The 72,089-nt window shown below is 37.7% G+C and overlaps 1 protein-coding gene and 3 pseudogenes across 1 annotated transcript; 1 reads left to right on the plus strand and 3 right to left on the minus strand.

Annotated features, from left to right (window-relative positions):
- Positions 1-12,124: 12,124 nt before the first annotated feature.
- On the minus strand, positions 12,125-13,117 carry LOC138919908 (olfactory receptor 5T1-like). Its single transcript, XM_070246536.1, has one exon. The coding sequence runs from the start codon at positions 13,115-13,117 to the stop codon at positions 12,125-12,127; it is 993 nt and encodes a 330-aa protein (XP_070102637.1).
- OR5DE2P (olfactory receptor family 5 subfamily DE member 2, pseudogene) lies at positions 35,333-35,843 on the plus strand (annotated as a pseudogene).
- OR5D18P (olfactory receptor family 5 subfamily D member 18, pseudogene) lies at positions 43,559-44,263 on the minus strand (annotated as a pseudogene).
- On the minus strand, positions 55,483-56,375 carry OR5D118P (olfactory receptor family 5 subfamily D member 118, pseudogene; annotated as a pseudogene).

Genomic DNA, 72,089 nt, shown 5'->3' on the forward strand with positions numbered 1-72,089 from the left:
GCGATCAGAATATAATCTCTGGTCTGGGAGGAGGTATCTAGACTTGGCTGGAATGTACTATCAGAATACCTGAGTACCACATGTGACAGTATTTCTTGACCAAGTTGGCCTTGGAGGAGCCATAGCATTTGTATCTTTAGGGGAAAATTATTTATGTGGTTCGCTCATCATAACCCAGGATACTAAATTTGATGTGAACCCAGAAAGTATTAAAAGGTTGGAAATAACAGTGACAAAGTAAATGCCATGGAGATGACAGAATTGCCTTGAGAGAGCATCAAGTGAAGGTCAGAAGGCTCAGGCTGCTGGGGACATTCTATCAGATATGTCACATAACGTCCAAGCACCCACCACCAATTGTGGCCCTTAGAAGAGCCCAGAGGGCCCCTTCTTCACCATGGCCATTAGGAAGGTTCTGATGAAGCAATAATCCCATCTTTGAAGAAGCTCGATGCTTGCAGTTTTCTGCAGACAGAGTTAACAGTGGGGTGGGTAAATGCCATGGTGTCCGTAGGCATAATGGTATTCCAGGATGCCAGAGCAAGTGTCAGTGGGAAGATAGGTGTGATTACCCAAATGAGAGTTAAGGACTAAATGATAACTAGGGGATCAAGCCCAACCAGGATTTATAGTGATGGCTAATAGGTCACAATATACATAAAAGCAAGACAGATGTACAGCCCACAAGAGTCTTGCTTGACAAGAATACCCAAAAAACAAACAAACGAAAACCTATACATCTGTCAAGCAGAAGGCTGACATCAACCAAAGTTGAAAACCACAGTCTCTCATCCAGGCTAGAGATCTAAGACAATTCACAGATCCAGAGTGCATCATTTCAAGGTTCCTTCCAGGAAGCACTGTGACTTCACCAAATACATAGACAGTAAATATTTCTCAACTCATTCTGCCAGTGTTCCTGTAGCCACTTTTTAGAGTTACTTCACTGGGGAAGCAGGAGTATCTGAACTTACCAGATATTATTAGTTGTAATATCTGAACTGACATTGATATCAGGGATTTGAAACATCATCATTGTTCTCTGGTTAGAATAGGAACATTTGGAGACCAGATGATAAATGAAGTGTGGACTCCAATCCATCTCCCAGTGGGCCAGTGGTTATTTTCATGACACAAAAGTAAAATGGGGATAGATATATATAACAACAGCAGTGTTCTCCTTTGATTCTCTGAGCTGTGGAGTTAGGGTCATCCTGGTAAGGAGAAGTGCAAGTCCCCAAATTACACTCCTGTAGGTAGGTTAGTAAAATTGGTAGTGATAATGCATCCTAGGAGGAATTACCAAGATTAACATGCTCATCAAGAATGTAGGGATATTGGACTCCACCAAGGTCCTGCTCAATTTACCAGTACAGCCACCCCCCAAACTCAACTGATTCTCATGTGTGACAGTACAGTGATGAAAATTTAAGTCAGTAGTGGCATCAATTGCAGATGCCTTGCTGAATATGGTACTTTTGCTGGAGCATATCAAAGTTTATCTGGTATTTGGTATGTGCTTATGATCTGTAAAGACGAGTATGAGTTAGTTGGTCAAGGGGAAGAGAGAATCAGCCCCTCTAATGCTCCAGCCTATGATTCTCTCAGCCTGTTGGTCACCAGAGTCTTTTATTACATGCTCACCTCAAGCCAGCCACTGTGCTGACCAGCTCCAGGGCACACCCTGTTTGTGCTCTGTGTTTCTGACCTCTTTCTACAGGGATAATGTGTCAGAGCACACAAAGCCTGAGAATGTAGATGATTTACTAAGGGAAAATGTTGAAAAATGGGAGACGGGCACCAACTGATAAAGGCGGGCAGTTTGTATGAGTTTCAGAAGATGGTTCTTTGAGGTTGAGCAATCAGTTGAATTTAGTACATGACCCTTTGGTAACATACCCCAATGCTATCCCTCCTTCCATCACTCCTTCCCTCCTTTCCTAAATCCTCCTTCCCTGGAATGACACTCCCTAATAGATTAGCACTTGGACCATTACCTGCATCTGTGCTTCTGGGGAGTACAGGGCATAAACGTCTGTTTCTGAAATTTATGTCTATCCATTACTCTTACTAGTTTTATATTGCCTTAATTCCAGTCAGGGGAGTTTTTGCAAACTCCAGCTTCTTGAAGTTATTTTATCTTTGCTTGTCCTTTCCACAAAAATAAAAAAAATACTTATTAATATCTTTTCATTAAACAGTTGACAACTTCCGTTGGATTTTTATTGTGATTAAACTGACTCGTTTGATCATTCAAAGAATGATTTAAATCAAGTGATTTTGAAATTGCAGTCCGTGAACATTTATTTGAGTCTTTTTTAATGTCTCCCTCAAATATATAAATTTGTGGGCGCTCAATCTTTGCTTATTTCTATTTATTTTAAATTTTGGTTGTTGGTTATCTAAAAAGCCACTCTGAAACTGCCACCCAATATAAAATAGAGGAAATTAACAGCAGTTTACTTGTGAAATGTGGCCTCTCCCTGCCTCATTTTTCTACTTCTACCACAAGAAGAAAGCACCATCCTATACCCAGCATTCAGTATCGTCTTACTCTCAGTTTTATTTAGTTTTATCTTATCTAAATGTACATATTAAACATCTTTTGCTTCAGTTGTTTAATGTTTCATATGTTTTTTTTAAAAAGCTGTTATGCCATAAGCAACATTTTTGAACTTACTTTATAATATGATATCACCAAGATTCATTCTATGTATTTTGGATTGCTGGAGTTTATTGATTTTAGATATTGTAAAATATTCCATTTTGTGAATAAAATATGGATTATTTATTGACACATCTGAGAATGGATCTTTAGAATTTCCATATTTCTGCTATAAAGAATAGTTTTTTAAAAACATTCCTTTTTACGATCTTTAGTGTACTGGAGCAATTCCCTTTGGGTGTATACTTAGAATAGCTGGACTCTACAGAATATGAATGTCTGGTATACATGTGGTGCCAATCTCTCTACTAAACTGATCATATCAGTGTGCATTCCTATCAACGGTGCTACATTGTTATGCCCGTGAACATCTTCATCAGCATTTGGTATTGTCTGAGCCTTCTATTTTTTCTACTTGAATGGGGGTGAAATCTCATTACTGGCCACTATTTCGGATGTTTATGGGCCGTGGAGTTCTCCTTTTCAATGAAATGGTTGATCATGACTTGTTACTTTTCTTCTACTTTTAGTTTTCTGTGTATATAAATAATATATAAATACCATATATGATATATAGTATTGATATAAAATATTAATATTAAAAAATGACATGCCATTCTCTTTATCTATTAATAAACATATGAAAAGAAAAAGTTCTACTCCTCTTATTGTGTGACTGGAATTTTTGCTTATTTGGGGAATCTTTCTTTTTTCCCCCAGCTTTCTTTTTCCTCCAGCTATATCATATATATATATGATATATATATATATATATGTTTGTGTGTATATGTATGTATAAATATAAAATATAACATTGCATAAGCTTATTATGTACAATATAATGATTTGCATATGTATATATTGCAAAAGGATACCACAAGTTAATTGACACATTCATTACTTTACATAGTCACAGTTTTATTGTGTGTGGTGAAAACTTTTAAAGTCAACTCTGCTAGCAACTTTCAAATATTACAGACAGTATTGTTAATTATGGTCCATGTTGTAAATTACATCTCCAGAATTTACTCATGTTATTACTGGAAGTTTGTATGCTTTGACCACCTTCTTCCATTTCCCATCCCCTCTCCCCCACCGCTGGTAACCACCAATTTGCTCTATTTCTGTGAATTCAGGGTTTTTGGTCCACATATAAATGAGTTTATACAGTTTTGTCTTTCTCAGTCTGACATTTCCTTTAGTGTAATTACCTCAAACTTCACCCATGATGTCACAATTGGCAGGATTTCCTTCTTTCTAGTGGTTGAATAACATTTCATTATATATAGATATAGATAACACATTTTCTTTATCCATTCATCCATTGATGGGCACATAGGCCATTTCTGTGTTTTGGCTATTGTAAATAACACTGCAATGAACATGAGAGTACAGATATCTCTTCAAGACAGCGAGTTCATCTCCTTCAGTAGAATTGCTGGATTATTTTTTATTTTTAGTGTTTTGAGGAAACTTTACACTATTTTCCATATAGGCTGTACCAATTTACATTCCAACCAACAGTGTACAAGAGTTCCCTTTTTTCCACATCCTCACCGTTATGTATTGTCTTTTTGGAAGGATTTGAGAAGAATTGGCATTAATTCTTAATTAACTGTTTACTAGAATTGACCTATGAAGTTGTCTGGTTCTGGGCCTTTCTTTGTTGGAAGGTTTGTGATTACTGATTCAGTCTCCTTATTCATTATTAGTCTGTTCAGATTTTCTATTTTTTGTGATATAGTAGATTGTATGTTTCTAGTTATTTACCCATTTCTTCTAGGTGGTATCTGTCAATATACAAATTTCCTTTATTTTAACATGGTCTAATTTGTCAATAAGGCTGAACGGGGTAAAGGGAGACGTTTATAAGTGATGGATAGAAACCACACTTTTGGTAGTGAACACAGTATAGTCCATACAGAAGTTGATGTTTAATGATGTACACATGAAATTTGTATAATGTTATAAACCAATGTTTCCTTAATATAAAATAATGTCTTGTAGTTATTGCTTTTTGTCACTTGTTTAATAAATTTTTCTCTACCCATGGCATAAGAAATATTTGCCTAGTAGTTATAATAAATATTTATGTTTTTACTCTGAATATAGGCTTTGAATTCATTGAGGTTGATTTTTGTATATTTTTTGCTAGGAATTAAATTTAATGTTTCTTCCTATGAGTAATATTTTCTTCAGCATCTTTTTGAAGTGCAGTAGACATTTAATTTTATTCAAAAATTATACATATTTCATTTTTCTGAGTAACATTCTCCCAGGGCTAACATCTGTTGCTAATCTTCCTCTTTTTGTATGTGAGCCACTGCCACAGCACAGCCACTGATGAGTGGGGTAGGTCTGTGCCCAGGAACTGAACTCGGGCCACTGAAGCAGAGCATGTCAAACTTAACCACTGGGCCACTGGGGCTGGCCCCAAAATTATATTATTTGAATTAGGTTTATTGAAATAAAAATTAGTCCCTGAAGTTTGTTATATCTTAGACCCCAATGAAGTTTGCCTTTTGTTTATCTGGGAGTGTTGGAAGAGTGAAGAGGTGTTGCATTTCAGTGGTACTTCACAGACATAGAGAGAAAGAATTTCTGCCCAGGTTTCATGGTTCAGTCTCTATTGTAACAGTCTCAAGGGGGTGCGTGTGTAAGAGAGCACCATGCAGAGTTTCTCTCTTTTTTTCTTCCTTCCTTCCTTCTCTCTTTCCTTCATCTTACCTTCCGTTGTTTCTTTTTTGTTTCTTTTTCCTTTCTCTCATTCTTTCTTTCAGTCTCTTTCTCTTTCTTTACTTTTGCTTAAATTTTGCCACTTTAAAATTTATTTAGCAGAAATTTTCATATAGAACACAAGTACAGATGAAAATAGAAGGAACTACCATGAATCCACCAAATCTTGTTTTGTTTTGCCCACCCGACGCCCCCAAACGCACTTAAATTTTATAGATATTTAAAGTGAATCTGAGACATCCTGTCGCTCCTTTGTTATGCATCCTTATAATTGATAATTTATTTCTTTTTACATAACCATGGTACCTTACTACAATAAGAAAAGTAACAGAATTTCCATAAAATCATCTAATATCACATCTATAATCATATTATTTATTTTAATAATCTTATTTTTTTATAATTAGTTTATTTGGGTCAGGGCACAAAAAGTTCCACATGGTGCACTGGGTTGTTATTCCACTTGAGTGTTTTTATTATGTAAGAATTTTCACAGCTTCTCAGCCCCAGCCACATCCCTCAAACCTCCATGGAAGGCCACTCTGTCCATACGTACAGACTGTAAGAGCAAGGGAATGAGTGCCTCCAACAAAGAAATCCTCAGCCAACCACTGGGCATCAGAGTCTGTGCTCTCTCTCACTGGCAGGGGGAATTCTGAGGAGTGTGTGGTCTGCATGCTTTCCCAGAAGGAGCAAATTAAAACCACAATGAGATATCTCATGCCTGTTAAAATGGCCATCATCAAAAGGACAAGCGATAACAAATGCTGGTGCAGATGTGGATAAAAGGGACTTTTGTGCACTGTTAGAGAATCTATACACTGGTTCAGCCACTATAGAAAACAGTATAGAGAATCCTCAAAGAAATTAAAAATAGAGCTACTATATGATCCAGCAATTCCACTTCTGGGAATATATCCAAAGGAAATGAAAACACTAACTCAACAAGATGTCTACACCCTCATGTATGTAGCATTATTTACAATAACCATGAAAGAATTTAATGTTCCATCGATGGATGAATGGATAAACAAATGGTGGTGTGTATACAATGGAATACTATCCATCTGTAAAAGATGAGAACGTCCTAAAAAAATCATATAAAAAGAGATCAGATTTTTTTTGTTGTTGCTTGTGCTTTAGGTGTCAGATCCAAAAAGATCATTGCCAAGTCCTATATGAAGGAGATTTTTTCCTATATTTTCCTCTAGGTGTTTCATGATTTCATTTCTTATGTTTAAGTATTTAATCCATTTTGAGTTATTTTTTGTGAATGGTGTAAGATAAGGGTCTAGTGTTATTCTTTTACATGTGAATAATCACTTTTCCCAGAACTATTTATTAAAGAGACCATCTTCTCTCAATTGCATATTCTTCGCTGTCTTCTCAAATATTAGTTGACCAAAATATTTAGGTATATTTCTTGGCTCTCAATTCTGTCCTATTGATCTGTCTATTTTTATGCCAGTACCATACTGCTTTGATTATTATAGCTTTATAGTATAGCTTGAAATCAGGAAGTATGATATCTCCTGCTTTGTTCTTCTTTCTCAGGATTTTTTTGTCTGTTTGGGGTCCTTTCTGGTTCCCTACATATTTTTGAATTGTTTTTTTCATTTCTGTAAAAATTACAATTGGAATTTGATAGGGATTATATTGGATTTATAACTGGCTTCTGGTAGTTTTGGTATTTTAACAATATTAATTCTTCCAATCCATGAATACAGGATACCTTTTTATTCGTTTGTGTCTTTTTCATATCTTTCATCTATGTCTAAGTTTTCAGAGGACAGATTTTTCACCTCCTTGGTTAAATTTATTCCCCAGTATTTTTTTGATACTATCGTAAATGGGATCATTTTTTTTTTCAGATAATTCATTGTTAGCATATAGAAATGCCACTGAATTTTGTATATTAAATTGTATTCTGCAACTTTACTGGATTTGTTGATTAGGGCTAACCATTTTTTGCTGGAATCTTTAGGATTTTCCACATATAAAATTGTGTCATCTTCAAATAGAGACAATTTCACTTTTTTTCTTTCAAATCTGATTCTTTTTATTTTTTCTTTTATTGTCTGATAGGCTCTGGCCTATCCAGTACTTCCAGTACTGTGTTGAATAGGAGTGGAAAGAGTGGGCACCCTTGTCTTTTTTCCAGACATTAGAGGAAAACCTTTAACCTTTCTCCACTGAGTATGATCTCACCTGTGGGTTGTCATATATGGCCTTTATTATGTTGAGATATGGTCTTTCCATGTGTACTTTGTCAAATGTTTTTATCATGAACGGATGTTGAATTTCCTCCAATGCTTTTTCTGCATGTATTGATATGATCATATGATTGTTTTCCCTTTCATTTTATTAATATAAGGTCTCACATCGATTAACTTGCGTATATTAAGCCATCCTTGCATCCCAGGGATAAACCCCACTTGATCATGGTGAGTGATCCTTATAATGTGGTGCTGAACACAGTTTGCTAGTATTTTGTTGAGAATTTTTCCATGTAAATTCATCCACACCAGTTTTGATTTTTATTTCATTGGCATGTCTATATTATTTATATTTAATTATTAATAGAGTTAGATGTAAATTTACTGTTTCAGTAGATTTTTTCTATTCCTTTGTTTATAGTTCCTTTTCTCCTCTTTTTCTGCCTTTTCTCTTCTTTTTCTGTTTTTATATTATCTGAGAAAGTTTTGTCATTCAATTTATTCCCATTACCAGTTTATCTTTTTATATTTTCAGTTGTTGCCATAGAGTTTGCATTATATATCTGCAGCTTATCAGAATCTACCATGGAATCACACTTTATTACTTTTCATGTAGTATAAGAATATTCCAACAATGTTATCATTGTCATGCAGTTTGATTTTATTTAAGATGGTTGTTAAATTTATGCATAAAGTTAACTGAACTAGGAACGTTCAGATAGCTGGTAAAACATTATCTCTGAGTATGTCTGTGAAGGTGTTTCTGGAAGAGATTAGCATTTGAATCTCTAAACTGAGTAAAGAAGTTCATTCTCACCAATGTAGGTGAATGATATGTAATCTATTGAGGGTATGAGTAGAAAAAAAGGCAGAGTAAGGGCAAGTTTGTTCTCCACATGCACTGGATATCCTTTTTCTCTTATCTTTGGACATTGGTGCTTCTAGTTCTTGAACCTTCAGGTTCAGACTGGAGCTTGACACTATTTGCTTCCCTGATTCTTGTGCCTTTGGATTTGGACGAGAACAATACCACCTGTTTTCTGGGCCTCCAGCTAGCAGACAGCAGATCTTGGGACTGACATAATCACATGAGCCAATTTGGCATAATAAACCGCTTCCTAGATATTAATATATATATTCTGTTGGTTCTGATTTTCGGAAGAACCGTGACTACTACACTTATATCATAAACTTTGTAAAACATTCTTATTTCTGCTTTAGGCAATCAATTATATATTTGAATGATTAAAAAAAGAGAAAAAATGTTGACTTTGTAAATTAACCTTTATTTTGCCCATTTTAGGAGATTTTGGTTCTTTATGTAGAACACGATGACAATGGTTCTAGGAATCACCCAAGTAGCAAGTCTGAGCCATCTCCTGGATGATTGCTAGAGTGTTAAGTATGTGTCCAAGAGAGTGCTTCCAAGTCGGTAAACTCTCCCTTACCTGCCGTACTTGGGCTTCCTTGACTAAACACCCTCCAGGTCCCATCCCAGTATGCTCTGCGAGCTCCTACTGGAAAGTGCAGGTGAGAAATTATAGCGCTTTGGGGAATATTTCTTTTTCTCTTTTATCAGACCCGACACCTCTCTGCCTCGGCTGTATGGTGACTTAATTCCATTTATTGGCATAATGACCGGGGGAAAAATGGGTGTTTATCATGAAGAAGCACGTGTTGACTTGTAGGATAGAAGCTTCTGCGTAGCCCCTGAGTGAGGGAGAATCGCTAGGTATTACAGGGGAGATGGGCAACTTTATTACCTTCAGAGGGTTCCAAGAAATGTAGGAATCCAGGAACTCAGGGACGTCAATCCAGAGGTCTCCATCCCAGGGGTCAGGATCCTACCCTGTCCCAGCCAGGCCTCAGCACGCAGTCCTCCTTGGGTGGTGATTCAGCCTCTTTGGAGTCTCCACCACTGGCTCTCACCATTAGGCCCTTGGCCTTGGCCTGAGCTTTCTCTGCACTCCTGCTGCAGAGAAGCCGTTGCCACTGAGCCCCTCCTACTTTTGGGTTTAGCTTTCAGGTGACAGTTACTTGTGAAATATGCCCATATTAGCAAAACATAAGGTCTGAATACAGAAAATAAAACAAACTGCATTCTGTTTTGAAATAAATGACAATTTTTTAAAAAAACCTCTCAAGTGTTCCATTTGGCTCTTGGAAAATAAATTACTCAACTACTCCTAATTCAAAGAAAAATAAGGAAAAAAATCAGAAATATTGATAAGGAAAGTGTGAGAGAGTAAATGGTGTAGGATGCCACTGAGATGGCAACACTGAAAAATCCAAATACCAATCAGAAAGAATACCAAAGTAGACCAATGGAAAGACGAGGAAGAATTTAAAATGGAAAAATAAACCAAAAATTCTAAAAGAAATCAAATGTTTAAATGACACTTGCTGTCTCTGTTTCATAGATATCTCTAAAGTGAATTAAATAAACTGTTTTTGACAGTATGCTATCTAAAATATCACTCATTGAGGGAATATTTATTGAGCAATACTACGTGTCAGACACAGTTCCAGACTCTGGAAAATACATTAGAGAATAAATTAGATATAAATTAAAATGCATATTATGTAAACTAATGATAAACATAATGGGAAAATTTAAGGAAGATGGAATATGAGGAGATGCAATGGAGGTAAATTGCTATTATACAAGGTCGTCAATGAGATCCTCACTAACAAGAGACATTTAAAGGAAAGAATCATGTGAATAGCAGTGTGGAGATTCTCTCAAACAGGTGAAAGGAAATGCAGAGAAATTGTGAGGGGACTTTATTGTGGTAAGAGGTGTTCTGTATGTGTAATGCTGAGGTGTTATTTAAACCTAATAACCCCACTTTAGGGAAATATCCTAAGTTTCCACTGTATGTACTAGAAATGCCCTGTTGTTATTACATGGGGTTTTACTAAATATAGTAATAATAATAATGACAGTGGGGAAAGAAAGGAAGAAAAAAACACTACCACTTATAATAAACTTTGAAGAAGATATGTCTTGCACTGCAAATAAGGCCCCTTGGAAACAAGGCTAAAAATGTGCATCATAAAGACTCTCTTCTGTAACGTTGTTCTCCGGCCTGGACAATGAGGAAAGTGGCATAATCAAAGGCATTAAAAACTGGTAGGGGACAATGAGGAGAGGTGGCATCATCAAGGGCATCACAAACTGATAGGGCAAAACGAGGAGAGGTGGCATCATCAAGGGCATCACAAACTGGTAGGGGACAATGAGGAGAGGTGGCATCATCAAGGGCATCACAAACTGGCAGGGGTAAAAAAAAAAAAAAAAAAGAGCTTCAGCTGAGTCAGGTTCAGCCCTGTAAGGAAACTCATAAAGATGCCTGGAACTGAGCTGTGAGAAGAGCCCAATCTCTTGGTACGGCCAGTACCTATTCTCTGAATTGTGCTTGTGTTTTGTCATTCTGGAGTTTAAGTATACTCTTGATAAATGCTAAGGGCTAGTCTCTGTATTCTATGAGGAAATACAGAATGGGTTTAATGTCCATGCTCTGGATGAAATAATGAAACAATAAAAGGGGGAGAAATGCACCCGCACAAACAACAGGATAATGGGATCAGGCATTTGAACACATTCTCTGTGGTCCTTGACCCACAGGCTGGGATTAGATTGCCTCCAAAGCACCAGTCTGAGGATGGAGCAGAGTGCTTCGAACTGGAGTCAGATGCCAGTGACTCTTTGGAAACTGGTATCAGAATAGGTAAGCTGTGGTTTTGTTATTGATTAGGTGGTATTTGCTCAAGTTAGTCAGACATAATTATAAAGTTATTTATGATTGAAACTATGGGAGCCTATCTAATTTGAGTGATATGGAGATGAAAGATAATAATTACAATTTAATGTAAAGTTTAGAAACATACATGCCTGTGTTTGTGTGTGTAAATAAACCAATATTGTGTGTTGAAATCTTAACCCCCAGTACTTTGGAAAATTACTGTGTTTGGAGATAGAGTCTTTGAGGGCATAATTATCTTAAAATTAGGTGTTTAGGGTAGACCTTAATCCAGTAAGATTGTTTACTTTATAAAAGGAGGAGATCAAAATATAAACAGAGAGAAAAGATCATGTGAAGACAGAAGAAGATGACCATCTGCAAGCCAGGGAGACAGAGGCTACAGGAGAAATCAACCCCATCAGCACCTTGCTCTAAAAGCCTAGAACCCAGAACAGTGAAAAAACAAATTTATGCTGTTTCAGCAATCTAGTCTTTGGTACTCTGTTATGGCAGCCCCAGAAAAATAATAGAACAAGTACTAGCATATTTATGTATGTATTTGTCTATATACGTGTGTGTATATGTGAAGCAGATGGATGATAGTGTTCTTCACATTAAAAAAGAATGGGTACTGGCTTGACTATGATCTTTATTTAAAAATTTCTGAGAAGAACAGAAAAGTAGTAAAAAAAAATACTTGTATCATAACTTTTTGATATGGAGACAATGGACAGTAATCTTCATTGGTTTCAATGTAACGGTTAGTGTGAAGAGTATACTTTATTGAGAAACCAATTTTTCCCAAAAGCCCTTTTCGTTGCCTCTTTTACATCTTTGTTCCTTAAACTGTAGATGATGGGATTCAGCATGGGAATGGCAATGGTGTAAAACACAGACACTATCATGTCCTGGTCCAAAGAGTAACTGGAACTTGTTCTCACATATATGCAGAAGACTGTTCCATAGTAACTGGATACTCCAATTAAGTGAGAGCCACATGTAGAAAAGATTTTTCGTCTCCCTTCAGCAGAATGCATCCTCAGAATGGCCAAGAGAATGAAACCATAGGAAACCAGGACAATCATGATAGTGACCATCTCAATAATGCTCGTAAAGTAGGAGACTAGAAGCTGGTTTGTGTGAGTGTCAGAACAAGAAATAGCGAGGACTGGAGGGATGTCACAAAAGAAATATCTAATTTCGTTGGATGCACAGTAAGTTAGGCTAAATGTGGCCCCTGTGTGCACTGAAGCATTCAAAATGCCACAAAGATAGGAAGCAATGATGAGTGGCACGTAGACTCTGGGTGACATGCTAACTGAATACAACAGAGGGTTGTAGATTGCTACATAGCGATCATATGCCATTGCAGCCAAGAGAAAACATTCAGTGGTCCCAAAAGTAACATCAAAAAACATCTGTGCTGCACATTCAAGGAATGAAATAGTTTTGTTCTCTGACAGGAAATTGATCAACATTTTTGGGGTGACAACTGAAGAATAGCAGGCATCCAAGAATGATAACACACTCAGAAAATAGTACATAGGGTTGTGCAGCTGGGAATCCCTAATGACCAATATAATCAATCCCAGATTCCCTATGAGAGTGAAAAGATAGATTGCTAGAAATAGCAAAAACAGGAAGACTTGCACATCAAAATCACCTGTGAAGCCCGTCAATATAAACGTGGTAACTTCAGTCATATTCTTCACCTGGATCATGCATAAATCTACGTCTGATGGGAACCCTGGCATTTCAGTTTTCATTTATAGGTTCTAAATGCAATATTTTTTAAAACAAAACCCACTCAATATAGTCTCATTTTTTTCTGAGATGGTGTATTGAAATCCTTAGCAGTGAAGAAACAGACAGTGATGCAGAAGTTGAGTCCAAGTGAATGCATTACCCTGTATAAATAAATTAAAGAAATTATTTCATTCAGTTGTTAACTAAATTTGTCATGTTGAAAAAGCCAATTTAGGGGCCAGCCCTATTGCCAAGTGGCTCAGTTTGCAGTCTCCGCTTCAGCGGCCCAGGGTTTTGCTGGTTCAGATCCTGGGTTCACACATGGCACAGCTCATCAAGCCATGCTGAGGCAGTGTCCCACAAAGCAGAGCCAGAAGGACCTGCAACTAGAATATACAACTACGTCCTGGGGGCTTCAGGGAGAAGAAGCAAAAAAAAAAGAAGATTGACAACAGATGTTAGTTCAGGTGCCAATCTTTAAAAAAAAAAGCCAATTACCTGGTTTAATTTTTAGTTTATTTTCTATTAAATTTAGTATGTACTGTCTTCATATTATATCATCTTAAAATTCACAGACAAATGAGTATACCACTCTCATGAGATTAGTCCCAGTGAATCCCAATTTTAAATGGTATGAGGCAACTTAATATTGCATCTGTGTCATTACATTCTGACTTTGGGAATGTCAGTCAAATAATAGTATGTTTTCTTAAATTCCCCTGATAATTTTGTCCATGATAGTTTTCTTATAGCCCTTGATAGCTCTGATCTTATCTCTAGGGAAAGAAGGTGGTTTATGAATGAAGATACATTTTATTCTCAACTGTGTCCCATTAGGGTAATTCACTGAAGGGAATTGAGGAAGGATAGACAAAAAGCATGGGATTTATTTATTCCCTCCAAGATGTTCTTCAAAGAGGCATATCTGTCAACTACATACTTAAGGAAATTAGAACTGATTTTGTTTACATTTAGCTGATTTCACTTTAAGAGATAGAGACTAGAAAGAAAATATACATGCGAAATTTTTAACAAAACATGATAATTCTGGAAAACTAAAATCACATCAGTTCCTCAACCCTCATACGTTCAGAAAACATAGAGTACCAGATGTCCATGAGAACATGACTTCAGGCACCAAGCTTGAGGAGAAGGAAAACTAAGGCTGTAGCTACCACACATTGTTAAGTGGCTAGTAGAGGGTAGAAATTTTGTGTACATTATCCTATGTAATCCACACAGCAACCTGCAACTAAATCATTCAGCATCTGTTTGTAGATGAGAAAACTGAGGACCAGCTAGACCTATATGTTGACCAAGCTCACATAAGAAGTTCCTAGCAGAGCCAGAATTCAGTGCAGCTTTCTCTGTTGCCACATGTTAAGCTATTTCCACTTGACAATATTGCAGACTTATTGTGACCTGCCATAATTCTGAAATGGGTATCCCCTAGAAATAACGCAAGGGAACATCTGCATGTTTTTGAATTATTTTATAAAGTCATCAAGGTTAAGTACCATGATATTAAAACAAAAGAAAACAAAACTTAGAAGTGTTTTCTAGATCTGTTAACTAACTAATGAAATAAATTTAAAATTCATTTATATCCCTCCATTGGAAAAAAGTCTATGGTCCCCCAATGGCATGTAAGTATGACTGGCTAATAGTTAATTTTCTCTCTATTGAATAGTTTTCTTAAATTTTAAATGTAGCAATTTTTTCCTACTACCTTTATTCTAACTGTTATCTTCCAACAAGGAAATTAAAGCAAATTTCTGATTTAGAGCTCTATTGACCTAAATGTTTTGGAAATCTCTCTTATTTTCCCTCCTATGTTACCTGGAGTTCCCTAATTCATTTTTTAATTCAATTCTAAGCTAACTAGAAATTTCTACTTCAGATTCAAATACTAAAACATACAATGAAGTTTTACGTTCAAGGTTATAGCTTCTAAAATATTTTGTAAGAGATGAAAAACTTTCCTCTTACCTGTGGAAATGAACTGCTTACTCAATTAAGGTGTGCTGTGAATCTTGAGCACTTGGACTCTAATACCAGGTTCTCAAGTCCGTCTTGGAGTCCACAGGGATTCTCCAAGGAGAAAACACACTAATTATCTTCTGGGACAGAAAAATAAGAAGGTAGTTTTGGTCTTTTCCATAGTAAACAATTGAATGGTTCTGGAACAATAAACTACATAATAAGAAATAATTACATGAATGAAGTTTGCCCTCTGGAATGTAATGATCCCTCAGTGGAAAGAAAACATGCACATGACTGGAAAATAAATCTAATGATACAAGACAGAGTGCTAGCTCTGTTACCAAATATCTATGTCCCATTGGGGTGATGACAAATTTGCTGAAACCCACTGTCCTTTCCAAGGGAAAATAACTTGTTTACTTCTCTCAAAATCCTATAAACATGTACATAATGAAATAAAATGAAGGCATAACCTACAATAGAATTCTTATTTAATAGAGATTACTATAACTTTTAAAGTGCTACACTTCTCACTTTATTAAGAGATACAATTAGACTCATTGAGAGTTTAATAGAGGAGATAAGATGTGAACACATAACTGGGAAGTATGAGGGAGATGGGACAGTATGCAGATGCCTGTAACATTCTATTTAATAGGACCTTAGATATTAGAGCCCTGAAGGGGATAAAGCACAGGGTTTTAAGTTGTAGAGTCTTGTCTTTTCTTGGGGACTCCATATACTAATATAGAGTTTAGTACCTGGCAATATACTTAAAGACATTTTTCAGAAAATTGTGAAAAATGCATAGATGTCTGAGTACTAAATCCAGAGACTCAAAATTATTAGTTAGAGAATGTTGGTCTTGAAATCTGAATGTTAAGAAAAAGAAAGAAAGAATGAATGAAAGGAAGGGAGGAAAAGAGGGAGGGAGGGAGGAAGGGAAAAAAAGAAATAAGGAAAAATGATATCTGTAGATAAGTCAATTTTGAACAAAGTATCTATTAATTAAATGCAATCTCAAATGATCTATGTGTTCAAAGTAACCTTAACTAAAATTCTAGAAGCATTTTTGGAGAAATGATAAGGTTATTCTACAATTTCTATGAAAATGCAAAGGAACTGAGGTAATCAAAACAGTTGTGAAAAATAAGAATAGTGTTGAAAGACTTGTATAATTTGTTTTCAAGATTGATCACAAAGCAGTAATATTCAAGAGAGTGTGGCATTGATGAAAAGATAGCCATCTAAATTTGTGGAACAGAATACAGTCTTCAGAAATGCACTCATACAATATACTCAATTGATTTTTCACAAAGTTTCTAAGGAAAATCCTTAGAGGAAAGACAGTCTTTGTTTCTGTTTAATGATGCAGAATATATAGAGTAGCCTAATGCCACAACAAAGAGACATTGAATCCTTCTTTGTACCATATGTAAACTTTGTCTCAAAATGAACCTTAAACCTTAACATGAAACCTAGAGTGATGTCAGCAACATGGCTGAGTGAGATGTTCCCTTCATCTCTCCCCCTTTTGAACTACAATTAATGAACACTCACTGACCAACAAAGGAAGCCCACACAGGACAGCAGGACACCTGAGAGACACACACAGCTATACATCTAAGGGTGGATGGACTGGCCCCCCGGGAAGTAGCACAGATAAGTAAGCACTACCTGCCCCCACCCCCGTAACCCTGTGCAGGCACACAAACGCTTTCCAACCTGATGCAAGTGTCTGCAAAGTGGGAATACACAGCAGGGCAACCGTAAGAGGACCAGGAGGAGGCAGTAACTCTTAGCCATGCTAGTGGTTGCTCTCCCAGTGGAGAGAGGGAGCCCACCGTGCCCCTGTGCTATAAAGGAACAGCCATAGCCTGGGTTCCAGCAGGGAAAACTGCCCAGCAAATCTCAGTGGCCCAGCAGATCGCAGATCATAAACAGGGACCTCAGTAGATTTCTGCACTGGGGCAAACACTTTCAAGGCACGTGTGAGTACTCATGGTGCAGCTGCACTCCCAAAGAGGGAACATGTCTTGGGCAGTTGCAGGAATAGGTGCAGTAACTTCGAACCCACTGGTGATCACTTTTTGGTGGGGAGGGGAGCTCAGAGCAGCCCTGAGGCACCAAAGAGTGGCCCTAGCCTAGTGAGGAAGCCCTGCCCAAGGAGGACAGTCCACACAAGTGCCTGAACACATCCCACGCTGGGGCAAGCACCCATAATACCCCCACAGCTTCTGGCAGATGGAGTTGGGCCAGAAACACTGCCTCTGGTCCACCCTGGCAGTAACAAGGCAAATCTGTGTCCTAAGAATACCACAAATGCCCCGACAAAAGAATAGTTCATCAAACACCATGAGAAACTGCAACAGCAACTCAGATCAGAAGGAAAATGGCAATTCTCCAGGAATTAACACTGAAGACACAGAAATACAACCTAAACAACAGAGAATTCAAAACAGCCATGATAAGCAAACTCAATGACTTACAGGAAAACACGAAAGACAATTCAAGGAGCTCAGTAATAAAATGAATCTCTTCACCAAAGAGATTGAAACTATAAAAAAAAAAAACCCAGAAATTCTAGATATGAAAAACACAATTGTAATAAATAATAATCTAGAATAATTAAGAAATAGAATTGATCTTATGGAAGAAAGAATTAGTCTTCTTGAGGATAAAAATTCTACAGGAGGAGGAGGAAATTGAACTAAGATTTTTTTTTAAAAATGAAGGGATTCTTCATTTTTTTAAATGCAACTCAAATTAGGAAAAGCAACATAAGGATTATAGATATCCCAGAGAGAGAAAGGAGCAGACAGCTTGTTCAAAGAAATTATTTCTGAGAACTTCCCAAACATGAGGATGGTTTCAGATTTACAGATAAATGAAGTTAATTGAATGCCCAACTTTATCAATGCAAAAAGACCCTCTCCAAGGCATATAGTTGTAAAAATGGCAAAATTTTGGGATAAAGAAAGAATATTAGGAGGAACAAGGCAGAAGAAAACAATCTAGAAAGGAAATCCTATCAGGCTTTCAGTGGATTTCTCAGCAGAAACCCTATAGGCTAGGAGAGAATGGAATGATATATTCAAAATACTGAAAGACAAAATCTTTCAGCCAAGCATACTCTATCCAGCAAAACTTTCCTTCAGATACAATAGAGAAATAAAAGCTTTCCCAGACAAATGAAAGCTGAGGGAGTTCATCACCCCTAGAAGTGCTTTACAAGAAATGGTGGAGGGAGCTGTCCTACCTGAAACAAAAAGGCAATGGTTTACAAAGCTCTGAGCAAGGAGATAAACAGACAGACATGATCAGAAACCTGCAGCTCTCTACTAGAACAGGGAGGCAAAGACTCAATTATAACTTAAAAGAGAAAGGGAAAGAAAGCATCAAAAGTAATGATAAACACTTCAAATTAGCCACAAACTAACAAAACTAAACACAGAACAATATGTAACAGCAATTACTCAGAAGGGGAAAGGAAAGGGAAGGAACTTGCCTAAGTTAATGGAGATAAGAGGCTATAAGAAAATGGACTATCTCATCTGCAATATCTTTCATACAATCCTCACAGTAACCACTAAACAAAAAATCTGAGCAGGGCCACAATTCACAAAAATGGGAGATAACTGAGAAGTCCCTCTCAGAAAGCCAACAAAATGAAATTGTAGTCAGGAATATAAAGGAAAAGAAACAGTGAAAACATAGAAGAACCAGAAAACAAGAGATAAAATGGCAGCAGTAGGCCCTCATATAACAATAATCTCTCTAAATGTAAATGGACTGGACTCTCCAATCAAAAGACAGTGACTCACAATCAAAAGCTCGATGGATTAAACAAAACAAGACCAAACAATATGCTGCCTCCAGGAAATAGACCTCAGCTAAAAAGACAAACATAGCATTAGAGTCAAGGATGGAAGACAATACTCCAAGCTAATGATCAACAAAATAAAGCAGGTGTTGCCATACTTTTATCAGACAAAGCAGACCTCAAGTTAAAAAAGACAATGAGAGACAAAGGGGGGGCAGTATACAATCACAAAGGGGACATTCCACCAAGAGGACATAACACTTATTAATATATATTTACCTAACAAAGAGGCACCAAAGTACATAAAGAAACTATTAACAGACCTAAAGGGAGAAATTAACAGCAACACAGCAATAGTAGGGGACCTCAACACCTCCCCTACTTCAATGGACAGATCGTCCAGACAAAAAGTCAACACAACAAGGAAATAGTAGATTTAAATGAAACACTTGACCAGATGGACTTATTAGACATATATAGAGCATTCCATCAAAAAACAGCAGAATATACATTCTTCTCAACTGCCCATGGAACATTTTCAAAGACAGACCATATGATGGGTAACAAGGCAAACCTCAATAAATTCAAGAAGACTGAAATCATCCCAATCATTTTTTCTGACCACAATGCTATGAAGCTAGAAATCAGCTACAAGAACAAAACTGGGAAAGTCAGAAATATGTGGAGACTAAACAACATGCTATTGAACAACCTTTGGACCATTGAAGAAATCAAAGAGGAAATTAAAAAATACCTGGAGACAAATGAAAATGAAAATACAACATACCAGCTCTTATGGGATGCAGCCAAAGCAGTCATAAGAGGGGAATTCACAGCAATACAGGCCCACCTCAACAAGCAAAAAAATATCAAATAAGTAATCTTAAAATTCACTTAACAGAGTTAGAAAAAGAAAAAGAGACAAAGACCAAAGTCGGCAGGAGGAGGGAAATAATAAAAATCAGAGCAGAAATAAATGAAATAGAGACTAAAAATACAGTAAAAAGGATCAATGAAACTAAGACCTGATCCTTTGAGAAGATAAACAACATTGACAAACCCTTAGCCAAACTCACCAAGAAAAAACATAGAACACTTAAATAAATAAAATTAGAAATGAAAGAGGAGAAATTACAACAGATACTGCAGAAATACAAAGGATTATAAGAGAATACTGTGAAAAACAAAGGACTATAAGAGAATACTATGAAAAACTATATGCCCACAAATTTGATAACCTAGAAGAAATGGATCAATTCCTAGACTAATACAACCTTCCAAAACTGAATCAAGAAGAAACAAATAGTCTGAACAGACCAATCACAAGTACATAGTTTGAAACAGTAATCAAAACCCTCCGAAAAAACAAAATTCCAGACCAGATGGCTTCTCTGGACAATTCTACCAAACATTCAAGAAAGATTTAGTACGTATTCTTCTCAAACTATTCTGAAAAACTGAAGAAGATAGAACACTTCCTAATATACTCTATGAGGCCAACATTACCCTGATACAAAAACCAGACAAGGACAACACGAAAAAGGAAAACTACTAGGCTAATATCACTGATGAACTCAGATGCAAAAATTCTCCACAACATATTGGCAAACCGAATACAGCAATACATTAAAATAATCATACACCACGATCAAGTGGGATTCATTCAAGGGACACAGGGATGGTTCAATGTCCCCAAATCAATCAATGTGATACAACACATTAACAAAATCAGGAATAAAAATCACATAATTATCTCAATAGATGCAGAGAAAGCATTTGACAATATGCAACACCCATTTATGAGAAAAACTCTCAGTAAAATGGGTATTGAATGAAAGTACCTGAACACAATATAGGCCATATATGACAAATCACAGCCAACATTATACTTAATGGCGAAAAAATGAAAGCCATCCCTCTGAGAACAGGAACAAGACAAGGATGTCCACTCTCGCCACTCCTATTCAACAAAGTACTGGAGGTATGGACCAGAGCAATTAGGCAAGAAAAAGAAATAAAAGGAATCCAAATTGGAAAGGAAGAAGCAAAACTTTTGCTATTTGCAGATGATGTGATATATATATATATATATATATATATATATATATATATATATAACCCTAAAGAATCCACCAGAAAACTACCAGAAATAATCAACAACTACAGAAAAGTTTCAGGCTACAAAAGTAATTTAAAAAAATCAGTTGCATTCCTAAACACTAACAATGAACTAACAAAAAAAGAAAGAAAGAATACAATCCCATTTACAATTGCAAAAAAAAGAATAAAATACTTAGGAATAAACTTAACCAAAGAGATGAAAGACCTGCACACTTAAAACTATAAGTCATTACTGAAAGAAATTGAGGAAGACATAAAGAAATGGAAAGATATTCCATGCTCATGGGTTGGAAGAATAAACATAGTCAAAATGTCCATACAACCAAAAGCAATCTACAGACTCAATCCAATTCCACTCAGAATCTCAATGACATTCTACGCAGAAATAGAACAAAGAATCCAAACATTTATATGGAACAACAAAAGACCCAGAATGGCCAAAGCAATCCTGAGAAAAATGAATAAAGCTGGAGGCATCACAATCCCTGACTTCAAAACATACTACAAAGATATAGTAATCAAAACAGCATGGTACTGGAACAAAAACAGACAAGTAGATCAATGGATCAAAGTTGAAAGCCCAGAAATAAAACCACACATCTATGGACAGTTAATCTTTGACAAAGGAGCCAATAACATACAATGGAGAAAGGAAAATCTCTTCAATAAATGTTGTTGGGGAAACTGGATAGCTACATGCAAAAGAATGAATGTGGACCATTATCTTGCACCAAACACAAAAATTAACTCCAAATGGATTAAAGATTTGCATGTAAGAACTGAAATCCTAAAAATCCTAGAAGAAAATACAGGGAGTACACTCTTTGACATTGATCTTAGCCACATCTTTTCAAATACCATGTCTACTCAGGTAAGGGAAACAAAAGAAAAAGTTAACAAATGAGACTACACCAGACTAAAAAGCTTCTACAAAGCAAGGAAACCATGAACAAAATGTAAAAGACAATCCACTAACTGGGAGAAAATATTTTCAAATCATTTATCCAACAAGGGGTTCATATCCAAAGTATATAAAGAACTCACACAACTCAACAACAACAAGGAAAAACAAACTGATCAAAAAATAGGCAGAGGATATGAGCAAACATTTTTCAAAGGAAGATATACAGATGACCAACAGGCACACCTAAAGATGTTCAACATCACTAATCATTAGGGAAATGCAAGTCAAAACTACAATGAGATATCACCTTACACCAATCAGAATGGTTGTAATTACCAAGACCAAAAACAACAAATGTTGGAGAGGATGTGGAGAAAAGGGAATGCTTGTACACTGCTGTTGAGAGTGCAGACTGGTGCAGTCACTATGGAAAACAGTATGGAGATTCCTCAAAATCTAAAAATAGAAATACCATATGACCCAGCTATCCCACTTCTGGGTATCTACCCAAACAACTTGAAATCAACAATCCAAAGTAACATATGTACCCCTGTGTTCATTGCAGAACTATTCACAATAGCTAAAACTTGGAAACAATCCAAGTGCCCTTTGACCAATAATTGGATAAAGAAGATGTGGTATACATATACAATGGAATAGTGCGCAGCCATAAAAACAGACAAAATAATCCCATTTGCAATAACATGGATGGGCCTTTGAGGATATTATGCTGAGAGAAATAAGCCAGACTGAGAAAGACAAACACCATATGATTTCACTTACATGCAGAATATAAACAAACACATGGGCAAAGAAAATAGTTCAGTGGCTACCAGGGGAAGAGGTGGAGGGTGGGCACAGGGGCTGAAGGGGAACACTTATGTGGTGATAGTTAAGAAATAATGTACAACTTAAATTTCACAATGATGTAAACTATTATGAATCTCAATTAAAAAATATATTAAAAAACTAACATATATCCTAATACTATAACCTTTCTAAAAAAACTTAAGACATTTGTGTAACCATGGGTTAGTCACAAATTTTTACATAAAACACAACATGCATGAACCACAGGAGAAACAACTGATAAAATGTTCTTCATCACAATTAAATCTTCTGCTTTGTGATAGACACTATTGAGGGAATGAAGATACCAACCACAGAGTTGTACAAAATACTTTCTAGGCAGCTATCCAAAAAAGAACATGTATCTAGAATATGTAAAGAGCTCTAAAATCTCAATAATACAAAAACAAAAGAAAAAATAAACATTAAAATAATGGAAATAAACTTGAATAGACTCTTCACCAGAGAAGATACACAGATGACAACTCAGTGCATGAAAACACTGTTTAATACCATTTGTCGTTAGGGAAATGCAATTTAAAACCACAATGTGACCCCATACACTTATTAAAATGACTAGAATTTTTAAAGTGTGATAATAAATGACAAGACAAACTGCTCACAAGGATACAGAGCAACTGGAGCTGTCAACCACTACTGGTAGGCATAAAACAGTGCAGCTACTTTGGATAACAACCTGACAGTTTCCTGTGAAGTGAAACATACACTGACCATGAGACCCAGCGATCTCAAACTGAGTTCTTACCTAAGAGACAAGAAAACATGTGTCCATACAATTATCTCTATGCCAGTATTCATAACAACTTCCATCACTATATTCTAAAACTGGAAATAATCCAAGTGTCCATCAACTGGTGAATGGGTAAGCTAACTGTGAACATTCATCATCTTTACTCATTCCTGAGCTTGTTGTTTTCTGATGGACTTTATGATATATCCATGGTGGTTGTGTTTTCAATAAGAAACTAATTTTTCCTCAAATTTCATATTTAGCAGACTATTCTGTGGTCTTCAACAAATTCACTGGTGATTAGGGATTGTTTCACCTAAAAATGAAGTATCCCATTTAATAATTGTTCCAACACTATTTCCCTAAATGTCATTATAACTATCCTTGTTTCTTTCCTCATTTATTTAGCTATTGTGGTGCTTTTGTTTTTCAAAAAGACACCAGCTAATAGAGAATTATGTATGGTAAGTCTTTGGGGAGTAATTTGCAAACAACTGTAGCTTATATTTTCACAAATTTTACCCATTCAACACATTGATGTTGCCCCTTTCTGATTTAAAACTTAACCTATCACTAATCTAAGGACAAATTTACAACAGAACCTTCAAAGAAAGATATTGTCGAGGATTTTGGGTCAGGTAATGAATCTTTTAAGTGTTTCCACTCCCTAAAATTCTAAACTTGCAAAGATAGAGATAGCCCTTAGGAAAACTTGGAACTAGTTATCTGAACAAGGTTAGGATTATTTTTGCACCTCTCTGTTTTGCTTCTATATCTGCTATCCTGACTCTCTGTTTGTAGAAAAGCTTCAACTATGTAGCAGAATCATAATAGTGACATCCCCAGGGTTTTATACATTATTCTTTACTAATTCAAAAAATATTAATGCATCCTTGCTTTTTCAGAGAAATAATATGATGTATATTTAATTATTTTGCTCCACTGTGCAATCACCTATTCACCAAGATTTCTTGACTGAACAATTAATTCTTTTGGTGAAGAATATCAATAGAAATTAAAATCAAGAGACTAAGGATATTCATTGCATTATTTTGTTGTCTTACTAGTTGAGAATGATGACACTTGAAAAGAGAGAATTATTATAGTGCCTAAACAAACAAATATCCATAAGTTACAATTAAGAAAAAATCAAGATTTTTTTCTTCAGATGTTTCCCATTAAAATAATGGCAACTCATTTGGATCTATTTCAATCAAACTGGATTGGTAAATGATGAGTAGTTGTTTTTTTCAGTCTATTCTCTCCTTTAACACAATACTCATTCAAACTACTATTTTTTGGCATAGCCTTAATTTATCCAGCTAGTTCATTTGTTGTTTAACGACATATCATGGCATCAGTAACACCATAGAAAAAAGAGCAAAACACAAATGAATTAAGGAAATAATTTCAAAGGAGAGAATGTTAAATGAGAGTTACTGATGGTCAAATGGCTATATATGGTGCCGATCTACAGGAATAATGGAAGAAAAGCTATGAAGAAAGTTGGTTTTGTAACAGTTATGGAATGCTTGTGTTCCAGGTTTCCACTGCTCATAAAAAATTACTGTAGAACTTTTTGGCTTAGAGTAACATGCTTTCTTGTATCTCTTAATATATAGGTCAGGAATTCAGGCAGGACATAGCTGGGTGATTATTCTGTTTCATGTGGCATTGACTCTGCTCCCTCAGGGGTATTCAGATGGTGACCAGTCTAATCTGGAATGTATAAAATGGCTTTGCATTTGTATATGATGTGGTAACAGTGATGCATTAGAGAGACAACAGTCCAGTTTTGTGGACTGTTTTATTTTATTATAGTGGATAAAAATAGTTAAAATTAAAAAATTACATTATTAGGATGTTTTAATATAATGTAATCAAATCAAATATAATCATGTGAATGAAGTTGGATTTGCAATATTTGAGTGGCATTTAATTTAGTGTGAGTAATTGGAGATTAAAAGATATTTCCTGATCACAGCTAACAGTAAGTGCATCTAATTTATCTCACCAATATGACTTTCACCTAGAGAACAGAATTTTACATATGATTAAGTAGGAAAAATTAGAACAAAGAAAAAGAAAATTATTAAGCACAGACCAAGAATTGTGGAAAAAAGATTGTCAGATGACATAAACGTATGTGTATAAAGAAAATACTCCAGAATTTACAATGAAATTAATAGTTTATAAATGAATTTAACATGTTTTCTGAATAGACAATAAGCAAAAATCAAGTTATTTCTATATAAAAGAAGCAAACGTAAGTTGATATTAAAACTGCTAACCCAAAATTCATCCAGCATAAATGGACTTGATTTACAAAAAGGGTGGCACCACAGAACTGTGGAGAAAAGATGGTCTTTTAATAAATAGTGCCAAGTAAATTACATGTAAATTCACAAAAAAAGAGAATATGACGTTTATATCATTTACATACACACACAAAAATAAGTCCAGTTAGTTTGTAAACCTAAATATGAAATGAAGTACCATAAAGTGTTTTTTAAAAATTTTCATCTATTAGCATATTGATTGGTTGATTGGTTGAAGTATACCTTGGTTCTTTTATTTTTAAAGTAAGTTTTTTGGTGAGGAAGATTGGCCCTGAGCTAACATCTGTTGCCAATCTTCCTCTTTTTTTTTCTCCCCAAAGCCCCAGTACATAGTTGTATAACCTAGTTGTAGGTCATTCTAGCTCTGCTATGTGGGATGCTGCCGAAGGATGGCTTGATGAGCCTCAAGTTGGTCCACTTCCAGGATCCAAACCAGCAGACCCTGGGCCACCAAAGCAGAACACATGAACTTAATCACTCAGCCACAGGGCTGACACCACACAATAAAGATTTTAAAGGGTAATGTATATCATCTTCATGATCTTGGTGGGTGAATTCTTTTAATGATGAGCCATAGTGTACAGATTAATAAATCAAACTGCATTAGAAGTGATCTTTATTTAAATGTCATTCATTTAAAGAAGTGAAATTTTTAAGCGCAAAGAGTTTAACTATACCTTTTATAAAGAAATGCTCCAAATAAAAAACAGAAAAATCAGGAGAAAAATTGGCAAGAAACTTAAACAAGTACTTTACAAAAAAAGGATAATCCCAGTGGCCAGAAAATAGAAGAAAATAATTCATTAGTAACTAGCAAAATCCAAATGTGATCCATGACTTTAAAACAAACGAGATCATGATACACACATCAGAGTAATGACCGTTTAAATAGACTAACCATAGAAAGTACATGGAAGATGTAGAGGTGTGGAAGCTCTCATTCCATGCTGATATGTGAATTGGTACCCCAAGCAGGAAAGAGCCTGCCTTCATCTAGAGAATCTTACTCTTACATATGCATCCAGCAGAACTGCATGTACATGTGTGCTAGGGGGCACCCAAAAATGCTCATCTTAGTATCATCCATAATAGTAAACCCTTATCAAATTAAAATGGAAAAAAAGGGGGATGGCCTGCTATATACTAAGCAGCCCAAAAGGTGCTTATTGTGGTAATGCTCCCCCGCTGAGATCCCCCTCCTCCAGGGGACGCTCTGCACCTTAAGATTGCTCCAGCCAGCCATGAATTCCCCGTGGCTCAAAGCTGGCTTTTTTCTCTCCAGAAAGATGTTTCTGCCTCTTCAACCTCAGTCAGCATTGTCGCTTTCTGTGGGGCTTCTTTTTATCCAGTTTTCAGCTCTCTCTCAGGGGCAATTTTTCCAAGAGTAGTTGTAAATTTGTTGTATTGGTGGGAAGAGGTGAGTTCAAATTCCACCTATAACAGCATCTTGACACCGTCCTGTCCATGTATTAGCATGATAATGGCTAATAGGAGAATGGTAGAATATTTTACAGTCTTCCAAAATACCAGTGTATCTTGCAGCAAAAATTTTGTATTTTAAATGTTAAATGATATTATAAAATAATATACCCTTTATTATTTATTAAAGAAGATGGAGTTGAGATTGTGGGATATTATCTAGGATCTGGCAGAAAGACCAACTCAAACAACATAATTTTTATTAAAGAATTTAAATGTGATAATGGATATAGTACATACCAATAGAGAAGGAAAATAATCTCAATAAATGGTGTTGTAAACATCAGTATATTGTTTGGGAAAGGGAGTTGGACAGTTACTTTGTGAGCATTCATTCATTCAGCAAAAGTGTACAAAGTAAATTAAAAACAATCAATTTAATACATACTAAAATTCAAGTTAAACATTCATACAAATTTGAGATAACATATAGAATGGAGCAAGATTTATTTTCACCTCACTTTATTCTTTAAGTTGTCAAAAATTTAATGTAAGTACATAAAAAATGTGGACTACATATAAAAAAGCATGCCTAATACATAAAATTAAGTGGCATTACCAAATTATGAGATTTTTTAAATATTATCTTCAGAGGTTAATTTTTTTAAATATGAAATGTCTTGTACATTATTTTGAAAATCATTCACACCCAGTGGAAATGTGAATAAAATACTTGAATAGAAACATCACAGAAAAGAATTTAAAATTATTGAACATTAAATGCTTCCATTTATTGACTTCCTCTTGGTTTTTTTTCTTTTTCTCCTCTGCCCATAATTTTTAGATTGACACAGAAATAATGTTATCATTTGGATAAAATTAGTATTAACATGTTTTGTGAAGTCTTAATAAATCCAAACATATACTTTTATAGAGATAATGTTCCTGTACACACTTTTTCTTGCTGTTTTATGTACTTTGAAGATATAATTTTATTTGACCAGAGACACAAAATATTGGAATAAAGTTTAATGCTATATCTAAATCTCTATGATTGAACAATTCATGCAAAGGAATTCAGGAATTTATGCCTCTGTCTCATTCCCTTCCCAATTTCTGAATGGTGCATGTGAATCAGGATTGAATGAAGAAGTGTAGTTTAGAAACATAGAGGAAGGGTGAAAAAGGTCATTTGATCAAGAGCAAAGAACATAAACAGAGTTTAGAAGTCCACTTATCAGTCACATTGAGCATTTGATCCATACTATTGTAAAAGAAGCATGGAGATAAGAAGTGAAACATAAAGTGAAAAAAGACACGGAGGTCAGATTAGCTGCCACTCATAACAATGGTTATTAAGTGATTGCAATGTATATACATATAACACCTACAAGAAAATATATGAGAGAGAGACAGAGTGACACAGAGAGAGACACACAGACTTAGAGATAGAGGCGGAGACAGAGAAATAATTATATGCCAGGGATTGTTCTAAGATCTTTGCCTGTGACATGTGATTTAATTTTCTTAAGATTTCTGTGAAATAATTATTATTAATGTCTCCATTGTTCAGATACGATAGTACGTGAAGTTCCAAAAACACTGGACATTTCAATGACAACGACAAAAATAATAAAGGAGGAAAGAAGTAAACAACTAACAGGATATATACACACACAGGAATCTAATCCTGTGCATAAAATGACAAAGTTGTGCTCTTCATTGTAAAATAACAGGAATTCAATTTTGTATTGAATCAGTTTCCGTGATGGATACTAAAATAAAATGTAATTTTCGTCAGTTCTTCATTAAGCTTGTCAAGGTTTTACAGCAAACTAAATGTGAGTGTCTTAATAGTCCATTACCCATAGCCATTTGAATCATTGTAGGTTGAATAAACTCAAAGAAGTAGGCTGCAAATTTTGAAATATGCTCAATCCTACCCTTGTAAATGAAAGAGGCATAAAGATGAGTGAATCAAAAGACTCACTCATAACTATCTGCCTCTTGACTGTTATCTCCACTCCAACACTGAAGGCCATTGACTTATCCCTCCACCAGCCTCCACTTTGGGACACTGAGTCCTGCTAAGAAAATGATCTCTGAGAAAATATTTTGGAGCCCCTGCTTTTCTGAGAGCTGCCTTCATTCCTTGGGCTATGATCAGAGGATTCAGCAGGGGAATCACCACACTGTGGAATGCCATGGCCACTTTGTCAGTGTGCATCCTGTTGCCAGAACTGGGTTAGCAATAAATAAAAGGGATTTCTCTGGGGAAGAAATGATGGTCGTGAGGTGGGAGGCATGGTTTTTCACTTTCCCTCTATGGAGTGTGTCTTCAGGATGGCGATGAGAATAAATAAGTGGGAGGTGATGATGATCTTGATGGATATACTCTCATTGAAAGTGGCCACAATGTATAGCAGCAGTTTATTTATAGTGATATCAGATCAAGCAAGAGATAAGACAGAGGGTAGATTGAAAAAAGGGCATTAACCACATTTTTTAATTTAATTATTTTACTGAGGACATATTGGCTTATAACATTATGTAATTTCAGGCGTACAGTATTATATATTAGTTTCTGCACAGATTATGTCGTGCTCACCACCAAGACTCTAGTTTTTATAAGTTGCCATACTTATGTGGCCCCTTACCCATTTAACCCTCGCCCCACCCCTTTCCCTCTGGTAACCATTAATGTGTTCTCCTTATCCATGTGTGTGTTTATCTTCCAGATATGAGTGAAAACATATGGTGTTTGTCTTTCTCTGTCTGGCTAATTTTGCTTAACATGATACCCTCAAGGTCCATCCATGGTGTTGCAAATGGCACAATTTTTTCTCTTTTATGGCTGAGTACTACTCCTTTATATATATACACCACATCTATTTATCCATTCACCCGTTGATGGGCACTTGGGGTTGCTTCCACCTCTTGGCTATTGTGAATAATGCTGTGATGAACGCAGAGATTCATAAACCTCTTTGAATTGTTGATTTCAAGTTCTTTGGATAAATACCCAGTAGTGGGATAGTGGGATTGTATGGTATTTCTATTTTTAATTTTTTGAGAAATCTCCATAATGTTTTCCATAGTAGCTGCACCAGTTTGCATTCCCACCAGCAATGTATGATGGCTCCCTTTCCTCCACATCTTTTCCAACATTTGTTATTTGTTGTCTTGGTAATTACAGCCATTCTGACAGGTGTAAGGTGATACCTCATCGTAGTTTTGATTTGAATTTCCCTAATGATTCATGATTTTGAACATCTTTTCTGTTAGCCTAAGACACATCTTAACATGTGTCCATTGGCCATCTTTATATTTCCTTTGGAAAAATTACAATTCATATCCTTTGCCCATTTTTTGATCAGGTTGTTTGTTTTTGAGTTGTATCAGTTCTTTATATATTTTTTAAATTAACCCCTTGCCAGATATAGGATTTGCAAATATTTTCTCCCAGTTGGTGGGTTGTCTTTTCATTTTGCTCATGGGTTCCTTTGTCTTGCAGAAGCTTTTTAGTCTGATGTAGTCTCATTTGTTTCTTTTTTCTTTTGTTTCCCTTGCCCGAGAAAACATAGTATTAAAAAAGATGCTATTAAGACTGATGTCAAAGGGCGTACTGCCTGTATCTGTTTCATGGTTTCAAGTCTTATATTTAAATATTTAATCCATATTGAGTTAATTTTTGTGTGTGGTATAAGATAATGGTCTATTTTCATTCTTTTGCATGTCGTTGTCTAGTTTTTCCAACACCATTTATTGAAGGGACTTTCCTTTCTCCATTGTATATTCTTGGCTCCTTTGTCAAAGATTAGCTGTCCATAGATGTGTGGTTTTATTTCCGGGCTTTGAATCCTGTTGCAAGGATCTGTTTGTCTGTTTCTCTGCCACTACCATCCTGTTTTGAATAGTATAGGTTGTAGTATATTTCAAATTCAGAGATTCTGATACCTCCAACTTAGAGTGGGCACCCTTGTCTTGTTCCTGTTCTCAGAGGGATGGCTGTCAGTTTTTCACCATTAAGTTTGACGTTGGCTGAGGGTTTGTCATATATGGCCTTTATTATTTTGAGGTACTTTCCTTCCATACCCATTTTATTGAGAGGTTTTATCACAAATGGATGTTGGATCTTACCAAACTCTTTCTCTGCATGTATTGAGATGATCATTTGTTTTTGTTCCTTATTTCATGAATGTGGTGTATCACAATGATCAATTTGCAGATTTGGACCCATCCCTTTCTCCCTGGATTAAATCTCACTTGATCATAGTGTGTGATCTGTTTTAAGGTATTACTGTATTCAGTTTACCAGTATTTTGTTGACGATGTTTGAATCTATGATCACCAGCAATACTGGGCTGTAACATTTTTTCTTTGTGCTGGGCTTCCTGGTTTTGGTATCAGGGTAATGTTAGCTTTGTAGAATAAGTTAGGAAGCATCATGTCTTCAATGTTTTGGAATAATTTGAGAAGGATAGATAAAAAACCCTTCTTTGAATGTTTGGTAGGATTCTCCAGAGAAGCCATCTGGTCCTGGACTTTTGCTTTTTGGGAGGTTTTTGAGTACTGATTCAATCACTTTACTTCTGATTGCCCTATTCATATTCTCTATTTCCTCTTGATTCAGTTTTAAGAAATTGTATGTTTCTAATAACTTAATCATTGCTTCTAGGTTATCTAATTTTTTGGTGTATAGTTTTTCGTTGTATTCTCTTATAATCCTTTGTACTTCTGTGGTATCTGTTGTAATATCTCCTATTTCATTCTAATTTTATTTTTGTCCTATCCTTTTTTCTTAGTGAGTCTGGCTAAGAGTTTGCCAATTTTGTTTACCTTCATGAAGAATTAGCTCTTATTTTCGTTGATCCTTTCTGTTGTTTCTTTAGTCTCTATTTCATTTATTTCTGCTCTAATTTTTATTATTTTCCCCTGACTTTGGGCTTTTGTTTGTTCCTATTTTTCTAGTTATTTTAGGTGTAGTTTAATGTTACTTATTTGAGATTTTTCTTGTTTGTTGAGGTATATCTGTATGCTATAAATTTCTCTCTTAGTATTGCTTTTGTTGCATTCCCTGAGTTTATATGCTATGTTTTCATTTTCATTTGTCTCCAGGTATTTTTTTATTCTCTCCTTTGACTTCTTTATTGAACCAAGGGTTGTTTAGTAGTATGTTGTTTATTCTCCACATATTTGTGACTTTCCCAGATTTTTTCTTATAGTTCATTTCTAATTTCATACCATTGTGGTTGGAAAAAATACTTGATATAGATTCAATCTTCTTAAATATATTAAGGCTTGCCTTGTTTCCCAATATATAGTCTATCTTTGAGAATGTTCCATTTGCACTTGAGAAGAATGCATATTCTGTTACCTTTGGAGGGAATCTTCTATATATATATATAGTCCATCTGGTCTAGTTTTCATTTAAGTCCAGTGTTTCCTTATTGACTTTCTGTTTGGATGATGTATCCATTGTCCTAAGTGGGTTGCTGAGTTTCCCTACTATTGTTGTGTTGCTGTCAATTTCCCCTTTTGTTTCTGTTAATAGTTGCTTTATATACTTTGGTGCTCCCATGTTAGTTGCATATATATTAATGCGTTAGGCCCTCTTGGTGGAATGTTCCTCTTATTATTTTACATGACCACTCTGTCTCCCGTTATCTTTTTTATCTTGAAGTCTGCTTTGTCTGAGATAAGAATAGCTACACATGCTTTTGTTTGCCTACCATTTGCTTAGAATGTCACCTCCCATTCCCTTAAGTCTGAGCCTATGTGTATCTTTAGAGCTGAGATGCGTTTCTTGGAGGCAGTATATTTTTGAGTCTTGTTTTTAATCCATCCAATGACTTTGGGTCTTTTGATTGGCAAATTCAATCCATTTACATTTAGAGTCATTTTTTGATAAGTGAGCACTTAATAATGCCATTTAATCTCTTATTTTCCACGTGTTCTATATTTCCAATGCTTCTTTTCTCTTGTATTTCTAGCTGTTGTTTGATTTTGGTGGTTTTCTGTGCTGGTTTTCTCTTATTTATGACTTGTTCCTCTGTTCAGTTTTTTATTTCATGGTTACTGTGTGTTTTATATGAAAGATCTTGTAGCTAAGATAGTCCATTTTCTGATAGCCTCTTGTCTCCATTAGCTTAAGCATTTTCCATCCGTCTCCCCTTTCCCTTCGAACTATTATTTCTTTTGTATTGTGAGTGAGTGAATAAATTAAAGTTTTTATTGTTATTTTTGGTGCTCTCTTTTCTTTTATCTTGTAGTTATAATTTTTACTAACCTATTCTGATAGAGAGCTGCAATTTTCTGATTCTGTCTTTCTATTTATCTCCTCGCTCAAAGCTTTGTAAGTCTTTGCCTTTTGCTTTCAGGTAGGAGGTATCCCTTTGTCATTTCTTATGAGGCAAGTCTAGTGATGATGAACTCCTTCAGCTATTGTTCATCTGTGAATGCTGTTATTTCCCCATTGTATCATAAGGGTAATTTTGTTGGATAGAGCATTTTTGGTTGTACTTTTTGTCTTTTCATTATTTTGAATATATCATCCCATTCTTTCCCAGCCTTTAAGGTTTCCTCTGTGGAATCAGGTGAAAGCCTGGTAGGGGTTCCCTTCTAGATTATTTTCTTTTGCCTTCCTGCCCTTATTATTTTTTCTTTGTCATTGACTTTTGACAGTTTTAGTATATGACCTGGGGAAGGTCTTTTTGCATTGATGTAGTTAGGAGTTCTATTGACTTCATGTACTTGCATGTCCACTTTCTTCCCCAGGTTTGGGAAGTTCTCAGCTATTATTTCCTTGAACAATCTCTCTGCTGCTTTCTCCCTCTCTTCTTCCTCTGGCATACTGATAATCCTATGTTAGTTTTCCTAACTGAGTCGGACATTTCTCAAAGAATTTCTTCTTGTTTTTAAGTCTTAGTTTTCTTTCCTCTTCCACCTGAAGCACTTCTAGATTTCTATTTCTAGATCACTTATTCTGCGTTCCATAAGGTCGGCTCCTCCTTTTATGGTTTCTACATTATTACATTATTTTTTATCTCATTAATTGTGTTCTTCATATCCAGAATGTCTGCATAGTGTTTTTAAGGGCTTCAATCTCTTTGGTGAAGTATTCCTTATGTTTATTAATCCTGTTTATTAATTTTATTCCTGAGCACATTGAACTATCTTTCTGTGTTTGCTTGTAGCTCATTGAGTTTCGTAATGACAACTATTTTTAATTCTCTTTCATTTAGATTGCAGTCTTCTGTGACTTCAGGATTGGTTTTTGGAGACTTTTCATTTTCCTTCAGTTCTGCAGTGCTGTTGTAATACTTCATGGTGTTTGATGAATTGATCCTCTGCTGGCACATGTGTGGTAGTATATGGTTGCACATTCCACCTGCAACCACTTGGGGAAAGCAAAGGCTATATTTTCTGTTTACACCCCATTGGCTCCTACTTGTACCAGTTGGCTGCTCTTCATTTGTGCAGGCTGGCCTCAGTCACTTGGTGGGTCACACTCATGTGCATTGGGCCACTGTGCTTGGCAGGTGGATGGGTTGCACTCATGTGGGTAGGCCTCTGCATTCGGTGGGTCATACTCACACAAGTGGGGTTCTTTGAGTAGTCTAGGTGGTGAATAATTGCAGGGGCTGACCTGCTGCCACTTGATGGGGAGAATTTGCAAAGGCAGGGCCACTCTGGCTTGGGGGGCACTTCCAGAGGCCAGGTTAACACTCTGAAAGCATTTTTACATGGGCCAGGCTATCCCCACCTCCACTCACTGTCATGTCCACCACTGTGTGAGGATCCATGTCCTGGATGACTGCCACCAGGGAGGGAGGAGGTCCACTCCCTTAGTTCTACTGCTTCCCAGGGGTCCAGTATATCCACTTTCAGATGTATAACTGCATGGGTCTCTCAGGCATCCTGCTGTGTTGTGGAAGGAATACTCTGTTGGTTAATGGATGTCTGCTTAGATGTAGCTTAGAGGGGAAAGACAAAGGGGTCAACTCACTCTGCCACAATGCTGACATTTCTTCATTTAATCACATTTGGTCTATAGAATGAGATCTCAAGAGCTAAACATAAGTCTATTAGAGAAAACACAGTCCCACAGAGGTAGCAACAATACATCAGCTCCACACAGAGATCCCATGGTGACCATGTACAGCAGTGAGCCACAAAATGGTAATAGGTCATCATAGCCAGCAGGAAAACCTCAGTTGCCACATACGTGCAAACCAAGTAGAATTGCACAGAACATCCCAGGATAAATATGGCTTTGTCTTAATTTAATATATTACCTAGCATCTTTGGCATGATGATCACAGAGTAACAAAAATTCAAAAGGACAAGTGGCTGAGGAAAAAGTACACGGTGCTGTGAAGTTGAGAGCTGACCCAAATCAGCGCAATCATGCCCAGAATGCCCAAAACCATGACTGCCTAGAAGGCAAGAAACACCAAGAAGAGGAAGACCTCAAGTCTGGGGCATCTGCTAATCCAAAGAGAATGACTTCTGTCACAGCAGTACAGTTCTCCTTTCCCATGTCCCTACTTTATTGGGTTTGCAGAAAATATTAATAGTTATTCTTAATCTCAAATTAAGTTTTGTCTGTCTCCTAAAGAAGACATGAGAATAATTAGAATAGTTAATTTTTTTCAGCAAGAAAATAGGACATTTTAGTAAAGATTAGGAAAAGTTCAGAAATTGTAGCATACAAATGCATAGAGTTCACAGTTTAATTCGCAGATCATATAAAAGCATTGACATCCATATAGCCTATATGATCCCTTAAACTACTCACATACAATTTAGAGTGTGGAACTGAATCATTAGATAGACATCAAATATAATTTAATTAGGCATATTGTTTTATGAATTTCAAATTCCTTTTTCTTGGCCATTTCTTTAATTAATACTGGAGATAGTGAGATCCCAGGAAATAATTTTTTAAAAAATACATAGTACTTTTCTCTCTTTTCCACTGAAACAATGAAAAGTATGCTTATTCAATCTTGTTAGCCCACAGTGTTCATTTTTTATTAGTAAATTACAGATGGAGAAAGTGGCTTTTACACTCTGTATTGGTATTTTTTCTGTAAAATTAACAGTGATTTTGTTAATTATGCAATTTAATGTCAACTATTGTTCATGGAATTGATACTTAGACTCAAACTTCCTGTAGCCGTGATGCTGAAACCGTACAATCACCTATTTGAAAAATGAATTTACTGCTTTAAATCTATTTGATGAATTAATCAATGATGTGAATGTGAAATTATTAATACGAATGCTTCCTGCTGCACTGAATCATTATTTATGATAGTAAAACTTAGAAATAAAGTGCTACACAGGAGGAAAATTGTCAAAGTTATGGTACATATATATTACGGAAAACTATGCAGCCATTAAAATGATGTATTTTTTTCACATTGTTTTTTAACATTATATAAATTTTAGGTATACATTATATTTTGACTTCTATATAGACTACTTTGTGTTCACCACCAAAATTCCAGTTGACATCCATCACTGTACATACATGACCTTTTACCCCTTTCACCCTCCCCACACCCCCTTCCCCTCTGGTAACTGCCAATCTGTTCTCCGTATCTATGTGTTTGTTTCTCTTCCAAGTATGAGTTAAATCATATAGTTAATGATGTTTTTGAAGAACTTTTAATGACCTGCAAAATGACTATTATAAAATGGCAAGTTAAAAAATAGTAAGCCACATTGCACAGACAGAATATTACACATGTTTACAGAAGTTGAATTGTATATTTAATCCTCACAACATCCATGAAACATAAGTACTTTATTCAATAACTTTTTTAGAAAAAGTAATTTAGAAACTTGCTTGAATTCTCACAAACGTGTTATGAAGTAGAGTAAGAAGGGACTGTGTGATTTTTTAAAAATAAGGCACTGATATATTCAAATACTTTGACCTACAGAAAACGCCAACAGAGGATGAGAACACTCTTGTTTATTCTTTTCCTTCTGACCCTTGGTAGATATGCACAAGACTATAGAGGCGCTGGTTTGTTATTCCTGGAGGAAGAGAGTCTGGGCTAAATCGCAGCACAGCCAGGTATTTATTCATTCTTCAGATGATTTCAAAGAGGTGAAGGATATGTGCACTAAGAAATCCCAGTTTGAAAACAAGTAATTCTTCTTTTTTTTTTAAAGATTGGCACCTGAGATAACAACTGTTGCCAATCTTTTTTTTTTTTCCCCTGCTTTATCTCCACAAATCTCCCTGGTACATAGTTGCACATCTTAGTTGTGGGTCCTTCTAGTTGTGGCATGTGGGATGCCACCTCAATGTGACCTGATGAGTGGTGCCATGTCCGCGCCCAGGATCTGAACCAGCAAAACCCCGGGCTGCTGCAGTGGAGTGCGTGAACTTAACCACTCGGCCATGGGCCGGGCCCCCAAATAATTATTCTGATGATATGGTTTTCTCTCTTCAATAGCTTGTAAAAGTGAGTTATTTGTCTTTTTCTGAGTTCAAAGTAATACATAATTTTGAAAACTTTTTCCCGTTTTCAAGTCTAAAGATGAAAAATTACATTGTTGACTACTTATAGAGCAGTAGTTCTTAACCAGGAGTTATTTTGATCCCCATGGGACGTTTGGCAATATTTGGAGACATTTTTGGTTGTCACAAAAGGAAAAGATGCTACTGACATCAGGTAAGTAGAGACGAGGAAAGCTGATAAACGTTCTATGAGGCATATAACAGTCTTCCCACACACACCTGCTTATACCAACACCACATGCAAACAGCAAAATATTATCTGGCCCAAAATGTCAATAGTACTAAGGTTTGGAAACCTTCTATGGAGAGATATTTCAAAGTGTTTTGCATAAAGCCAAAATAATTCCTCCTCTTTCTGCTTCATGTGTGATTAACATGTCTGTATTCCCCTGTGAGCAGTCTTGAGGGCTCATTATTGCCATTCTTATCATAGGAATGACTGTCTGGAGAATCTCCATGCAGTATTTACCAGGTTCCATGGATGGGGTTAGTGTGAGAGAGGAAGAAGAGGGAAGAAGAGAGAAATCAAGTATTCTTTCCAATTTGTTTATACTCTATTCCCTCTTACACTAACAGCTGTTACAAGATATTTGGTCCTGCAGATAAAGTTGTCCCCACTTCCCATTGAAATTGTTTCTCAGTACACAAAGGCAAAATATTTTCATAAAGGAGTGCTCAAAACACGGCATGTCTTAAAACACTTTCTAATTAAAAGAAGGCTAAATACAGATTAACAATATGCCTAATACTACTGTCCTGTTTTACAGTTCATCCTTCTCTTACACAAGGCTATAATAAGTTACTGCCATAAGCCATAAGAAAAGAAAAAAAGAACAAGCCTCCATATCCCAGAAAATATCATTTATGTCCATTCCCAAGAAAAGAGAGTGTAGTCCAACCAACCAACCTTTGTGTTAGACATTGCTCTCCCTGTTTCTGAAGATGCCATGATGGGAAATGATGTAGGCTTTATGTTCTTGTGTGTGAGTATCCCAGGGGCCCATGTTCCTTAAGCTTCCAAAAATAATCATTGATCTCTGTGGGAGATCAACAAGATATCAGAAAACAATACCATCTTGGGACTCAAACAATTAATAGCTTCTGTGAGATATAAACAGGGAGAAAAACTATCCCACCTTGGAATATATTATTAAAAGTCAACATGATCCCTTCTAGGGTTCATGAAGAATTGCAAAGCATTGGATGCTGCATCCAATCACTGCGCCATGGGCCAGGGATGGTGTGGCCATCATGAAATATACAAATAAGTCTTTTCAATTTTGCTTCTCTTGTACTCAGAACCTCCTTCCTGGAAGGCAAAGAGTCTGAAGTCACACCAGAGCTCCACCAAATACCAGAAACAGATTGGAATAATGAAGTTACTTTACTGAGAGTGATAATAATTGCTCACATTTACTGAGCACTTCCTATGTGCTAGGTACTGTTCTGAATACAAGTATTAATGCATTTCGTCTTTATAAAAATAAATGAGATCAGTACAGTTATGCACCTTCACAAATGAGGTTCCAGAAGCAAACACAGATGTAACTTGCCCAAAGTCATACACAGAATCACTAATAGAGTGAGACCATATGCTTCTTTTGGTTTGTTGCACCCATACAACTGTGTGAGAAAGAGCAGAGCTCCTGAAGGATGCTGAGTTGGCATAATCTCTACTTAAAGCTGGAGGCCATTAAGTGAAATGGCCTCAAGGATCTCTCCCAGGTCTGCTCATTTTATGACCATACCATGTCTCCCTAAACCAACAGTGTTCAAAGCATTCTCTGTGGTTTGTGTCCTTGGATATGCCAAATGTTTCAAGAATTCCACAGATGTAAATAGTTACAGGTAATCAGTTTCCAAATTGTCAACAACCTAAATGTGTTTTACTAAAATTGATCCATCTGATAATTTCCTGAGTTTGAGGAGTGTTAATGGGTCTCCTTTCCCCCTAGCACTCTCACAATTCCTTGTCTCTAATTTTTCAAAAGCAAAGATTCCTCTTTCCATTTGCATATTACTATATGAATTACTCAGATTAGGAAAACAAAAGCAAACTTCCAATACCTAAAACATAAGAACAATTTGAAATATTGTTTTCCATGAAGCCTGAAGTTTTCTTTAGTCAAGACACTTGAAACCCATGTTATGACTTCTTGTTTCTCTCTGGCATATGATACATATTTATTTTAATGGAAAATAATGGCATTAGGCATGTGTTTTAGCCAATTCAATGATGCTTTGAAATCAGACACACAGTAGATTGATAACATTTTTTACCATTTATTCTTTAATATCTTATCTGTTTAACATCTGTTCTTAGCACTTGCTGAAACTATTGTCACAAAATGCATCCTCCTGAAGGAGACAGTCTCATGACAGAAAAACTAAAAGAGCGTCTATAAAGAGCATCCTTGGTAGTGATGTTTTATATCATCTGAGCATCCCACTTACAGGAAAGCTGCTGTGCCTTTCTTTGTGTCTTAGACTTAAAGACATAGCAGGTGTTTTGAAACATTGATTTAAATATAAACATTTTATTGAAATTGATTTCATGGTCATTATACATAAATTTAATGATGTAAATATGAAGCTTTAAGTTTTTGATGAAATACATTTAAAACACATACAAGAGTACAATTTTAGTAAAATATTGCATTAGCAAGGTTCAATAAAATCAATAGTACATTAAATTTCCTAAACTTTTTAATTTCATTGCTTTAATCAAGGTGCCTCTAAGTAGAAGAATAACAAATATGTTTAATCGTTATATGATAAGACTTGGAAGGTATTTGTGGTAATCTTCTCAGAAATTAAGAAAGCGAGTGGTTCTAATAATTGTATAACAAACCACTCCAAAACCTATTGGTTGGAAACAACATCTCCTTATTGCACTGGTCACTATGGATGGCATGAGTCAGTAAGTTACTTCTGATGCTCTGACCCTGACATGGCTCAGCCTGACTTGGCTAGATATGTGTATGTTATCAGCTTGGCAGGTTAGATGACCTAAAAGACTTCACACTCAAGTCTGGTCATTAGGTAGATGCCCTCTCATGTGATGTGGTGTGGATTATATTTCTCATTATCCAATATGGTAGTCTGTGCTTGTTCATATAACAGCTTTTCTAAGAGACTATGAAAATTCCAAAAGATTGTGAAAAGGGCACAAGGCTTTTCAGAGGTTTGAACCTGGCACAGTGTCACTTCAGCTACCTTCTGTTAGCCAAAGTTCGTCACAGAAGCAGCCTACACTCTAGGAGTGGAGAAATATAAAGTAAGAATCTCACTAATAAAATTATAATGTTCATTTGGAGAGTAGAATTGAATATGAGTCCAGGAAAAGAGAAGACACAAATATGACTGTTTCAGATGTTGCTATTTATGTGTTTTAAATGAATATGCTATGCAACAGAAATTACACTTTTTGCTGCTATTTAAGTTTATGATGACATATTTATATGTAAAATTAAATTTTAGGGATGTATACCTTTTCAAAACTAATTGAGAGACACCTTACCAGAAAATCTGAAGACTACTCATATAAGCCATGTTCTACATAGAAGCAGCAGAATCTACCATAAAGAATCTGAAATGTCACAACTTGAAAATGAAAAAAATATGGTTGTGTGCCAGCATTTAGTGGAGAAGATGCTTCTAATGTGTCTGGGGTCTAGAACAATTGCTTTAATTCTGTGAACAATTGCTTTACAATGTTGGCCAGGTCACTTAAGCCTTCTGGGCCTTGATTTCCTCAAAGTAAAAGCTAAGTGAGTTATGTCACTTCTACCACAAAATGTGATCATCTTTGGACAAAGAAGGACAGAAATAAAATAAAATTCTCTATAAAGAGGCATTACCCGTCATTGATTCAGTTTAAGATTAATAAAAATAATTTCCTAATTTCAAAGAAAATTAGAAATTGTGTAATTGCTAGATGTGTAGTAAATGATCAATTTGTAAATACCCAGAGAAACAGAACTCAATAAAAGAGAAAAGCATTCCCTCATCAGACATCCAGTATCTAAAACAGTTTCTTATATATTTTATCTATTTTTATGCAACGGTTATTTGATTCCTTATCAAATAATGCACATAAATGAAACATTTTAATAATGATTATGAGTTCAAAATAATATGAACATTTCAAATAACTTTATTGAGCCATATAAAATTGTTACCCAAGTTTTTTGCCACTACCAAACACTTATACATCTATTTCTTCCATTATGTTGATGATGTGTTTAGAATTTATATAGCCAAATTGAGTAAACAGAAGGAGAAGGGTGTAACAGTTATTCAAGGAAAAATGAATTACTGTTGGAAAGATCTACTGTATTTAATTTGCCAGATTAAATAGGTCTTGATGCTAATGACTGTCTAGTTTTTATTTTATTTTGAATAAACTTATATAGGTAATTAGTTTTCAACACTTAATACAACTTCAGACAATTTTTTTAGGTGGGAGTTGTGTTGAGAAGGACTCAGAGATTATGCTCACGTTCAGAAAAAAAACACAAAGAATTTATCATACTTTTGATGTCTTTATAGGCAGAATGATAGCATGAAGTACAGGTTGAGTAGGCACACATCATGCTTACTCTCTGCATATAAGATTTTCTGAGATCCAGTCTACTATTTCTCAGCTTCTGTTGGAGTCTGCTTTTCATACTGCCGCTCTGGAGTTGCTTTGAAATGCATTCAGAAGGTAGACCATGTCTTATCAACTTTCCATTCATGTCAAGTAGCCTGTGTACACAACACACGCACACATGTTATAGAGTATTAGCTCAATAAGAAATTGTTGGATCGTTGACTCAGTATTACATTCTGACCTCCATGATTTTGTCATGCTTTTGTCTCCTGCATACAACTCTTAATTGAAATGTGTCCCTAAAATTCTGTCCATACTGTTATCCAAGGACAAGTTCAAACAATACCTATTTTATGACGGACTTCCCTGAAGTGCCCAAATGGATTTGGACCTTTTTTTTTCTCAAACACTCTACGATACTAATTTTTTTCTATGTTGTACAATAGTCAGTTTTTTCACAGCCCTACCGTCAACACTGGAATTTGCATTCTTTGAAGCATGTATACTATGTCTTATTTATACTTTTTAGGAGAAATTCATGTGTTCATTGAAAGCCTGGTCTACTCCAAGCATGTGATAAGAAAGAGGATAAAATTAATGTTTATTGAGGTTACATAAGTTATTACATATGTTATCTATATAGTCCTTCAATTTGAACAATGTGATTAGAAGCTGGTTTATGTTATCTCAATTTTGCGGATGAAAAATTAGAGAGTTGACTTTTTTTCCAGTGAGAGAAATAGCAAAGTTTAGTCTCTTTGAACCAAATTCCATGTCTTTTCCATTGCACAGCATTAACTCTTCATTAATTTTAATTGTATCTTTAAAATCAACCTTTATGGACAGAGTTCACTTATGTGCCAGGGACAAACTCCACTAAAATAATATGTTCAATAAGAAAAGATTTTAGTGTCCATTATTTTGCTGACTGTATCCTTGACATCCTTATTTCTCAGACTGTAGATCAGAGGCTTCAACATGGGGATCACCACTGTGTAAAACATGGAGGCCACTTTGACTTTGTGCCTGGAGTTTTGGGAATCGGGCACACAATAGAGGAAGAGGATGGTGCTGTGGAAGATGGTGATGGCAGTCAGGTGGGAGGCACAGGTGGAAAGGCTTTGCAGCTCCCATTGGCTGAGTGCATCTTGAGGATGATGACAATGATAAATACATAAGACATGAGAATGATGAGTAATGTGCTGACCTCATTAAAGGTGGCAAAAACGAAAAGCAGCAACTGGTTGAGATAATTGTCAGAGCAAGAGACAGACAGCAATGAGGAGAACTCACAGAAGAAGTGATTGATTGTGTTGAAACCCTTAAATGGTAATTTTATAGCAGAACATGTGAGTATCAGGGAACATGTTACTCCCCACACATATGATCCGACAACTAGCATGACACAGAGTTTCTGGGACATGGCAACTGTGTAGAGTAGAGGGTTGCAAATGGCCACAAAGCGATGATAGGCCATCACAGCTAATAAAAAGGATTCAGTTACAACAAAGATACAAAAGAAAAAGAATTGTGCTACACATCCTGTGAATGAAATGGTTCTGTCTTCTATAGCTATGTTCACCAGGGTCTTGGGAGCAACGATGGAAGAATAGCAAAAATCCACAAATGAGAGATGGCTGAGGAAAAAGTACATGGGGGTGTGCAGTTTGGGGTTAATTTTGATTATTACAATCATCCCAATATTCCCTACAACAGTGACACTGTAGATGGCCGGAAAAATCAATAAGAGGGGGATTTGCAGTTCTGGGTGATCTGAGAAGCCCAAGAGAGTGAATGTGGCCCCACTTTTGTTTCTCTCCAATAGTAACATGGTTTCTGTTTGTCAAAATCTGAATCAGCCCTGAAAACAAAATATAAAGGAGAGTGAGGATATAAGAAGCTTGGTTAACTATCCATCACCAAAACTGGAAGATGAAGCAAAGTATCTCTTTCAGAATTTCTCTATGTATTTTTTATGCAAGATATGCTAAATGTCTAAACTTCTAAAATGTGATAACCATTTTTAAATTTTAAGTAAACATAATACGACTATTGAATTCATTTTTAAGTTCTCAATTGTAATTTTAATATTTATAAATAAACATGAAATCAAGAGATTCATGGTTATTTTAAATAAAATCCTCCCCATAACACTTTCAGTTCTCCTTTAACATTATAAGTTCATAAAATAAGTCTAACATAGTATGATAACTGATTATGCCAGCCCTGCAAACATTAAAAAAATGAGAAATTTCTAAATAGATTAATTTTTGCATCATATGTTCACATTGTGACATTAAAAATGAACACTCCTAACACTTTGCATTTGTGCCTTTATTGTTAATTCCATATAGCACTTTAATTTCTGCTTTTCTCCCTGACCCAATAAATCTGTTATCAAAATTAATCTTATTTCTTTTAGAAAGTACACTCCTCAGCTCATGGACTTCTAGTTGTCAATCTTTCTTCACTTCTTGAGGAATAATAAAATTGGAACAGATGACAAGGGTAATCTAGTCTACTTCTTTATTCTAGAGGTGACAAAGCAGAAGCTGGAGAACATTGGCTTTCTCAATGACATGCAAATAAGGACCAATGTACACATCTATGACTAGAGCTCAGATCCCCAGACTCCAAGTCCTGGATCCATTTTTCTACACTACATCTGTAGTGTAGATACTAACTTATTTACTTTATTAATCATCATGCTTTTAGCTGACAAACTAGAGACTCTAAATCTATGGGAAATAGCCCAATGACAGCCCACACGCCACATAGTTATACTAGAAAGCAGCATCAAGATGAAACAAGAATGAGATTTAGGGAAATTATCTCTCCCAGGAATAAGTAATTACAGTGAAGACTCTGACCTAGAAACTTGCATTTCCTAGGTCTCTCTCTCTCTTTTTTCTCTCCTCTCTCCCGTCAAGATACATAGGATATTCATTCTTTCCTATATTACCTGTGAGGGAGAAGGAGTGTAATTTGGAGGTAGTACCACACTCTGAAGACATTTTGCAAGAAAATAGTAATACAAAAAATTATATTTTTCTAATTGTTTGTCCACACTTCTAAGATCCTACCATACTGGAAGACTCTTTCTCTATGATTTCTGGTGAGGCCATCTCTGGTCCTACAGCCCAAGAAAAGTGTTTCAGATGGTTCATCAATAAGAGTGTCAGACCATACACAAAAGTGAGACACATGAGGACCTTATCTGTTCCTATACTACTAAATTTGAGTGTTAACGGCAAGCTCAAAAGATAATCCAGTGCAAAGCCAGACATTCTAATTATCACAGTTTTTTCAATACAATTTCTAATTTATCTAAGGCATTTAAGAATTCATTTTAAATTAATATTATATTTAATGTCTAGGCCCTTATGTACCAACTGCTATTATTCAATTGCTGGTAAAAATTTCTATATCTTTGAGCCATGGAAAGACAGCAGCTGAAATCTTCTTCCCTATAAGTTTTCCCTCATTTTGTTGTAACTTTTGCTCTCAGAGGACACGTGTTTCCTGTTTTATAGTCTTAATTAAAGCTGGTACCTTTTAATTATTTTCACTAGAGAGTCTATTCAATCTCTGCTTGTTTTTTTATTTATGTATTTGTTCATTCTACATTGACTCCTCTTCCAAAAATTTATAGAAGCAGAACAACACACATTCCTCCAAATTCTTAGAGCTCTTCTCTTCCTCTTCCCCTGCACCTGTTGTTCACAGGGCTGCTGAGGAGCTCAGCTGAGCCAGGTCCTCAAACACAGAGCTTTGTAGAATAAGTGCCTGTCTTCTTCCTTGCGTGTTCAGATATGTAACTTTTGCAAGGATTAGATATTTTTCAAGAACTGTCTAGATCTAAAGGGTCAGTTCCCCCTTCATGTTGTTTTCTACATACCCCACTTTCAAACTGAAACCAATCTGCGTCTAGAATCTTAAAACAAACCCGCTGATGGCAAAGGGAGGGCCTCTCTGGATTGGGAGTGATGCACGTGTTCTTATAGCTACAGTCACTACCTTTGGGACGTGAACCCTATAGACCACTTATTGCCTCATTCTCTTGAGGTCATGGAATAAACAATTAAAATTAATCACCTTTCTCTGATGTAATTCTTGTGTACTAGAAAACCTGGAGCAGTATGAGGGATATTTCATATGAGAGTTCATATTTTAAGACCACTTTCCTCAGCCCCCTGGTCACTTGCATACTTTCTCACAATTATCAAAATCATGCATTTATAAGAGTCATCACTATCAAATATTAATTGAGTGACTACTATATGCCAGGAATAACCGTCTGCCTCCATACTATCTACTTTCACCATATTGGAGAAGTGTGAAGATCCATCTTTTGGGTCATCACAATTCATTGAGACTTAAAGCAGAAAGATCACAAAGTTAAATATTAACCTAGGAAAACAATCTAGTCCCCTTTTAAATCTCTGTCCTATCTTTTACTCTTTCTCCCCTCTACTTTGTCCAGCTAGTCTGACCTCCTTACTTTCTTCTTTGCTTTGTTTCTAAAAAATTCTCACACACTCCTTCCTTATGGTCTTTTCTACTAGTATTTTCTCTACCCTGGAATTATTCTTCTTGAGTTTTTGTTCAAATGTAACTTTTTGCTGAAAACTTCCATGAATATATTAATACACTACAGGGGCTACTCAACTACTCAAGTTACTGTGTAAAGCACTTAATATATAAAGCACAAATATATTTTTAATCTGTATTTATTGCATTTATTATACATTGTTTGTTTTCCTTGCTAGAATAAAATTTCCAGCAAAGCAGAGGTTTTTCATTGCTCTGTTCACTGATATATTCCAAGATCCTAGATCATTAAACAGCATAAAGTAAGTGTGCCATGAATCTTTATTGAGTGAAAAATATGACCTTCCAAGGAACTGGGAATAGAGTCAAACTTACCACAACCATGAGGAATTTGAATGCAGAGAGGAAACAGATCAAAAAGAATGATAAGGATGTTTTAGAAGTGATTATTCAAACTCAGCAATCAAAATATAATAAAACAAACCAAAACAAATGCCTACTCTGCTGATGTCCTCTCTCTAGTCAGAAACCAGGGAAAGAAGGTCAAGTACATAGTAAGGATACATAATTACTCACTTATTCATTCATTCATTCAATATTTATTACAGGCTTACCCTGAGCTAGTTACAACCTTGAGTATTGGGGAGAAAGATTAAGAATGTCTCTTTGTCAGCAAATTTATGTTTAATGGGGGATACAAAAAATAAATAAATACGTAATTATTTTCCAGTAAATATAAATGCAAAAAATATACAATTGAAGGTGCCATTCTAAATAGGGAGGTAGGACAAGACCATAATGAGGTGCTGTTTTGGCACAGACCATTCATTTGTTTTTGTTTTCAAATTTTAGAGATTTTGTTTTACTTTTTGACATACAAGTATATTTTTTAAACTATGCAAAATACTACATTTTCTCAAATCAGAACTATAATACACACTCCTAAAAGTTTTCTTTCATCTCTTCCATCTTTATTTAGTTTTTGCTTTACCTTTCCCTCTTCTATTACACAACTTATCATACCATGAAAACCTTTCTGCATCTTGTCTTTATTCACTTAAGAAAATTCTCTGGAGAGCACGCTGTAGAAATATACAGAAACCTTTCTCTGTCCATTTTCACAGCTGTGTACTTCTCTATTGTGACTCGTAATTTAATCAATAACCTTCACGTTGGGACAGAAGATCCCAGCTGGCTGCGTGAGTAGTCCTCTTTGTCTCTCCCCCTTCAAGTCTGCAACAAATTGGACATTCGTCGCTCAACAAGGGATATCCATACAGCATCTCAGGACACCTGAGAGACCCACGCGGTTATACATCGGAAGGCAGTCGGACTTCCCTCCGGGAGGAGGTGGAGATAGAGGGAAAATTCTCCGACCCCGACCAAGCAGCCTAGTACCTGCAAGCAGCTTTCTTCCAGTGGACGCCCCCAGAGCATCGGCACACACCTAGGGCAGGAGGGAGCACACACCAGAGGAGCGACAGTGGAAACAGGTGACCAGAGCCCCACCTAAGTCCCCCACAATTCCACCTAAACACAGAGGGAGGCTTCAGAGTTGCACACCTGAGTCCACAGGGAGAGCCTCTGCCCGCCATTGGCAGGGAGGCCCCACCTGGCATCCACGGCACCTGGAGGGTCCCGGAGAGAGTCCCAATCAGCGCGGCAGCCCACCAGCTGCCGCTGCCTGCCCCACTGTCTGCCGGACAGGGCATGGGATTGCCGGAGATCGCCTCAGAGAGGACTGGGGCTGGGTGGAGCTCCAGCGGCCAGATCTGCGGCCCTGGGGGGAAGCTCCAGAGCTCAGCCCCGGCAGCGGACAAAAGCCTCTGCCTGCCATTAGCAGAGAGGCCCCACCCAGCATTCACAAGGCCAGGAAGGTCCTGGAGAGAATCCCAAGCAGTGCAGCAGCCCACCAGCTGCTGCCACCCGCCCCACTGTCTGCCGAGCGGGGCACGGGATTGCCGGAGATCCCCTCGGAGAGGACTGGGGCTGGGTGCAGCTCCAGCGGCCAGCTCTGCGGCCCCAGGGGGAAGCTCCGGAGCTCAGCCCGGGTAGCGGACAAAAGCCTCTGCCTGCCATTAGCAGAGAGGCCCCACCCAGCATTCACAATTCCAGGAAGGTCCCGGAGGGAATCCCAAGCAGAGCGGCAGCCCACCAGCTTCCACTGCCCGCCCCACTGTCTGCTGGGCAGGGCATGGGATTGCCGGAGATCCCCTCAGAGAGGACTGGGGCTGGGTGGAGCTCCAGTGGCCGGCTCCACATCCCGGGGTGAAGCTCCGGAGTTCAGCCTGGGCAGCAGACAAAAGACTCTGTCTGCCATTAGCGGAGAGGTCCTTCCCAGCATTCGCAACATTGGGAAGGCCCTGGAGAGAATCCCAAACAGCACAGCGGCCTGCCAGCTACGGCTGCCTGCCCCACTGACTGCCAGGTGGGGCTCGGGACTGCCAGAGATATCCTGGGAGAGGGCTGGGGCTGGGTGGTCCTCCAACACCTGGCTTTGTGGACTGGGGGGGATACCTCAGAGTTCTGCCCCGGCAGCAGGCAACGCCCCTACATGCCATTAGCGGAAAGGCTCCTCCCAGCATCCACAACACCGGGAGGGTCCCGGAGAGGAAAATACCAGGAAGGGCAGCAGCCGGCCAGCTGCCACTGAAATCAAGGTCTCCAGCTATCCCCCAGACAGGGAAAGGGCTCCCCGAGATGCTGAGGGAGAGAACTGAGACTGGGTGGACCTCCAGCAACCAGGCTCCGTAGCCTAGGGGGAAACGCTTCAGTCTCACAACAGCCTCAGTGAAAGCCTCTCCACACCACTAATAGAGAGCACCCATCCGGCAGCCACAAGGCTAGAAGACCTCGGGACAAAAGTAGCATAGCTAGGTGAGCTAACCACAGACTGCAGAAGATGCCAATAGCTCTGCTGTGACCCATAGTGGACAAGTGAAATTTTGTGGGTGCCAACAGTGACAGAGCTGCAAATATAAGTGATCCTGCCCCTGGCAGCTGGGAAAGCCCATAACACTGCTGCAGACCCTAAGGAGGGAGCACGTCTAGGTGGTCTGCAACAGTAGGCACCAGCAGCCTGAAGCCCCCCCCCCCCCGTGACGGCTCCCACAGCTGAAGAGGGAACCCACAGGACCACTGTGACTACAAAGAGGGGCCAAGGCCTAGTTAGCAACAGCTGGTAGGCTTCCTGGATAGTGCAGTATAAACAGCTGCTCCCCCACCACACCAGTAGAAACAAGTGGAAGGAGTAACTAAACTCTATCTCTATGTGGAGGCACAAATCTACAACATCAAGCAATATGAAAAAATATATTAAATCTCCAGAACAGAAGGAAAATAACAAATACACAGAAAACATTCCCAAAGAAAGTGAAATATGTAACCTAAATGACGACGACTTCAAAACAGCCATCATTAAAAAACTCAATGAGTTAAAAGAGAATTCAAATAGATAACTCAACGAGTTCAGGAGATATATCACAAAAGAGTTTGATACTATAAAGAAGAACCAAACAGAAATACTGGAAATGAAGAACACAATAGAGGAGATTAAGAAAAATCTAGACGCACTGAACAGTAGGGCCAATAATATGGAGGAAAGAATTAGCGATTTGGAAGATAGGAATATAGAAATGCTGCAGACAGAGGAGGAGAGAGAAGTAAGACTAAAAAGAAATGAAGAAACTCTCCGAGAATTATCGGACGCAATTAGGAGATGCAACATAAGGATTATAGGTATACCAGAGGGAGAAGAGAAGGAGAAAGGGGCAGAAAGCCTGTTCAAAGAAATAATGGCTGAAAACTTCCCAAACCTGGTGAGAGAGACGGAACTTCATGTGTCAGAAGCCAATAGATCTCCAAACTTTATCAATGCAAGAAGACCAACCCCACGGCATATAGTAGCGAAGCTAGCAAACGTCAGCGACAAGGAGAAAATACTAAGGGCAGCCAGGCAGAAGAAATTAATCTACAAAGGAACCCCCATCAGGCTGTCAGCAGATTTCTCAGCAGAAACTTTACAGGCTAGAAGAGAGTGGAATGATATATTCAAAAATCTGAAGGACAAAAACCTACAACCGAGAATTCTCTACCCAGTGAAAATATCCTTCAAATACAATGGAGAAATAAAAACTTTCCCAGATAAACAAAAATTAAGGGAGTTCATTGCCACAAAACCTCCTCTTCAGGAAAACCCTCATTCCTGAAAAATCAAAAAAATGGAAGGGCCTACAAAACCAAGAGCAAAGGAGATAAGTAAAAGGACAACAACAGAGAGTAGCAGCTCTCCATCAGAACAGATTAAACCACGGGACGAGAAACAAAGGAAATTGAAGAAAACTGGAAAATAAGACATAAAATGGCAGCGGTAGGCCCCCACATCTCAATAATCACTCTAAATGTAAATGGTCTGAACTCCCCAATCAAAAGACACAGAGTGGCAGGATGGATCAAAGAACAAGACCCAACAATATGCTGCCTCAAGAAAACACACCTCAGCCCCAAAGACAAACACAGACTCAGATTGAAGGGATGGAGAACAATATTCCAAGCTAATAATGAACAAAAGAAAGCAGGTGTCGCTATACTAATATCAGACAAAGTAGACTTCAAAGCAAAACACATAAAGAAAGACAAAGAGGGACAGTATGTAATGCTAAAAGGGACTCTCCACCAAGAAGACATAACACTTATAAATATATACGCACCCAACACAGGAGCACCAAAATATGTAAAGCAACTCTTAACAGAACTAAAAGAAGACATCAACAACAATACAATAATAGTAGGGGACCTCAACACACCATTAACACCAATGGACAGAACATCCAGACATAAAATCAACAAGGAAATTATAGAATTAAATGAAAACTTAGACCAGATGGACTTAATAGATATATATATAACACTTCATCCCAAAACAGCAGGTTACACATTCTTCTCAAGTGCGCATGGAACATTCTCAAGGATAGACCATATTTTGGGAAACAAAGCAAACATCAATAAATACAAGAGAGTTGAAATAATATCAAGCATCTTTTCTGATCATAATGCTATGAAACCAGAAATCAACTACAAGAGTAAAGCAGAGAAAGGTGCAAAAATGTGGAGACTAAACAACACGCTTCTGAACAAACAATGGATTATTGAAGAAATTAAAGAAGAAATCAAGCATTATCTGGAAACAAATGAAAATGAGAACATGACACACCAAATCATTTGGGATGCAGCAAAAGCAGTCTTAAGAGGGAAATTCATTGTAATACAGGCTCACCTCACTAAACAAGAAAATCTCACATAAGCAACCTCAAACGACACCTAACAGAATTAAAAAAAGAAGAACAAACAAAGCCCAGAGTCAGCAGAAGGAGGGAAATAATAAAAATAAGAGCAGAAATAAATGATACTGAAACAGAAAAGGCAGTAGAAAGGATCAATGAAACAAAGAGTTGGTTCTTCGAAAAAATTAACAAAATCGACAAACCCTTAGCCAGACTCAACAAGAAAAGAAGAGAGTAATCTCAAATAAATAAAATTAGGAATGAGAGAGGAGAAATCACAACAGATACCAATGAAATACAAGGGATCATAAGATAATACTATGAAAAACTATATGCCAACAAATTGAACAAGCTAGAAGAAATGGACAAATTCCTAGACTCCTACAACCTCCCCAAACTGAATCAGGAAGAAATGAAGAATCTGAATAGGCCAATCACAAGCAAAGAAATAAAAACAGTAATCAAAAACCTCCCGAAAAACAAGAGTCCAGGACCAGACGGCTTCTCTGGAGAATTCTACCAAACATTCAAAGAAGATTTAATACCTATCCTTCTCAAACTATTCCAGAACATAGAGGAAGATGGAGTACTCCCTAACACATTCTATGAAGCCAACATCACCCTAATCCCCAAACCTGACAAGGACAACACAAAGAAGGAGAACTACAGGCCGATATCACTGATGAACATAGATGCAAAAATCCTCAAGAAAATTCTGGCAAACCGAATACAGCAATACATCAAAAAGATTATATACCATGATCAAGTGGGATTTATACCAGGGACACAGGGATGGTTCACCATCCACACGTCAATCAACGTGATTCACTACATTAACAAAATGAGAAACAAAAACCACATGATCATCTCAATAGATGCAGAGAAAGCATTCGACAAGATCCAACATCCATTTATGATAAAAACCCTCAATAAAATGGGTATAGAAGGAAAGTACCTCAACATAATAAAGGCCATATATGACAAACCCACAGCCAACATCATACTCAATGGACAAAAACTGAAACCCATCCCTCTCAGAACAGGAACAAGACAAGGGTGCCCACTTTCACCACTCTTATTCGACATAGTACTGGAGGTGTTGGCCAGAGCAATTCAGCAGGAAAAAGAAATAAAAGGAATCCAAATAGGTAATGAAGAAGTAAAACTCTCGCTGTTTGCAGATGACATAATCTTATATATAGAAAACCCCAAAGAATCCACAGAAAAACTATTAGAAACAATCAACAACTACAGCAAAGTAGCAGGGTATAAAATCAACATACATAAATCAGTAGCATTTCTATACATTAACAATGAACTAACAGAAAAAGAACTCAAGAACTCAATCCCATTCACAATCGCAACGAAAAGAATAAAATACCTTGGGATAAATTTAACCAAGGAAGTGAAGGATTTATACAATGAAAACTACAAGACTTTCTTGAAAGAAATTGACGATGACATAAAGAGATGGAAAGACATTCCATGCACATGGATTGGAAGAATAAACATAGTTAAAATGTCCATACTACCTAAAGCAATCTACAGATTCAACACTATCCCAATCAGAATCCCAAGAGCATTCTTTTCAGAAATTGAACAAAGAATCCTAAACTTCATATGGGGTAACAAAAGACCGCAAATTGCTAAAGCAATCCTGAGTAAGAAAAACAAAGCCAGAGGAATCACAATCCCCGATTTCAAAACATACTACAAAGCTACAGTGATCAATAACCTTCACGTTGGATTTAATCCAGTCTACTGTTATTGCAAATAATGCTTGGGAATAAGTGATTTCTATATTTTTTGCTACTCTATCTTTGGGATAGATTCTTAGAACTGTAATTGTTTGAAAGAGATAAATGCACATGTAATTTTGCTAGTAGTTCAAATCACATGGAACATGTTGCTTTCCTACCTCCATTGTATAAAAATATCTGTTTCCCTGCAGATTCACTTTCTGGATATATCATTAGACTTTTGTATTTCTGTCATTTTCACAAATAAGAAATAATACCTCAGGGCAGTTTTCGTTTGTATCTTTATTATTTTGAGTCAAGATGAACAACTCTTCATAAGTTTAAGGGCTATTTGTATTCCTTTATATAGACTATTTAATTGCATTTTATGTGTATTTTTCTATAGGATTTTCATTTTCTCTGCTACTATATTTGACATTAGTGGTGACTTTTTCTCAGCTTTTCATTTGTCTTTTAATTTTTCATGTTTTTTTTTGCCAGGAAGTTTTATATATTCATGTACTCTAACTTTTAAACTTGCTTTTAGAACTCTCTTTTGGTGTGTGACATAAGGAAGAGAACTAATTTTGTCTTCTTTCTTATATGGCTATCTATTTGTCCCAAAAGCCGCTGCTTTAATAATGAGAAATTTAAATTTATTTTAAATTTTATAAGGTTACCCTTCTCACTATAACTTGTTTTAATTTTTAGGGTGTTTGTTATTGGTCATCTGTGCTTGTTTACTCATCCATATAAACATTGGAACAGAAATTTTGAAATATGATTGCTCAGTATTCCCAGATAAAATGTATATTACATTCGCCCTGGTCCTGATACATATGAACTAGACTAGAAAATTCTGGTAGAGATTTCCAGACCTGGTAATACTGGGATGCAACCTTCTGAGTAATAATATTCAAGCATAATCTATGAATATTGAAATTACTCCAGAGATTGTCCTTTCCAAAGGTTAAAGCTAATTCCTGTGACCTCTTGGACTAACAGCCTCAGAGGAGCTATAGTGAAAGGGCTCTAGATTTAGAGTCACCAGAGTTGAGTTCCTGTCTTAAATCATCATTTCAGTCATTTCTAGGCTAGTTCCTTGAAGCTCTGTGTCATCATCTACACAATAGGTGTAACTGTCCTCCCCCAGTGTGTTTTTCAATATAAGCTGAGTGAAAGCCCAAGACCATGCTTTCATATAATTCGCAGGAACCAAGGCATGAAGAAAAGAACCATTCCTTTAATCACACGGCATATGTATCTGTATCTCCCAACAAAGACATGAGGCTTCACGGACAGGACACAACCAGCTGCAAGGGATTTGAGTTTACCTCTTCATGACACCTTCACATCATAGCCTCCTATAAAAGCCTCATGCAAACCTATGGAATAGGCTTTATAAGGCTCTGTTCCTGTTTTTCTTGGCATTGGGAGCATCTTTTGAGATTGGTTCAGTGAAAGGGGATGTTTTTGTCTATTAATTTCCAGAAGGCATCTTTCACATCTTTATTCCTCAGGCTGTAGATCAGAAGATTCAGCATGGGATTGACAAGTGTATACAACACAGAGGCCTCTTTGACAGTTTGACAAGAGTTTTCGGAGTTGGACAAAGTATAGGGAAAGGATGGTCCCATTGAAGATGGTGATCGTGGTCCAGTGGGAGGCATAGGGGGAGAAGGCTTTGTGATACCCCCTAGAAGAATGGATGTTTAGTTTACAAAAATAAAAACATAGGAAGTAAGGATGATGTACTCACTTCATTGAAGGTGGAAAAACCAAAGAGCAATAGTTGAGGAATGTGTATATTGGAGCTCAAGACTGCGATGAGAGCAGTATACTCACAGAAAAAGTGGTTGCTTATTTTACATTTAGAAAATTTTAATTGGAGAGCATAGCAAAGGAGTACCAAGGTGCAAAACATACCCCAGCAATACGACCCAACCACCAGGAGGGCACAGAGCCTCTGTGACATGGCCACTGTATAAATCAGAGGATTATAGATGGTCACAAAGTGGCCACAGGCCACCACTGCCAGCAAGAGGGACTCAGTCACCACCACAGCATAGGACAGGAAAAACTACAACATGCAGCTGGAGTAGAAGATGCTTTTATTGGACATGACCAAGTTCTCAAGCAGCTTGGTAGTAACGATGGAAGAGTAACAAAAATCTACCAGAGAGAGGTGACTAAGGAAAAAATACATGGGAGTGTGAAAGTTTGGGTTTATCTGGATGAGTACTATCATCCCAAAATTTCCTACTGCAGTGATAATGTACATGATCAGAAACACGAGGAAGAGAGGAATCTGAAGTTCTGGGCAATTGTGAAACCCAAGAGGGGAAAGTTTGTCTCCACACTCAGAGTTCTTGCAAATATCACCACAATGCCTTTGAAGGGAGTGGGTGGGGGAAGAGAGCTGTTCTGTCAAAGAGAAGATTCATGGACGGGAGTGACAAAGACATTATGACTTTCTGTGGTAGACGAAATAACATGAGATGAGTTATTTGTCTTAGTTTCCTCCATCTAGAATATACCCCATGCAGATAACTGCTATGGATATACCAAACCAAGCTGAGTCTCTGAAATGTCTTTCCATTTCCATTGCAACTTGTGTTTTCATAAAAAACACTTACCATATTGTAGTGTGCACATCCACACATTAGCTAGTAGCATAACATGCACATAACTGATAGAGAATGTTTGCACATAAATGCTTAAACTAGTATAAAAGTCAGTGAAAAAATGTGAAACACTTGCCCAAGAGAACAATACATATTGTTACTATTTTTTGCCCATATACACAAATCAACTAAAATTTTCAAGGGGCTATATTTAAACTCTAAGGATAAAGTAGAATATATTAGAGAAATCAAGAAAAAATATATCAATCCCATTTTAGCACCTTTTGTTCACTAAAGTTTACTTCTTTCATTGAATAGCTTGGCTGCTGAAGGGCTGAGGAATCCAGCGGCTCCTCTGGACCCCAGAGTGTAGCGTGCACTTTATTAGAGTTTATGGTCTGTGGGTTAACTTCTATTACAGCCCAGACTTCATACAGACATCTCTTAAAGGGATCAAGATTTGCAAGGTAAGAATTCTCTCAGAAATGATTAATTCTCATCCTGTAACCAAAAGTTTGATCTCTGAACCCAATGCCAATCCAAATAACGAGAACAGAGTCTTGAGTGGAGAGGAAATGATTTTACTATGCCAGGTACAGGGAGCAAAGCAAGGCCTCATGCCTCAAAAATTGCTAGCTGCCCTATGAGGAATGGGTAGGGACTTTTATTTGGGGTTTTGGGTAGGGAAGGGGGAACATGTAGCTTGTGCAGCTGGGTGCTTTTCCACCAGCCTGTATTTGGCCTTGAGAGGCTGCTTGCAGCAAGGCAGTGTGGGGGGGTGGTGAGACAGGAGGATGGCAGGTGGGCGTCCTTTGATGTTGTCTCTGGTCTCATCTTCCTGTTTGAAGGGGGTTCAAGCGCTGGGAGTCTGGAGTCGAGGAGTTGAGTTCTGAGAAGCCTCCGCCCCTTGATATTCTTGAGACAGCGGCTTTCCTGGCAAACTTCAAGGACACATGATTAGCTAAACTTTAGTGTGCCTCCAACACCAGGCCACCTGGACTTTTAACAATTTGTAACTCCCATTTAGTTGTAAAGCTCAAGGAGTCCAAGTTTAAAGAAACAGATATTTACATGTGAGTGGAACTAGAGAAGCAGGAAAGGGGGTGGTGGGTTTTAGTTTTAACCCCAAATATGCTGGGTTCAATGTGGGGGAACTGATATCAGGGCTGATGTTAAGAGCCTGTAACAATTCTTGTGAATGTTTATACACTAATTTAAGGTGCATATAAAGATAATACAATATCCATTTTCAAGTGGAAGTTTATTCTTTTCCTTGTGAAATGTTTGTCAATGGACTTGAAGCCAAATATTTCCATGACTGTTAACTCCTTTCTTTAATATTATTGGACTCAGAATTAGATAGCATTTACAGTGACCCACAACAACAGCAAAAAAAATAAAATAAAAGATCACCAGAGTTACCATATCAGGAAAAGAATATTTTACCTGCTTCGTAGTAAACTTGATTAAACTCACGTGTTCCAGAGATACAGGCCACCACTCTCCTGCTTCTCTGTAGACTGAGTGTAACTGGAGCCCCAAGGCTTCTACATCTAACTCAGTAGTCCTAGAGACTCAAACTCCAGAAGTCACTACCAACTTACTCCTCACAAGCATCAAAACAAGTAATTAAGGCTAATGCAAAGTCTCCTACACCATTTTTAATGACTCAAATTTCCTTGAAATTACACAGAAAAATTGCATCTTGAAATTGACTACCAGGCCTTATTTTCTCCTAATTAAAATCCCATTTGGAATTAAAATAAAACTGAGGTAAGGCAGTGTTTCTCCAATCCTGCCTCATCAATAATAAAATTCGGTGGGGTTTTTTTGATTTTGTGGGCAGCGTATACCACATTTAGGCAAGTTACTCCAACCTATTTACAAAGTTATCCCAATGTCCATTTTTAGTGGATCCCAAAACAAGAGAAAATTCCAAGTCCAGTCTGTCACGCCAGCTGCTGTGTTATTTGGGCCATATGACACAGCATATATGATCGTCCTTAAAGTGTATTTGCAGATAAAGATTCTTCAGAACGTTGGATAAGCCCCTGTAGTGAATTACAGATCAGACCTCTGAATCTTAAAGCAGTAACTTCTTCAGCAGATAACTATTCACCTATTGAGAAACAGATTCTAACTTTTTAATGGACCCTAACAGAGACTGAGTGATTGACAATAGGCTACCAAGTTACTATGCAACCTACACTTCCCATCACACACTTCGTATTGTCTAGCTCACCAATCCAGAATGGGAGGCATGCACTGCAGTCAACAGTACTCCTGTTCCTGAAGACACAGGTAAATTGCATGAGCAAGTGATCCAGTTGTCCATGGTCCATACTTTGATTGCATGGCTTTCTCGGTCAAAGCCTGAACTTGTCGTGAGGTATTCCCTATGAACAACCTGAATGTGGAAGAAAGCACCAGGGCCTTATTCTCAGATGATTCTTTGTGATATTCTGGCACCACACAACTTGGACATTTGCAACACTACAGTACTGCCTTGGGGGTTCCTGAAAAACAGTGGTGAAAGATCTAGTATTCAGAAATTCAAAAAATGTGCCTGGAACATTGGAACAGCCTATTTAAAACTCAGTTATAGGACAGTCTCTGTTGGTAATACTTTAGAGTGATGGAGTGATTGCCTCCACAATGTGGTATATGCTGCAGGTCTAATAGCAGTATACATTGCTGTTTCTCCAGTAATTTATGGGTCCAAAGTGGAAATAAGAGTGGCTATTCTACAATTATCCTTAGTGATCTACCAGCTAAAACTATGCTTTGTGAAGGTAAAACTATGAGCTCTAGTGATTTAGAAGTCTGATGCTTCCATAAGGAACACAGTGATGGATCCATCAAAGTAGAATTGTGACTTGTCTGACCAAGAAAATGTGGTGGGAGTTAAATAGTTTCCAGAATAGAGGCAGCAATATGCCTTACTGCTCTTGTTACCAAGCCAAAGTGGGTCTGCTTCTTGGTGAGTTGAAATCAAAGCTTTCTCCAGAAGAAGTTGTCACACAAACTAAAAATTATTTGCAGCAAATAAGGAGACCACAGGAAATTATTTCCAAAGCCATGGCTCCCTGTGCAAGGGAAAGCAGGGGCCTTTTATTTCAGATGGAGGATGAATATCCAAAAGGGAAATTTCATCATTACATGTAGAGGTGGTTACTAACTTGCACAGATGCAGTTTGACAACATGATTCCACATGCATCACATGTTATGGTAATAAGGCCTAAGTTCCTCCTGGGGTGGAGATCTTAACATTAAAATGAAGCAAGGGTAACCCTTGGGCACTTCTCAGCCCGTCTGTGCAGATGTCACTCTTGCAGAGGGGTTTGGACCCGTTCAGGGAAGGTGATTGTATGTCTTAACATAACTGAAGAAATAATTTTGGGAAACAGTTAAGCACTTCCTCCTTTGAGTTACTTGGAGCATTTAGTCAGTGACAACATCCCTCCTCTGGTTTTACCCTGTTCTTCCATCTTAAGGAGCATGAGGCAAACGTCCATCTTCTGTGACTGCTTCCTGCTGAGCATGGGCATTGTCACATGGACTGATAGAGGACAGAAGTTTTCCTCACCAGGTATAGCCTCAAGTTGTTTGCATCCTTGTGTAACAACCCTCTGTGATTGTATAGTTTCAATGTTTATAGTCACAAACTGTATGAGAATTAAGTATACAGAGTCCAAAGGGCAAGAAAAGAAGGATAGCTACTAAGGGGCGTACGAGAAGGAAGTCTGGCTGGCTTCTTTCTGTTAGCCATATGGATTTTTCCAATAACCCAGTTGTACTCTCTTCTATAGCGCCACTAGTATTAACACAGAGACAGAAAGACACATTAGCTAAGGCGAAGACTAATTCCTCTTCTGCCGAAAGATAATCTAAGGCAATTCTATCACCTTCAAGTCCAGGCCTGATTCATTGGCTACCATGGCCACCATGGCAGTGACTTCTTTGATAGTGGCTGAATTATAAATGATGCCTCCTGCTGAAGCCACTAGTGACTCAATCAGGGAGACTACCCCAGCACTAAGGATCCCTGCTACCCTCTTGTTCTTTCCTCTTTCGATTTGTGGAGTTGCTAAGGTGGTACAGTTATGAACCTGTATATATTTAGGATCTGGATGTACTTGCCCCACTGTCCAGATTCCACCATCCTTTTTATAATCTGGTTACTGGGTTTCCCACCCTTCTCTGCTGGACCTAGCCTTGCTGCCCAGGAACATACAGCCTCTTTGTAAGCATACCGTGCCAAAATGATATACAGAGGGTTAGGATCCAGGGCAGAGACTGGGATGGATAGACAGTCATTCAAAGATTGATAGGTCATTGGTATTTACTTATCTTTATGATGTCAACAAAACAAGAGCTTCAAATCAGAGAGTAGTTCACAGGAAAACTCAAGCTCATCAATCTTATGCAATGATCTCTTTTGATGTTCAGGTGTGGGAGCCTTTTTTACCCATGTGTGGTGGATACAAGCAGTGACTCCTAATATTATGGAAGAGTGAGTGGTTAGTAACATGAAGTGAGACACTACCCAACTAGGATTTAGCTGATCAGGGGGCAAACTGCTTTTCCAAGTTTTAAGATAGACCCAATCTCCAGGCTCATATGAGTGGAGCTTGAACTCTGTAGGTAAGGAAAGACAGAAATTTCCATATTTATTGAGTGCTTCTACCACCTGCTTCAGATGGATTACATGTTTGATAGCCTGGGTCTGGGTTGTGAGCAAATCCGAGTCTTTAGAAGGCCTGGCATAGGGCATTTCCAAGGGCCTAAACTTCAGTTTGCCTTTTGGGCTGCCCTTATCTGAATGAAGGCTATTGGCAATAATTTTAGCCAATCTTCCTGCATCTCTTGGCACAGGTTAGTCAAGCTGTTGTTTTTTTTTTTTTTTTTAAGTTTGGCCCACTCAGTTTTTCCAGATGATTGTGGTCTCCAGGCACTATGTAGCCTCCATTTAATTTTTAAAACTCTGACTACTTCAGAGGTGATCTCTGATATAATGCCTGGCCCATTATCACTCTGGATTGATCTAGACAACCCCAAATGGTGAACCATCTCTTTCAACAACACCTCTGTTACCCCCTTTACCATTTCTGACCCACAAGGAAAGGCTTCAATCCATCCAGTAAATGTATGCACAAACACCAAGAAGTATTTTTACCTCCAGGGTCCATGGGCATATCAGTAAAATCAACTTACCAGTCTTCCCTAGGTTAAGTTGCCTGAATTTGAGTTGCTTTGGCCAGGGAAGGTACAGGAGGTCTGATTTGTACATTAATCATTCCTCTGGCAATAAACACATTGTCCAGTTATTTTTTTCAATAAGATATTTTATACCTGGGGTGCTTATGACCTTCATCAGCCATAGGTATACAAGGTCTCTTGTCCATAATGCATAGAATCATGAGCACATTTAAGCAGCTGTTTGTTTGGGGACTTGAATCTTCCCTCATTGGTTTATCATCCAGCCCTTGGCTATTGGGGACCACTGGTAACTCTGTGTAGTGGCTTCCCTTACGTCATCCGGGGAATGCATTGATGTAAATTCATAGAAGGGTAGAGAGGGAATTAATGGTAATTGGAGAAGCTCTGCTGATATAGCGGCCCTTTCTGCAGGCGCATCTGCCAAATTATTCCCTTTTTTGGCCTCTGATTCCTCACTTTGATGGCCTTACAATGGCCCACAACTACTTCCTTGGGGCCTTGTCCCACTTCTCGAAGTTTAAGGATCTCTGGCTCATGTTTAATTTCTTTTACTGCTGCTGTTATGAAGTCATCTTTCTTTCCAAATGACTCCATGAGCATGAATTACAGAGAAAACATACTTAGAGTCTGCGTATATTGTTATTGTTTTTTCTTTTCCAAATCCCAATGCTCTGATTGATGCAATTATTTCTGCCTTTTGACCTGAGGTGACTGGTGTCAGCCCCTTGGCTTCTGTGGTCGCATGCAGAGACACTACTGCATAACCTGCTCCTCCTTGTCCATTACTCATAAAGCTGCTCCTATCTACAAACCATACTTCCTCTGCATTAGGCGATGGTTTGCTCTGGAGACCTCTGTGGCTATAGTAAACCTGATCAATCACTTCTGACAAGCATGGGTAATAGACTCATTGGAATCAACGAGCAGGGTAGCTGGATTTATGATATAATAGAGGTTTGAAGAAATCTGAAGGGGAGCTAGCAGCATAGCTTGATATAATAGCATTATATTCTGAGATAGCCATAGATGTCCTTTAGTCTCTAATAAGCTAGAGACTTGATGGGGGGGGGTCTATACCATCATGGGTTGGCACATAGTTTTTCTTCTTTAATTAAGAGGCAGGTGGCAATTAAAACTCTCAAGCATGGGGGCTATCCTTTCACCACAGTGTCTAGCTGCTTCAAGAATAGGCTATCACTCTTTTTAAGGATTCCAACACTTGAGTTAGCACTCCTATAGCTATTCTCTTTCATGAACATATAGGTCAAATTTTTTGCTCAGGTCTGGTAAGGCCCGTGCAGGTGCTTCCATTAGCAAGCATGTAAGCTTATTGAAAGCTTGGTCGCATAGCTTATTCCACTCAAAGGGGTCTATTCTGTCCCCTATAGTTTACATAGAGAGACTTAGCAACCAATCCAAAATTAGGGATCCAAATGTGGCAGAGGCCAGCCATCCCCAAGAATCCTAGTAGCTCCCTGAGTTATTGGTGAAGTTGATATATTGCCATTTTTATCTCTTCAGAAAGTCTGTGTTGTCCCCTTGAAATGACAAACCCCAAAAACTTTACAATTGATTTATATATTTTTGCCTTCCCTTTACACACTTTATATCCCTTACTGGTTAAGAAGTTTAATATAGTTAGAGTGTTTTTATCAGATTTCCTTAATAGGCCTTGCTATTTAGATGTTATCCACATAGTGTAACCCAGTACCGTGTCCTAATTCCTAATTTTAGTTCTCCTAAATCTCAGTCCATGATTTCCCTGAAGATAATAGGGGAGTTTTTGAACCCTTGCAGTAAGACAGTCCAGCAATACTGTTGCTTTTGGTGGGAGTCTGGATTCTCCCATTCAAAGGCAAATATTCCCTCGGTCTTGAGATCCAGTGGGATGCAGGAAAAAACATCTTTTAAACCCAGCACTGTATAGAACCTGGTGTCCCCAGGGAGATCAACTAGCACAGTGTAAGAATTAGGTACTACAGGCTGTATGTCTCAGACTGCTTCACTGATAGCCCTAAGGTATTGAACAATTCTATATTCCCCTGCTACTGGCATTTTAATGGGTAAGATGGGAGTGTTTATAGGGATCTACATGGCCTGATCAATCCCTGTCCTAAAAGCCTATTGATTACAGTCAGGATTTCTCTTCTGACTTCTGGCTTCTGGCTTCAAAGGATATGGTTTTACATGGGGCCAGTGATCTATCTGCTTCAATTTTACCTTAATGGCATGGAATTGGCTACTTGTCTCACCTGCCCTTGTGCCCATACTTCAAAGTTAACTTGGCTTAAAACATTTAGGCAACTCTCTTCCTTCTTAAGTGCTGGTGTATCTTGCAATAGGGCCATGAGCTCAACTCCCCATCTTTTAAGGACTTGGTTATCTATTTTATCTTGTTCCCAGCTTATCGAGCCCAGTAACTTAAATAGTATGTCCCTTGCTAGAAAGGGTAACAGGGAATTCTGGTAGATACAGGAAAAAAAATGCTTCAATGCTTTTGATTCAATTTCACAGGTCCAGGCACCAGAAAACTTTTGGTCTCTCCTTTTTCTGATACTCCTTTTACGTCACACTTTTTTTTGTGGACAGGTCTCCCCTTTGATTGTTCAACACCAAAAATGTGGCTTCGATATTGAGCAAGAATTCAGTGTGCTCTCTTTCTACTGCCAGAGTCACCCAGGGCTCCTCTGGGGAGATTTGGTTGCCTGGAGCCAAATTGGGAGCCCCATGGCCCCATAATGACTCATCTGTAATCAAGGGAATTTGCCACAGCTCAGTCTTGTTTGATCCCTTCCCTCTCTAGGGATGGTTCAGACAATCCCACTGCGAATGCCCTTCCTGTTTACAGTACTTTTGCTGATTAGCCAGCAAATTTGTTGATGGCCTTCTGGTCCCTTACTGGGAGTTGGGATCACTCACCCATGGAATCTTCATCCTTTCCCTCAGGTTACTGTGAGCAGTCTGGAAGGCCATAGATAGCAGGGAAGATTGCCTTTTCATATTCTTGTCTTCTTTTCCAACCTCAGTTACATCCTGGTTGTTGAACACCCCAAAGGCAGCCTCTGCTAGCTGTACAGAATTAGTATCAGGACCTATGAACAACTTTTGGAGTTTCCTACAGATGTCTGGAGCACTTTGAGATATGAAATAGGTGTTAATAACCGCTCTACTGCCCTGGGCCTCAGGGTCAAAATGTATATATCACCCAAGGGAATCTCACAGCTTCTGTAAAAAGATGGACAGATTTTCCTCAGGATCCTGTTGGACCTCTCAATTTAGACCAGTTAATGGTTGCCTTCCTTACTATTTGCATGCCTTTCAAAAGCAGACCCCCCCAAATGTCCAAGGTTTGCTTGATTATCCAGATCATTTTGATTCCACCCAGGGTCAATCCTTGACACAACTTATTCACTAGGCCCGTGGATGTCTGACCTTGAGTCATCTTCCTTACATGCTTGTTTTCTAGCTTTGAACAGAACAGGTGACTTTTCCTCAGGTGTCAGGAATGTAGTCAACAGGCTTTGAATACCTGCCCAGGTTGGATCACCAGTGGAGAAGATTCACTTTGTTGGGTTTATGAACTCTTCTGGGTCAGTGCTCAATCCTTTAGCGTGTGCCTTTCAATTATACAGATCAGAGATGGAAAAGGGGACATATTACATAGAAAGATTATCTTCTCTTGGGTTAATTGATGATACCCAAATGCCTTCCAATTCTGGAGGATACAGCCCAAAAGGCTCTCCTCTGGGATGGAACTTGCACTCCCATATTCTAGGATATTTTCTTGTGGTCTGTTTCCAACAGTCCAGGGGAAACTTATAATGATTACTGGTGGTGCAGGTGCCACAGGATTTTGCTCAGAGGAGGTTAAGCACCCCAGTAGCCTAAAACCAGACCCAAGACAAATAAGGAAATGGATTGGGCAGAGGTCCTGGAAAGACTTGACTAAAGTACGAGACTCCAGAGATCAGTGGAAGTCCTTTAGCAGAGAGTGAAAGGGAAAACAAAACTGGTAGATGCTGGATTCACCCAGGGCCCTCCAATAAAGAGGGCAAGGAGAAGAGGGAGACCTAGCAGTCCAGAAAGCTAGAATTTCAGAGGGACTGTAGGTAGCAAGATCAATGTCAGGTGTCCCTGACTGAAAGACACAAACTGTGGAACTCCAAAGGGCCTTGAACCCACACAAGACAGACTCAGTGACTCAACAGGGGACTTGAACACGCAGACTCAGTGACCCCAGAGGAGACTTGAATCCACACTGCATCACTCCAGGACCTAAACCTTCAGGGAAGACTCATCAAGGTTCAGATTGCTCCTGTTTCACCAGAGCCAAAGCACTGGGCTTCTCCAATGGCTGGGTTGTGCAATTCCATAAGTCCTTAAGCCAGGCTTAAGCAGACGTTGTAAGATAACTTAAAAAATAACTCTTACAGACATGTAATGGGGTCAGCACCACTTGACTCCATCAAGAGATCCTCCAAGCAAAGCTCTCAATGCAGCCACTGGGTCTCCCGATGGGACAGTGATGTCAAGTCAGCAGCACACGCACTAAGAAGGACACCCTCCTTATGAGGTCCATCTTCAGTCCCTGGTAGCGTGGATGGGCTAGCCGGAGTGTGTTGCCATAGCCCACTGCCCCATCTATTGAAAACTGGGTGGCTGGAGGACATGAATCTCAGACAGACAGAAGTTCCTTTGTGGTCACCAATTTTTTTTACCAAACCAAAGTGGGTTTGCTTCTCGGTGAGTTGAAATCAAAGACTTCACCAGAAATAGTTGTCACACAAAGTACAATTTATTTGCAGCAAATAAGGAGCCCACAATAAGGGGAATTATTTCCAAAGCCATGTCTCTCCAAGCAAGGGAAAGCAGACGCCTTTTATTTTGCATGGGGAATGAGTATTCACAAGGGAATTTTCATCCTTACATGTAGGGCTGGATATTGACACAGATGCAGTTTGAAAACATGCTTTCACACACATTGCATGTTATGTTAACAAGGCCTAAGCTCCCCCTGGGGTGATCTTAACATTAAAATGAAGCAAAGGTAATCTCTCAGCACATCACGGGCAATCTGCACGGGCATCACTCTTGCAGTGGGGTTTGGACTGGTTCAGGGCAGTTGGTGATTGCATCTTTTATAACTGAAGAAACGGTTGTGAGAAACAGTTAAGTGCTTCCTCCTCTGAGTTACTCGAGGCGGTTAGTCAGTGACACTTCTACTTCCAGTCTCTTCAAACACTGATCTGAGATCACCACATAAGAAAGTCTGTGTAACACACCAGCAGCATTTATCAGTCATCAAAAGAATTTTTAATTTTGAAAAAAACATGTGGACAGTGAAGGGAATAGAGCCCTGTATATCTTCAAGCTTTCCATTGATTCCATCATGATACTGCAATAATCATCTTATTGCTCTAAAACTAATGTAGCAACCTGGTAAAGTGATGAAGTTGTTTTTATGGCATGCTGCTCCCTCCCTGTTGTGTTTTCTTTCTTACTAGATTGTTTTCTCACTTAATGATAATGATGCTCTCAACATACTCCTCTACATTCCTTGATCATAATCATTTAAATTTCTATTATTATTTTCAATCTCATAACTTTTGTAGCATATTATAATATTAAATAATCATAGACTATCTGAATTGGAGAGTAGCTGAAAAGTGTTTTGCTCAAGGGTTCCATATCCTCTAGAGAAATCTAGAGAATATTGTAAAAATAACATCAGTGGTTACATAATCACACTCAAAACTTCTCGTGATGGAAATATTTGTTTGATTAAAGCTACATATGTTATCTTTTTTTGAGTCATGTAATCTTTGTTATATTTGTATATTTTGTTTTGAGAAAGCAAAAGTATCTTGTATTCTCAAGTTGTTCACAACCACAGAAGTATCTTCAATAATTTAACAATGATTTGAAAAATAAGTTAGCAAATAACAGGCACATGTTTGAAATATTCAGGATAATAAAAGAGTACTAGTATGACTCTCATAAATACGTGTGCCTCCCTCCTTGCCACCATCACCATTTTCCATGGGACCTTCTCGTTCATTTATTGTGTACCCAACTCCAAAATCTGATGGCTCATAGTCAAACTAGTTCTTCATTTTATACAGTATTGGTTCCCATCCTTAATCATCTGATATACAGCCTCAGGAAACAAAGATGTGAAGGAGAGTATCATGAAGTTGATTAATCACTCAATATGATGTTGTAGAAGATTTGTATTTCTAAAGGAATTTGATTTATTATATTGAGGATAGTTCAATGCTTCTATTAGAAATGATGATTCAAATTCTTTAGTGAATTCACCAGATTTTTAAATCTATTGTAATAAACCAATTGTTTGATTATTTGATTTCTACTCACTTCAATGTTTATTACAATAGCTTTGAAGCATGTGTGAAGTAGCATAAATGCTGAGGGTCGAATAGCATTTTCCAAAATATCCATGCCCGCCAAGAAGCTCAGAGTGTTTTTTGGAAATAGGGTCTTTTCACAGGTAATAAAGGTAAGGATCAAGATAAGATCATACTGGATTACGGTGATCCCTAAATCCAATGAGTGTGTCCTAATAAGAGACAGAAAAGGACACAAAGAGACATACATGGAAGAAGCCTTTGTGAAGATGGAGGCAGAAACTGGCATTTGCTGCTACCAACCAGGGAGCTCCAGGAGCTGTCAGAATCTTGAGGATGCAAGGAAACCTTCTCCCCCAGCATCTTCAGAGGGAGCATGGCCTTACCAGCACCTGGACTTCAGGCTTCTGATTTCATGAACTGTGAAAGAAGAAATTTCCACTGTTTTAATCCACTGAGTTTCTGATAATTTACTGCAGCAACCCTAGGAAGTTTATTTAATAATAAACATCAGACCACAAAATCCAAATCTCTTGACTCATATATTGGCATGGCAAATCATTTCTCTGTTCAGTTCTACCTAAAGCCTTACGCTAACTATCCCCTAGTGTTCAACCTTCATGAATCATGCCAGTATTCTCAGCTTAAATGAACATTTGCTCATTTATTCCTTGGCTTATGTGATTTTCCTTTTCTTTTAACTGGAACATCCTCTTTTTCTGGTATACTCACGCATCACTTGCTATATATAAACCTCTAAATCCAAATCACTATCACAAAGAAACTTTTGATTTTCACTCCAGCAACATTTTCCACATTTTTGGTATACCTACAGACATTTCTATCATGAAATCAAAATGTCATGATATACAGCGTTCACTATTACCTTATACTTATTATTCTTATCTCCTTTCTACAAAATTTTGAAATATGAGGACATTCTCAGATTTTGTAATATTCTCTTTAAATTTTCTGGTGTGACTGTACTATGATAGGCACAATGTAGATATCCTCAAAGCAAAAATCAGGATGATACCCCAGGGATAGGGGAAGAGACCAAAACTCAGCAACTTGAGCCTTTGGGAGAGAGAGATTTGGAAGCTGAGTATGACTCCTAGGAACAAAATGTAGGATTTTGTTTGCCTTCATCACTTCTTTTCAGTCCCTAGAGAATCTTTAATGAACCATTTATTTTTACATCACAAACTCAGGATTTGATTGAATGCTCTCCTACATGGCATTTTACAAAATTGTACTTTCTTCTAAATCAGCGGATACAATGCTTCCTCAAGCCTACTTCATAATTTCTTTTAAAAATTTAATTATAGAAAATATAAAAATTGATTTAGAAAACATGGTGATTACTTAGAAAATAACAAAGGGAAAGATAAATCAGCTAAATGCAACCATTCAGAGATAACTGTTGTTAACATTTTCTGTATGATTTTTCTATCTTTTTCTATACATAATGCATGTGTCTTGAGATATATACATGACATAACTTGGACTCTGGCTTTTTCATTGAACATAAAATAATCATTATTGAGAGACTGACATCAGCATCATGGTGGAGTGAGCTCTTCCCTCAGGCTCTCTTTCTAAAATACAACTAGAGGGACATTCAAACACGAACATATGAGACACACACAACACAGGAGACATCTGGGAGACCCACACAGCCGTATGCCTGAAGGTGGTGGTGAGACTGGATCCTCTGGAGGAAGGTGAAGCTGCTTGGCAGGAGCTCCACAGAGAGAGAAGACTCATGGTTAGAGGATGGGCACAGCTAGGGAGAGGTGCTCTGGTCCCACCTGGCTCTCCAGCTCAACACTCCAGCCCCACATTTGTTGGGAGAACAGCACGGTGATGGAGGGGCTGGTTAGAGCAGCTCAGCTGGGGAGGGGTGATCTGTTCCTGTCTGACACTCCAGCACTGCACTCCAGCCCCATGTTCACCAGGAGAGTGGCAGAATGAGAGAGGGATTGACTAGAGGAGTGGCTCAGCTGGGGAGAGGTGGTCTGGTCCTGCCTGGTGCTCCAGCCTTGTGCTCCAGCCCCACAATCCCGAGGAGCACCAAACAGAGAGAGAAGCAGTGGAAGGTGGAGCCCTGTGAGCAGTCAGAGAAACACACAGAGAGAGAGGCAATGGTTAGGGGTGGCATGCAGGTATATGAAAGTGCTCATTACACTGCCTGGAACTCCAATCATGCTATCATCCAGCACTCTGCACAGAGTGAGAAGCGGTGACTGAGAGAAGCACAGGGGAAGGACAGCAGTGCTCCCCCTGCCCAGTGCTCTAGATCTTCCATTGGCCAGAGCATTGCACAGTGAGAAAAGCAGAAATTGGCCAGATATGGGGATCACCACATCATGCTGGACCCAGAATACACGACACCTGATCCTCATCCAGTGGAGGCGCATGACAGCAGTGACCAGATAGTAACATTATGCAGAGGCAAAAATCCACACGATTAAGCAATAAGAGAAAGTATATGAAATCTCCAGACCAGAGTGACAAGTAGCCAGAAGACACAGAAATCCATCACTTAAATGACAAAAAATTCAAAATAGCTATCATGAAAAAACTCAAGAAGTTACAAGAAAACAAAGAAAGACAAATTAACAAATTAAGAAGCTTCTTCACAAAAGAGATTGAAACTTTAAAGAAGAACCAATCAGAATGGGTGAAGATAAAAAAGACAGTGGATGAGATTAAAAATATTTGGACTCCCTAAACAACTAAACTAACAATATGGAAGACTGAATTAGCAATTTAAAAGACAATACTAGAGACATGTTTCAGAGGGGGGGAGAAGAGAGAACTAAGACTTAAAGGAAATGAAGAGGCTCTCAGATAAATATCTGACTCAATTGGGAAATGCAACATAAGGATTATAGGTATTCAAGAGGAGGAAGAAAAGGAGAATGAAGCAGAAAGCTTGTTCAAAGAAATAATAGTGGAGAATTTCCAAAACATGGGAAAGGATATAGAAATTCATGTAAAAGGCTACCAGAACTCCCAACTATGTTAATATAACAAGACCTAGTACAAGGAATATAGTAGTAAAGCTGGCAAAAGTCAATGAGAAAGAAAAAATATTAAGAGCAGCAAGGCAGAAGAAAATAACTTACAAAGGAACCTCTATCAGGCTTTCAGCAGATTCCTCAGCAGAAACCTTACTGGCTAGGAGAGAGTGGAATGACATATTCAAAATCCTGAATTACAGAAACTTCCAGCCAATAATTCTCTATCCAACAAAAATCTCCTCCAGATATGATGGAGAAATAAAAACTTTCCCAGATAAACAAAAGCTAAGGGAATTCATTGCCACAAGATCCCCACTACAAGAAATCCTCAAGAAAGCCCTCACACCTGAAAGGAAAAACAGGAAATCAGGAAAAGAGCTACAAAGCCCTGAGAAAGGAGATGAATAGGAAGGCAACAATCAGAAATTGACAGCTGTCTATCAGATCAGGTCGATAAACACTTAACACTTACATCAAGGATAAAGAAAAGGAAAACACCAAAATAAAAATTATGTCATCACCTTAATCACAAACTCACAACACAAGAAGGAATAATATATGAAAAAAATAAATTAGAAGGGGAACAGGAAAGGAATGGAATCAGTACAGTATAAGGAAATAAGAGGCTATCAGAAAATGGACTATCTCATCTTCTAGACTTTTATACAAACCTAATGGTAACCACTAAACAAATAATTAGAGACATATATGATAAAAAAGGAGAAAATGAAGAAAACCACATAGAAAACTACCTAATCAAGTTGGTAGCCCAATATACATGGGACAAAAAAAAAGAATATGCAGAAGAACCAGAAAACGTGCAATAAGATGGCAGTTAAGCCTTCATCT

Source organism: Equus caballus, chromosome 21 (genome assembly GCF_041296265.1).
Source record: "Equus caballus isolate H_3958 breed thoroughbred chromosome 21, TB-T2T, whole genome shotgun sequence".
Lineage (NCBI taxonomy): Eukaryota > Metazoa > Chordata > Mammalia > Perissodactyla > Equidae > Equus > Equus caballus.

Bases quoted from the DNA above. Each gene is read 5' to 3' on its own strand.
- LOC138919908 (XM_070246536.1), bottom strand. From the start codon at position 13,117: ATGCCAGGGTTCCCATCAGACGTAGATTTATGCATGATCCAGGTGAAG.